This window comes from Mytilus galloprovincialis, chromosome 12 (assembly GCF_965363235.1).
Source record: "Mytilus galloprovincialis chromosome 12, xbMytGall1.hap1.1, whole genome shotgun sequence".
In the NCBI taxonomy this organism is placed as follows: Eukaryota; Metazoa; Mollusca; class Bivalvia; order Mytilida; family Mytilidae; genus Mytilus; species Mytilus galloprovincialis.
Window position 1 is genome coordinate 39,461,472 of NC_134849.1, and position 72,089 is coordinate 39,533,560.

Sequence of the window (72,089 nt, forward strand, 5' to 3'; positions counted from 1 at the left end):
AGTGGTACAATTTTTAGCCGTAAAAGGAGTTCCTATGGGAAATTGCATTGTCAATATTTACAGAAATGCAACCTATAAGTTTGTTTAAAGGTTCGATGAGTTTACACGGATCACATAGTGATTTCCTCGCGTGGGTCGGATAACCGTAGACAGACATATATATTTGTTGGCCTTATATTTGATACGACTTACGATGAGCATGATGAGACAACTATCCATACAGGTTCAAATAACATAGCAATTATAGGCAACCATGCAGCCTTCAAATATGAAGAAAACTGTCCGGACATGAAACGTACCCTCCCCTCCCTTAAAAATGAGGGATATTTTGCTGCTTTAAAATAAGGGTAAAAAGATGTAGCCTTTTTAAGTTATAAAGGGTTGGGAGGGGGTCATTACCATAAGAACAACTTTTCTAAAAGATGATTCCTAATATATTCATTGTATTTTCAATGAATAATAAATATTGAAGTGTATCTCAGGCATCTAAGAACAGACTATTGAATTGAATCGGTACATCTATACATTTTTGTTCAAGGTCGATCAACATCAATTGTTTTACCTTTCTAATCGACGTCCTACTTTTAGCTTCTCGAATTGACGTTAGGTTTATGGCCATATGCAAAGATCCAAACTCCGAGATATTTGATCTGACATGCTGCATTATATCGAAATGTCCAAAACAAATGTACAACACTGCAAATTGGGACCAAAATTATGTATACTTGTATACCAACTGAATTTTTGATTGTCTGAGAGAGATATAAAGACAGTTCTAGGTCAATATTTTCACAACAAATAAAAATTTGTTGAAAAATATCTAACGAAGTCGAAATTAGAAGAAAATCAATTCGGAAAGTCCATAACTTTACCTCTTTATTTTGTCCATCGTTGAAGACTGATTTTTGCCCTCTATATGTCCTATATGTCGTTTCGTTTTCTTTGTCATTGGGTCCTCATTGACGTATACTCGCATGTAATTTATCAATGTGAATATGAATGAAATTCGTCAACGTAGAACGACTTTACCCCCTCCCCCTATTGACGTATACTCGCATGTAATTTATCAATGTGATTATGCATGAAATTCGTCAAGGTAGAACGACCTTACCCCCTCCCCGTATCGACGTATACTCGCATGTAATTTATCAATGTGAATATGAATGAAGTTCGTCACATAGAAAGACCTTACCCCTCCCTGTATTGTCGTATACTCGCATGTAATTTATCAATGTGAATATGAATGAAATTCGTCAACGTAGAACGACCTTACCCCCTCTCCGTCCTTTTCTAGATAAAAATAAGGATGGGGTTAGGGTGTACCTTTCTATTTCTTGATTCTACTGTGATAGTCGAGTTTGTCATATCTTTACACCGTCATTGCTCGAATTTCAAAATTCTGTGATTATACATGTATATGTATATATTTGTTTTGTAATATGGCATTATGGTATTTGCGGAATTGCCACGTAAATGCCATGCGTAAATTGGGATATACCATTTTCATGGCTGTAATGTAGGTCATTTAGACACACGTAAGTGTAAATAAACTGTGTGTCATGTTTCTGTATAATAAAGTATTATAAAATTGAGCTGTTTTCATTAAGAAACACCAAACATACTTTTATCATACAACCCAAAATATAAACAACCCTAAAATACAATGTTATATGGAATCGTTCAACAGACATTTACCATACGACTCAAAATGTAGACATCCCCTAATTACAATGTAATTGTTACAGAGAATCGTCCATAGCAGGTGAAAGACATAGAATTCACGAATACACGGTGATTTTGTCAGTTGGTATGACTGACATTAGATGAAATAAAAATAGATATGTCAACTGATAAAATATTCAATAGTTTTTTGTTGGTTGAAATGTCCTGAAATGTGATGGGATTATGCAGCACATGTATCCCTTCACCAGTTCACTGGCTCCAGTTTTAAATATAGACAAGAGTAGAGACTAAATGTGTACAAACCTGACATCTAACTATGTTGTAGAAAATGTGATTATCAATTCATTAAACATATGTACACAGAGAACAATATATTTCACAATACATATGCACTAATCCAAATTTACATCCATTCGTATGGTCTCAATAGAAGAATTTCCCGCGGAAACGTCATGTGATATAAACATGGAATTGTGCACACCGATGCAGGTGAAATACTTAGATTACAATTGTGGACACACCAAAAAGACCAGATATAAGACCCTCATGAGCTCGGCGTAAAGTAAAAATCAATTATTAAATAAATTTGCTTGATTAACTTTGAAGTTAAGACTAATAAAAATTTGCGTCTATCGAGTGAACCCCCTAATAAAATAATACTGTGTTCTTGACGACTTCCCAGCGGGATGATCGATAGAAATGATATATTTTTTATTAAGTATAGTAACAAATAAACTTATGATAGTTCTGCTTCTATTGGTACCAATTTTGATTAACATCTTACATGAAATAGTCCCTAATTATGTTTTATCATGAAAAAAACCCGTTAATGTTCATGATATATATATATATATATATATATATATATATATATATATATATATATATATATATATATATATATATATCAACAAGAAATTGTAGGTGACAAATCCTTCTGACCATTAAATTTTACTGGCTTGACGGTTTTTGAAGTAACATTCCTAAATGTTCTATCTTCCGAAATATACATGTTTGTACTTCCAATAACTTCAATTTCATTGACCATTTGAAATCAATTTCATACTTAATAAAGGATATTAACTGATAAAGTTACAATGAAGCGTCACTGTTGTATTTATATAGTTAATGTTTTTATTTCATTTTTATACTCTTGATAAATTTGACAAACGCACATGTATGGTCGAGATAGTACTAGACCGTACGAGTATACTCATACGGTACGATCATACGTTCGAGTATAATTATACGGTCCAAATACTTGTATTTTCCGAACAGATATACATGTAGCATTGTTAAAATAAAATATGTTATACTTGTACTCTTCATGGGTATTACACAATACAGAACCGCATTTGCGTATAATTTAATTCATCTTTCATTCTGAAACAAATAAATTTTCCTTTTTGAAAACAAAACAAACATGCAAATCAATGAGTGATGAAAATTTGATGAGCACCTCAGAATGGGTGGAATGTTTTATAATTATTTTGATTTCAAACAATTATAGCATTATGGTTCAAAGTCTATTTTTGACTTTGCTGTTGAGTCTAACAGACACTGTATGGAAAACTTTTTTAAATGTTTTATAGTTATTTGCAAAGGAAATTATTAACGTCAAATATATAGGCTCCAACTAATGTCAGTGTCTCCAGCATATACATAAATAGAACGCTATGTTGGAGTTTCTTGTGGATGTAAAAACGTTTACTAAAGAATAAAAAGAGAACCATAGCTAGATAACATTTCAAAAATGTGGTCTGTTTGATTGATAGAAAATCACAATACAAGGATCAAATTTAGGGGGATCAAAATCAGATACTATAATCTTTTCCTTTATTAAAAATTTAATTCAAACTGATGAGAAATTACGGAAGCGTATTAGGTACGTAGTAGAAATAAAATTAGCAGTGAACTTTTTTTTCAAAGTCGAAATTTTGACATTTCAAATCTGTAAATTTCGACTTTAACTCGATAAGTATTCAAATCTGTAAATTTCGACTTTAACTCGATAAGTATTCAAATCTAGAAATCTCGAAATTTTTACTTTAACTTGAAACTTTGACATTCTTAAATCTTGAAATTTATTCAAACTCAAAATTTCTGTCAACATGCATGTTCTTTCCGAATGAAACTTTTCAATATAAAATGCTTATCCTTATCATATTTTTAGAACCAAACGAATTTCTGAAAATAAATTGCCAAAATGTGTGCATCCTCGGATGCTTTTATAATATGCGCCCATGTCTTCTCCTCCGAAATTTGTAATAGCTGTGTTTGAATACTAACATCAAAGTTTAGACAGTGAGAAAACGACGAAATTTTCAGTTTTAAAAGTTGAAATTTTTCATAGTTTTAAAAAAGTCGATATGTTGAGTTTAATGCCTAGTTCACACGTACATATGATTCAAATAGAATGCCAATCGAATTCACTAATCGTGTTAACACACTCTTCCTTTTTAATTCCAATTGATTGTCTAATTCGCATTAACCAATCCGTTTTTGTTAATACGAATTAAAAGTTGACGACGTTCGAACAGTAAAGCGAATTTGACGCGTATGGCAATTCTAACTGGAATTTACGTTTGGACGTAAAACGTTTCGAATGAGAATTAAACTAGTTCGAATTAGTTAATGCGGATCAAATTCGAATTACGTGTGAACGCATCATAAGAATAGTCAAAATTTTAAATTTAAGAAAAGTCCAAATTTTTTAGTTTAAGTTGAGTTTGAGTAAAGTCGAAATTTTGAGTTTAAGAAAAAACGAAATTTTGAGATTTGAGAAGGTCAAAATTTGGAGATAAAGTCGAAATTTTAAGATTTGGAATATCAAAATTTCGACTTTGAAATATATTTCACTACCAATTTTATGTTTACTATGTCCCTAATACGCTTTCGTAAGACATACTTTGAAAGAACAAAAGTTCATACTTTTTATTAGATCCATACTAATGGGAGTAAAAAAACAGCTAATTGATCTTTTGATAATAAAAAGAAAATGCTTCAGTTGGACTTTAACGGTGCTTTTTTGTGGACTTTATCGGAACTTGTTATTGTGGACTTTAACGGCGTTTTCTTGTGGACTTTAGCGGAAATTTGGTAAACTTAAACGGCGTTGTGGACTTTAGCGGACAATTGTTGTGGACTTTAACGGTGTTGTGGACTTAAACGGTGGCACAGTTGTCAAACAACTTGCACCTGATTTTACTATGTGATTGTCCTAAGACCTACTGAACGACGCACACATGACAATGACAATTAGAAGATTATCATGGTCGTCGTCTGTGATTTTACTATGTAATTGTCCTAAGACATACTGAACGACGCACACATGACAATGACAATTAGAAGATTATCATGGTCGTCGTCTGTGACAATGAAACTATAAAAGGTTGAAGGAATCATGATATCGTTTGTAATAACATTAACGGTACCTATTTTCCTGCACCAGATGCGCATTTCGACAATACATGTATCTTCAGTTATGCTCGTGTAACCTTCTTTGTGCTTTTTGGTTTAGGGATGGAAGTAGGGGTATAGTTTGTTTTTTCGGCGACATGATATTTGATTTATTTTCATTTATTTAGCATAAACAGTGAATATGATAGAGCATATTCAACCAAAACTAAAGTTATGATATAAAATCAAGTGTATATTGATGTTTTATTTTCATTCAAAGATATGTACAACAATCAACCCATCTTTAATGTGTCATGTCAGAGTAAGGATGCTAATTGCTTGGATAGTGATATCCTCGGGATGAAACATTACACTAAAAGTGGTATCGACCCATTTGGTTGACCTATAATGGTTTACTTTTACAAATTGTGACTTGGATCGAGAGTTATCTCATTGACACTCATACCACATCTTCTTATACCTATTAAACAATAAAAAAAAGTGAACCCCTTTCCTAATTTTTGACGAAATGCTTTAACTTTATTCAGTTAAAGAGTCTGCTTATCAACACTTTTTAAAATAATATTATGCATTGCATTGATATAAGGGATTTGATGCTAGTTACATACCGGTGATAAAGCAAACACGTGAAAGAAAAAATACACTTTATTTGTATTTTTTAAAGTTGTTTTTCACAGACATATCCTATTGGATAGTCACATGGAAGATCATTCCATCCATAAGTCTTCTGTTCACAAATCTTCTTGCAATAGTTAACGCAGTTTTCTGCCCTTCTGCCATTTGGCTCGGGAGACTGCCAGTAACTAGTGGATAATCCAGTATTATCGGACGTCCATCTCCAGTGTCCTCCCGTCTGGATATCATTCAGGCCTATCCATACTCCAGCTAGAGTATAGAAAAAAAACAAATATAGATAAGTAAACAGAAGATTTAATTTATTTTAAAAAATATGTGTCTTTGTTTATTCTTCATTGGTTAGAGGTAAAGGGGAAGAGTTGAGATCTCCAAAAACATGTTTCATCCCATTTCCATTCTCTATTGTATTGTGGCCTTACTTATAAACCGTAACATTCTAAAATAGATATCATCAATGAGACATAAACCAAAAAAACAGAAAACAAAACAAAAGATGCCGAGACTCGTCAATACTGGTACAATGGAGAAGTATTGTTAAATCAGTATGATAAAATTTAGGTTCAATATCTTGAAAAAAATATTACGAAAGATTATCAGATCAGTATTGAAACGCTAGTAATCAGAGAAATAAAAAAAAATGGTAAATAACTGAAAGTGAAGTTGGTAAACAATCTTTAACGAAAACTAAACATTTTTTCATAAAGAAAAAACTTCAGTCCATATATTCTAAGGTAATAACATTGAACTAAAACATATAGTGACATTTGTACTACGTGTATGTTAACGATAGAACATACCTTTCAATTTAGAAATTAACCATGAGTTCTCTGCTCCACTGTCAACCTTCGCCAAGTAACCACCTTTTTGTTGGCAGTTAATCTACAACAAAACAATAACTATAACATGATTTCGCTATATTGGAAAGTTTAATAATCCAATCATAGACATTGTTCTCTGGAAGGGTTTTCCTATCATGCAGGTACACGTTGACATGGTCGAGATGTAACGAGAAAAAAATTTACACAAACTAACGTGAAACCCGAGGGAAAGACCAGTGGTAATTTGATCCACATTTTATTTATCTTGTGTCTCAAAGTCAGAGTTAAGTTGTTTATCTAGTTCCCGTTTGTTTGTTTGTTTGTTTGGTTTTTTTTTTTTTTTTTATTTTTTTTTTTTTTTGGGGGGGGGGAGGGTATTTGAAGAATGTTCAACGAATCCTATATATATATTTATTTTTAATATATACATATATTATATACAACTCGTCTAAACATCAACCCAACAATGTTAGATCTGTAAATTTGCTTTCGCAAATTTTTTGTTCTTCCCTCGCCGGGATTTGACACCATGCTACTGAGATATCGTGACATCAAATCGCCTGCACTGTAGCCGTCCCACTAGACCACACGACCAACTGGGCCTCATAAAATGAAGCTTTCGGTGGTCGGGTGTTAGCTTTCAACGTCAGTTTTTATCTACCGTCGTACATCAGTACATGATATATAAGGCATGGAGATGTTACTTTTACAGGTCAGCTAAATTATCTAATATAGTAAAGGATCCAATAAATTAATGCAAGATACAATCAAACAAAATAACTATATTTATGTATTATATATATATGTATATATATATATATTTATATATATATTGTCGTTGAACATTCTTATATATATATATATATATATATATATATATATATATATATATATATATATATATATATATAGATATTATTATATATAGATAATAAGGTCGGAATAATAATCTAAAATCGTTTGTCCATTATTAATATATGCAAACATATGTTGCATAACTCAGTAGGATGGTCTCTAGGGCTCAATACATTTAATTATGAAAACGACAAATTTTACGAGGTAATAAATACCAAAAGTGATACATTCAATTTAAATTACCTTTGCAATATTCCATGTCACTTTTCTATACACGAACCAATAACAGTGACCCGAAAAAGTAACCCAGTCGTCGGGACATGAAAAACTCTCTGAAAAAAACCAAAATATTAGACATTGAAGATTGATGTGATTGAAATGTATTTATATAATAGTTCTTGAAAAACTGGTCATTATCGTGATATATGGACTGCCCACAGGACAGTGGTTTTGACTAAGATAGTGATAATGACTGAGCCGAAGGCGAGGTCATTATCGCTGTCGCAGTCAATACTACTGTCCTACGGGAAGTTCATGTATCACGATAATGACCAGTTTTTCAGGAACTACTATGTTTATTTCATTGAGAAACCATGTTTTTGAAAATTCTCATAAATTCAAAATGCATACAGCGAACTCGAGTAGTTGTACGATTTCTATGGCAAAAGGGTGAAGACCAGTCGAAGTAATACTGCCATTCATTTTAGTACAATTTTTCAGTATATAAATACTTAATCAAGTTATCATTAATTTTATAATTAACGAAAACATATAATAAACAATTCAACAACTCAAATATAATATTAAAAAACAGGAACATGTTTTATAAAAGGTACATCTCTTTAAACAGAGAAACCACGCCCTACCGGTCATTAACAGAGAAATTACGCCCCAACGGTCATTATCAGACGAAAACCACGCCCCAACGGTCATTATCAGACGGAAACCACGCCCCACCGGTCATTATCATGTAAAAGTTCGTTAACGACCGGTTTTCTGGTCCGTTTTTTTTCCGTTAATGTCCGATGGAATTTATTACTGAAGAATAATGAATGTCATGTGACCCCTTTTAATCCAATAAGAGAATCTTATTCTCAACCGATATGAAATAATATATTTTTCCGGTGGTATTTTTTTTTTTGTTAATTAGGTAATAGATTTGAGGTTATTGTTGATTCATTATTACTCGTTGGATACCAATTTCGTGAGTTTCGTGTGCACACAGGAACCACAAATTTAAATGATACACGAATAACAAACTCCCGAAAGTAGTAACTGAGAAGTTAGCCAAAGCAAAGAAATTAAATGTTCACGAAAGTGGAAGTTTAACTATATCCATGAAAATTAATAACCACAAAATAAATGAATCAGCCGTAAATTAAAAGGTTGGCTTCATATCTGTTTGTGTTATTGGCTGATGAGTTTTTAGCAGATCTGTCTTGGTGTGATTTTCTGTATGAAAGTGTCTGTTTTAAAATATAGAAAACAATGTACAAAGTTTGAATTCCCTAGCCAATAAATCGGTGAGACTGGATATATTTGTTCTAACCTTACATGCATCTGCAATAATCTTTTTAAAATTATATATATGTTTCATTTGATTCCATATTTCCTACAATTATGCATTCGTAATTGACAATTATACCTACTTTTCTTCAACTTATTTATTTCCAACTGCATACCCATCATTTTATTCTGATTTCCTTTTAATAATGAGATCATTGCAGTTTGTTTAGCTTGAATACTTCTGCACTCTCTCTTTTGAGCACCAACATTTCATACTAAACTGGTTATTTGTGCCTTTTGTTTCTTACAGCAGTCTTCCAAACTTTTGACTTTCGTTTTAATATCTTCACCCTTTTCTAGCTTTCCTTCGACTTTGTTTATTGCTAAATGATTATGATTACTAAAATTCATGACTTCGTTCAACCTGTTTTCTATACTGACAAGATGTTTTATCATCGTCCATAAACAAGGACTTTCGGTGGATGTGTCTGATGATTCTCCAGAACAGTTTTTCTCCGTGGCTAATAATGAAGTAACAGACCAAACCAAAATAATGTAGACGCAACTAAGCATTTTGTCACGTAAGCAGGCGAATGTGCAAAATCCGATTATGCTCCACAAGTTTCCGAGAATAAAAAGTCAAAGAAGCGATACTAGAAACCAACATAAAAACGTATTACATGCTTACGTGACAATTGTTGAAATGTGGTATTATATTTCATTTATTTACTAATAATTGAATATAATGTTTAACTGACTGTTGAATTGATAAACGTAATGAAATTTTACCCTCCATTAAATGTTTTATGCGTGCTTTTATTTTTTTTATTTTTTTTTGTATTTCGATTTTTTTTTTACATAAGTCTTTTAATTGATTTGTTATTTATCTAGATTAAACCAGTCATTTTGTACCCTAACAATTTCGTATCCAAAATTATCAATTCGTACTATGAATTTGCCATTTCGTACCATTAAAATTATCTATTTTGTACCATACAAAACACTATCCTACCACATGGAAAAAGATTTAGTACCTCGTACCATATGGAAAATATACTTTTCTTGTATGGGCTTTGTTGAAAACCTTATGTTGACAAAGTTTCTGTGTCATTTTGGTCTCTTTACATTATTTGTCTCATTTGCAATCATACCACATCTTCTTTTTTATATTTACTGTTCCGTACCAACATTTTTTCAACATCACCAAACGGTCGTTTATTGTACCAGACATCCACTTGAAAGAGTAAGTATTACATACAGTGCAACAAATGTGTATCAAAAAAGTACGTGATTGGAGTGTGATTAAATATATAAATGTGTTTTATCTTATAAAAAATATTTCTAAATGGATGATTAATATCTTGCGTAAAAACATTAAAATAAATATGTAAAAAGGCCAAAACATTTGATTAGTCTGTGCTTAACTGTTTTATGGTTTGTGTCCAAATGATATCTTGAAAGGCTAATGATTTTTTTTTTGCAATAGTGAAGCGCAATGCCAAAAAAAATAGCCTTTCAAGACGTTATAGTTATTTCGTCTAGGGTTTGCCTGACTGAAAAACAAATTTGACATTTTTCTGCTATGTTGTCAACTATAAAATATGAAAATTTCTGTCTGACATTGTGTCAATCATATACAGAGTTTGGGATACACAGTCACTGTTATATTTTATATGAATTTAGTTTATGTAATAATATAAAATAATACTAAAATTAGCTAGCTATGATTTTATATTTTTATCTGCATGAACAGTATTATTTTGTTTGCTTATGTCATGTATGTGCTTTTAATATCCTGCTGTAATGTATGTATGTTTGTCTAATATGTGTGTTTTGTTTACATATTATTTGCTTGTTTGTAATTAATTATTTTAAAAGTTTAAAAGCTCACTAGAGCTTGTGTTACTTTGTTTACTATGTATCGACAATAAATAAAACTTTGATTTGATTTGATTTGATTTGAAAAGTCAAAAATAGATATTCAAAGTAAATAAGTAATAATCAACTGTTTTTGGGATGTAGTGAATAACCGGGTTCACTTGACCTTGATCTCATTTTCACAGCTGGTTGAATTGGAAGATCAAGAAATTTTATTAAAAGTGGAGGTTGCACTGACTGCAAAACTGAGACCTACTTCGGTCTTGATCCAATAGTTTATTTAATAATCAACCTCATTTTTGCCACACAAGAAGTCCTGAATCCTCCCTCTCCCTTTATCAACATCTGAACAATAGCTTAGTTAGTTCACCTAGTAAGTTTCTATTAGACTTGTAAACCCTTAAAAACTATCAATTTCTGCTAAGATTTGCAATATGTCCATTCTATCTTACCATGCTTACGGACCACGCTAAAGTGGATATTCTTTTTTTGAAATGCCTTACGGTTTTAAACACCCAACTGCTCGTTAGAAAAGTGAAATGAAATTATCGCATTAACTAAATAAGCTGAAGCAATCATTATCCAGTTAAATAAAAACATATCCCTAAATGCATGAAGCCAGACACTTTTTCGTCACATTTTCAAAGTGGAAAGGCAGATCATTAAGCATGTGATTGTAATTCTATAGAAATTAAAATATTTAGTCATTAGATCATTTGATAGTGTAAAAGATATAGGTATTTGTAGCTGTAATAAAGTCAGAACTGACACGAATGCAATACAAAGTAGTGATACATGTACATATAGCACGAAAAACGAATATCCATAGGTCAATTTATGATGTTCACTGACCAAATGTAACATCTTTGTATTTGGTGAAAAAATCAGTTCCAATTTTTGGCCTTTTCGGCGATAACTTCAAATTTCAAATTCCTAAATTGACTAAAGATTGGTATTATATATCATTACACATTAGGAGATGCAATATAACTGCTTTCATTCATAAAACCGTCATATTGATCATGTTGATTTAAACATGTATAATGTATAAGAACATATTAATAATTAAATGCTTTTTGTATAGTCATATTTTTAGGGCAAATCTGTTGGTATTATTTCGAAATGTTGAAGTCAGGCATTTGTGCCAGTTATTATAACTTCCTTTTATGCAACTAAAATTTGCTTTCTTATTTTTAATGAAGGTACATATACTTAGATAAGTAGGAGAAGATAATCAACAGAACATAAGTCAAAATAGGCAAAGCTTTCTAGACTGTATAGACAAGTAGTGGATTTGAAAATTGCTGTATTGATTCAGGTGTCCATAAAATAAGGAGCAGCAGCCAATGTACCATTGTGTGATGAGAGCAGGCATGGGGAGAATTACATTGCAATGTAATGAATTATATTACAATTAAATTGATAAACCCATGCATTAAACAGGTCGAGAACTCTATATTTTCTGACGTCAGAATATATTTGCATAGTAATTTCCAAAACACAAGGCCAATTTGGCCTTGAAAAAACTGACCAATCGACTCAATGAACTACAATGCATTGTGGGCTACTACGAGTAAACTACTACTTAAAAACACGTGGAATTAGTGGGAAAACAGTCAATTAATATATTGTCTGGGACTCTCATTACCAAAGTTTTTATTCTGCAAATATATTTAATGTAAAATGTATAACGTAATCTTCAATTTGTATGCTCAGATTAAAACAAATATTGTTTATTGGCTTCACGATTGACTTTCTGTTTCGCCTTGCAAAAGTAGTTGAACCGGTTTTGTGCATTGTTATGAATTGAACCTGCATTAATTTCACGACATGACACAGTGAAATATCCAATGAAGTGACCACTGTCCAGTAAGAAAATCATTTGAGCTCTTTTAAACATGTATAATGTCATTGCAAAATTATTTCTGCCTAGAAAAACACGAAACTTTCATTGAAACACTTCTTTCTGTACTGAATGTGTATTTTTTTTATCAGGACCTGAACTAATAGTAAGAACATCATAATATTCAGTATTCTAAAATGAAGTGTTATGAAAGCGGCAGGGGCGGGTCAAGCCATTTTAAAAGGGGGGTCATAACCCTGGACAAAAGGGAAGGGGGTTCCAACTACATGTCCCCATCCAAATGCACTGATCGTCCAAAAAAAGGGAGTCCATCCCCGGAACCCCCGCCCCCTGGATCCGCCACTGAGCGGGTACGGTATATAGCTCAGTACATTTTTTATAGTTTCATCCATCGATAATATCCGTTTGTTGCTAATTTTATCACAAAATATACTTCAGAGGTTTTTTTATCGTTCGGCTGCTGTCCTGTTGACATATGTAAAATATCTCTAATATTAAAGTCTCTGGATCATAGTGGGTGCCATATTACCTATTTTGTTTTCTTTCTAAAACGTGCTTTGTATATAGAAATAAGAAGATGAGGTATGAGTGCCAAATGAGACATCTTTCCAACAGAGACATAATTTAGTAAAGTAAGTAGTCATAGGTCCAATGCTGAAAAGTGAGCTATTAATGACCCAAAAATTACTTGTGTAAAACAATCCCAAAAAAAAAAAAAAAAAAAAAGGCCCAATTAAATATATAAAAGGACAAGAAATCTATCCGATCAAAAAAAAATATATTGTATAGGAGCCTGTATTTCAGTGGTTGTCGTTTGTTTATGTGTAACATATTTGTTTTTCGTTCATTTTTTTATATAATTAAGGCCGTTAGTTTTCTCGTTTGAATTGTTTTACATTGTCATATCGGAGACTTTTATAGCTGACTATGCGGTATGAGCTTTGCTCATTGTTGAAGGCCGTATGGTCATCTATAAATGTTAATTTCTGTGTCATTTTGGTCTCTTGTGGACAGCTGTCTCATTGGCAATCATACCACATCTTCTTTTATATTATAGATCCAACGCTGCAATTTTCACCAAAAAAAATCAAATTTTCCACCTTGTCGCACATACATATGAATAAAATCATTACAGCTTCTTTCCTAATGCATATGGAGCAAAACTTTGGTTAGCTTGCTTGATTTGTTTGTATATTGTACAAAATATAAAATATACAAGTTAAACTATGCCTATATATATATATATATTGTTTAAAGATGTCAATCTTATTTTCAAACTTGTATAAACAACTATACAAACAAAGCAAGCAAGCCAACCAAAGTTTTACTTTGCAGGTTTAAGAAATCAGCTGTAATGATTTTATTCAGTTTGGCAAATGTCCGAGCCCGTTAAAAAAAGAACAAACTGAAACTACAGTTGCTGACTTCACTACCTTAAAAAAAGGAACAGTTTAGAAGTCCCATATACTGAAATGTGACCAACAAAAATATTTATAGATTTTGTTAACACTGCCATGTATGTAAATATTTATTCACCTTTTTTACGAACACAAAATTCAAGGATCCCACATTTGCCTTTAATTATCTATACGAACATTGCTGTACTCTTGAATATCAGCACCGGCTGCATTTTATCGACGGCTTACTTTACACCAGTAAGTTTGTCTCATGGGTAGTTGTGTTTTTTCGCTGTTGTTTCGTTGCTTCTGGTGGACAAATACATGAAATCTCTGTGCCATCATCAAACATGTTTATGGCTATATATCGGGTAATTTAAACCCCTTTTTCTTCCCATAGAAACAACTCATCGTTAATCTGAGCATGGAAGTAATACTTTATATCACGAACTATAAATGAGGATACACAAAATGAAAAACTAAGCGAAATTGTGAATCCCGCTTTGCACGAAAAAATGTGTTGTATTTCATTTAATAACACGTGTTCTTGGTTGATTGTAAACACGTAGTATTCCATCATGCATTGTGACTCATTTAGTGGATTGGTCAAAAACCTAGGTAAAAATAAATTGCGTCACATGTAAATATACAATTACATGTGCGAGAACATAAGTATGCTAATTTATGCATTTCCATATAAGGTAGTGGTCCCGACCTGTTAAATTACAATTAAATGTATTCATCAAAGTAATGCATTACATTACAATTAATTTTGCAAAGTAATGCATTGAATTACACATTACATTTGTAAATATATTTTATCAAGTGAAAAGAACAATCAAATTTTTTAAAACAATATGAGGTCACAGAAGATTCTTGCATATACAATAAATGCTAGATGTATTGAATTTTCTTCTACGTATTCACGTAAAAAGTTTATTCAATATGTGATACAAATATTACATTTTGTTTTAAATGTCATATTAAAGGGTTTCAAAGAATTTAAGCTTCATGCGAATTCTACATGTCAAGGTAAACATCTCTACGTCTAATAGAATTTATAGAGATGAAGCTTAACACTTATTTTAATTTAATATTTATTTTACTTTTAAAAACATGATAAATGTATTTTTGGTTTTTTAAATTTCAATCGAAATTTTTACTGAGAATTTTTTTTCTTTATTATATATTAAAATTAGAGTTTAATGACTTAAAGTGTCAAAATGGTGATAGGATTCATTGTAAAACAACCACACTGATTAGTTTTTTTTTATGACAATGTTCAATTATCTGTTATCTAATAATAACAAAGTATTCTTTATGTTTTGGAAAAAAATCAAATACAGTAAATCGAAAAATGTGATAGTGAAAATTGTCTTCATGCTCAACTCCAAAACATATAAATGAAATAAAAAAATAAATAAAACATACATGTACAAGACTAAACAGAGACTCTTGATTTCGGTTAAAATCCCGCAGTTGAAATATGTTTTGTGAGATCTCAACCGTTCCATATACCTCCTGCCAATGTAGAATAAACAAATACACAATAAAACTCAGTTTAAAAGAAGTCCAACTCTGATTTCAGGATAGGTACCAAAAGGTAAAGTGACAATGATACTTGATAATTAACTAGCAGTTACTGACATGCCAAATCCAGACCTCGATTAAACTGATCTTCCTCATCTTAAAAATTGTAATAGAACTTTAAGTACAGAATATTTTTTTATCAGCATGACAAGATCTCCAATTTGAAAACAATGTGGGGAAATCATGCAACAACTCAAGATAGTTAATATTGCTTTAAATGCATGTTTTACTTTATTTTTTAGTCCCCTATCGATGAACTTTACGTGTGCACTACGTCCATCTGTCTATCTGCAAATCAGTTTTCCACACTTTTTTCTTCGTTCTTGAAGATATTGATTTTGTATTAGGTAAATAGTTTCAACGTGACAAGAAATAGATAAAGTTCGAATTTTGTTCCGGTCTAATGATTCAGTCTAGAGTTATAGTCCAGTATCTTATGTTAGAATTCTACGGTACACCCTATTTCAGTACAAAGGGAGATAATTCTTCTTTTTTTTAAGATTTCTAAACAAAATTTCATTTTTTTTTTATCTTTTCTTTGGTAGATTGTCTGAATAATTTTGTGGCAGGTGAGTTTGTTATTCTTCATAGTCTAACTTTCTGAATGCTATATATATGATTTTTTTAAATAAAGTGAAACCTGCATGTTAATCATATAGTAAACTAATTTCATCAAGGTATATATTTCATTACATTACATTACATTGTGTAGATAAAAATTGTTGATTCCAGTGATCAAGTGGCAAATCTATATTAGTTAGTGACAAATGAAAGAAAAAATATTTGGATCTTTTAATTATATTCATTATAATTTGTAAATAGGCATACGTTGTGACCTATAATTGTTAATTTCGTTGTCATTTTGCTCTCATTGGCACATCCTCTTTTTTTATATATTTAATTGTGTTTCAACCTAACTAGTTTTATAGAACTATTAATCATATCTAATGTTAAAGGGTTTTTCACACTTTTTTGTCATGCTTGAAGATATTGTTTTGATAATTTGTATATCATTTCATCATGACAAGTTACAGATCAAGTTCGAAGTTTTGTTTTGGTCTGATAATTTTGTGGAGAGCTAGGGACCTTGGACTTGGAAAATTCACTGATATAACTTGGGATGATTTAGAATAATGCTTGTGGAGGAAAATCATGTAATAAGTAGTGTTCAATGGTAATTTCATGGTAACACAAATACTGTCAGTGTCTATTTTATCTGTTTTAGGGTCAACTTTGTTTTAATGTACGTTTCATTAAGTTGTGTTTTGATACCTGATGTTATCGGAACAATACTTCCTCTTAGTGTCATATTTACAGATTGGTGATGCAAAACATGAAATGTACAAAAAGGGCCAAAAGGCCTTATCAAAACTCAAAAAATATTTTCAGATGACAAACCAAAAATTAAAACTCCTTGTATTTTACCATACAGTCAAATATGTCTTAATCTATGGCAGTGAAATATGGGATGACATAAACTATGGGGTCACTATTTCATACACTTTGCGAAGAACTGCCAGTAGAGATGGCTAAATAGAGATGGCTAAATTGAGCTTTAGTAAATTTATACTTGAATTAAGTTAAAGAGCAACAAATCCGGCAGTTATGGATGAACTGGGCAGATATCCACATTTTGTTAAAGTTTTATTGAATATGTTTTTAATAAATAAATATTATATACAAAAAAGTAGATGTGGTATGATCGCCAATGAGACAACTGTCCACAGCAGACCAAAATGACACAGACATTAACAAATATAGGTCAGTGGACGTCCTTCAACAATGAGCAAAGCCCATACCGCATAGTCAAAAAAAGGCCCTGATATGACAATGTAAAACAATTCAAACGAGAAAACTAACGGCCTTATTTATATTAAAAAAAATAAACGAAAAACAAATATGTAACACATAAACAAACGACAACCACTGAATAACAGGCTCCTGACTTGGGACAGGCACATACATAAATAATGTGGCGGGGTTAAACATGTTAGCGGGATCTCAACCCTCCCCTAACCTCGGACAGTGGTATAACAGTACAACATAAGAACGAACTATAAAAATCAGTTGAAAAAGGCTTAACTCCTCAGATGGACAAAATTACAAGTGGACTATATGTTTTAAAAAATCTGATGAATTATTATTAAAAAAAGCCTTCATCCGCTCAAAATCGCGACACGATGGACAGAAAAATGCTGGTTTACAAGTATTCAAACTTTTTTTAAATACTATGGCATCAATGAAAATCAAGCACTTAATTTAAAAACAAAGTTAAAAAGAAAACTATTGATGCAAACCAATACAATCAACATTTCCTCTTTGAATAGATGTTCAAAAGTACTATTAAGGTAAGCACATTTACAAGATGTGTAGCATGTCTTTGATTAACTTTCTATTTTCCACATTTCATTGACAATTTCATAATTTTCTTGTCTGTTTTTGTTGTCTTAGTAATTGTTCTATTTTCAAAATGTGCCATCGATCTGCATTTCTTTCTCTATAGCTTCTAAAGCTGACAGGCATTGTACAGTTACATTTAATGCTCCTATTTTCTCCTTTTCATTTTTAGCATCAAATACTGAAAATATAAAGTAGGATATCTAATTCATTGTTGTTGACTGATGTTGTACAATGTATCTATACAAAAAGTATTACCAAAAATATGTGTTTCCATGACAATTTGTGTAAAGTTAACAACTGACATTAACACTTCTTATTATTATAATACAAAAATAATGAGAATGGAAATGGGGACCGTGTCAACCGTGTAATTAACCTAACCAAAGAGCAGAAAACAGCCGAAGGCTCCAAAGGGTCTTCAACACACACCCTAAGGTACGCTTCAGCTTACCACTAATCCAAAATTTGCACTTGTTCAGTGAAAATGAACATAATATTTTCTAATTCAAACTAACTCCAAAACATATAAATGAACTCAAATTAAGAACTAATCCAAGACTAACAAACAAAGTGTTGATTCACTATCTTAGATTTTTTTATGTGAGTGACAAAACTACCGTGAAAATAAGGTGAAAGTAAGATAAACCTGACATACAGTCATGAAAACCAGACAACCATTATAAGCACCAAATATAGTTACACTGTGGTGAATAATAACAGAGAAACAGACCTTATAACGAACCAAATGTTGACCACTGCACCATCAAAATGACACCAAGGTTAGAATGAACACTGTCAGACAGATATGGTATTCTGTGCAGTCATTTTTTATACCCAATAAAGTTGCCCATATGCTTATAGTATATGAGAAAGGGATCTGTTCATTAAAACATAATTGTATCTTGCAAACCGTAGGCAAGACGATTTAATATCCCTTATTCATATTATTGGGTGGGTTTTTTTGGAGGAGATGGTTTCTCACTACAGCCAGTGTTCCTACTTGGAATAGCATTGTGTATCCCATGTTTTTAGTTAATCACTATATATCAAGCAAATATTCTTTTTCTTTTTCTTTTGTGACTTCACGACGAGATTCAATATGGCTTAACACAATAGGCGAATAATGTACGGTAAACAATTTATTTTTGGACAACAAGTGTGACCTGAACCTGAGTAGCAATTCTGAACGTTTTGAAAAATATGTAGCTCTATGGTCCGCAAATAGTAAAATAATAACATAAAGACCTACGAGATACAATTCCGCAGTTATCAAATGTTGTACTTAAAAGTCTCATTCTATGAAATGCTTATTCTAAATTCGTTCATCTCAAACACATGTCATGTTCTTAAAATATGCCATAATCAGCCATTATTTTCCTAATGACAAATTAACTGTACTAACACTTTGTCATTTTTCAAATTTCTGAGTATATAACTAGACAGAGTTTCTGTTGCTGGAATACCAAGATCTATGTCAATTTTCATTGATCAGTTTTATCAGGAAAATAAACTGTACTTACTTGGAATATCATGGTCTATGACATCATTATGGTTAATAAGTATATCTCGGACACTGACAAATGCAATACCAATATCTTCACATTCTCCATCGTCATCTTCTTCTGAGGGCTCACTTACAACTGTAAAACGAATCCTAAAAAAATACTTTATCTATTATCTGGGTGCTAACTAACTACTTTGAATCGAATCCTGAAAAATTATACTTTATCTATTATCTGGGGGGCTCACTAACAACTGTGAAACGAATCCTAAAAAAAATATTTTATCTATTATCTGGGGGGCTCACTTACAACTGTGAAACGAATCCTAAGAAAATACTTTATCTATTATCTGAGGGCTCACTAACAACTGTGAAACGAATCCAAAAAAATACTTTATCTATTATCTGGAGGCTCATTAACAACTGTGAAACGAATCCTGAAAAAATGTACTTTATCTATTATCTGGGGCTCACTAGCAACTGTAAACGAATCCTGAAAAAAATATACTTTATCTATTATCTGGGGGCTCACTAACAACTGTAAACGAATCCTGACAAAAATATACTTAACTATTATCTAGGGGCTCACCAGCAATCATGAAACGAATCCTGAAAAAAATGTACTTTATCTATTATCTGGGGGCTCACTAACAACTGTGAAACGAATCCTGAAGAAAATGTACTTTATCTATTATCTAGGGGCTCACTAGCAACTGTGAAACGAATCCTGAAAAAAAATATACTTAATCTATTATCTGTGGGCTCACTAGCAACTGAAAACGAATCCTGAAAAGACATATACTTTATCTATTATCTAGGGGCTCACCAGCAACTGTAAAACGAATCCTGACAAAACTATACTTTATCTATTATCTGAGGGGCTCACTTACAACTGTGAAACGAGTCCTGAAAAAAATATTCTTTATCAATTATCTGGGGGATCACTAGCAACTGTGAAACGAGTCCTGAAAAAAATAGACTTCATCTATTATCTGGGGGCTCACTAGCAACTGTGATGGGAATCCTGAAAAAGTATGCTTTATCTATTATCTGGGGGCTCTCTAGCAACTGTGAAACGAATCCTGAAAACAATAAACTTTATCTATTATCTGAGGGGCTCACTTACAACTGTAAAACGAATCCTGAAAAAAAATATACTTTATCTATTATCTGGGATCTCATTAACAATTGTGAAACAAATCCTGAATAAATATACTTTATCTATTATCTGGGCGCTCACTTTCATCTGTGAAACGAATCCTGAAATAAATATACTTTATCTATTATCTGGAGGCTCATTAAACAATTGTGAAATAAATCCTGTAAAAAAAATACTGTATTTATTATCTGGAGCTCACTAACAACTGTGAAACGAATCCTGAAAAAAAATATCCTTTATCAGTTATTTGGGGGGCTCACTAACAAAAGTGAAACGAATCTTGAAAAATATACTTTATCTATAATAAATGGGACTCATTAAAACTTAGTAACATAGCCTGAAGATATACAACCAATGTTACGATCTGGATCAACATTAACAATAGCTCTAGAATGGTAAAAGCGACGCCACTAAAATTCGAACTTGATCTGTGGTTTGTGTTAATAAGCACTGTGTACAAGTTTTATAACATTTGGTTAAGACAAACTAAGAATAAAGGAACTGAAAATTCTGCAATTTTCTATTTATAAAGGGGCACAACTTAAGAACAGTGAAAGTGACACCACTAAAATTCAATCTTGATCTGTGTTCAGAAGTCATAAGCATTGTGTACAAGTTTTATAATCTTTCTTTGAGGAAAACTAAAGTTAAAGAACAGTAACGTAAAATTAAACAACTTTTCAATTTGTTAAGAAACATTACTCTAGAACGGTAAACGTGACGCAACCAAAATTCAACCTTGATCTTTGTTTTGTGGTAGTAAGCATTAGTTATAAGTTTCATAATATTTAGTTGAGGTAAACTTAAGTAGGTGAACAAACACCAATTTTTAGACGTTCATACGGACGGACGGACGTACATATATACATATATATAAACAGACAGACAGACAGACAGACAAGGGTAAAACTTAATGCTCCCTTAGCTACGGTGGTGGCATAAACAAAAATGTTCCTCGTATATGAATAAATGAAACTGAATTTTTCAACTATTAAGATCAGACAGCAATATAGTTTTACTAAATAGTAAAGATAACTCCGTACTTCTGGGGTTATATTGAGAGAGAGACGAAGCAAACAGATATCATTTTGACTTACTGATAACAATATATGAAAAATAGTTGGCACACAGATATGCTCATATGTACCACAGATATCTTTCATGTGTATCGGCATTTAATTTAATTTATCAAGTATATATATCGGGTACAAACCTGCCACCATTCGGATCATCAGGTGACAACATTCCAGCCAGGTATTGTCTCTTAGGATAATTCGTAGCCATGTCGACATGGAAGGCTACAAAACAAAAACATTTATTAATATCTAGGTCATCAGATAGCAACATACTAGTTAGTTGTCAACCTCATTGTCTTGAAGACAAGCTATTCCATGGTAATATAATTCTCCAACACACCCTTATAATTTATCATAAAATGCAATAGATTTCACAAATTCATCAATAGATGGAGAGTTTCTTTCACTATACACGCATAATGTTATGTAAAACTTTCAATAAAACTAACAACAACAAAAGTCAGACATACATTATAAATAAAACGATTCATATTTGACCAATCTATATGACCAGTCAATCTATTGTTTGTTTTAATAGAAAATAAAAAATAAGAAAAGCAAATTAAAGTTTATTGACTCCTCTACAAATAAACTTAGTTTGCAAAACAATATGTTTTGTTCAGGAGGAACACATGTGATCAGCTGTGATTGTGGAAACATGTTGGACAACTTTTTACTTAACTCATTCGCAGAAGAAATGAAATGAATTTATTCTTACTTTTGCTGTAGTTAAAATTGATAGGTTGTTCTGCCTTTGGTTTAGGTAGAGAAAACGGAGTTTCTAGTTCATGTAGCTCGATTCCTAGGAAGTTGTACGAGACAAACAGTTGGCATATACTGTCTTTATCTAGTACTGCTGCACCTGTAGATAGCACTAAGTGGGTTATGGTCACTGTTACTATATTACTCTGAAATAAGTATATTGAATTAAGGATGTTCACCTGATTGGTGAAGAAAAACATGTAAGGATTCTGCGGAACCCAGTGTCTCGCCTAATATATGAAGCTAATAAATGTTTTAAAAACCGTTAACTGCAGATTGTATGCAATGTTAACAGGAAGTAAACTACGTACATAATTTTAAAAGTAACATACGGAAAAACAGGAAATATTTTTTTACAAAATTTCTTTCTATATACTGGCTTTTGATCATAAACAAGCTTCTGCACAAGTTTGGTAGAAATACAGGATAGTTTAAGAAAGTAATTTAAATTTTAAAAACTTTAACCACAGAATAATTGTTATGTTAACTTGCAGGGAAGAAAAGTTCATTTATAAGTGAAGTACGAAAAAGGATTTTTTTACAAAATTTACTTTTCAATACCATCTTCCGATCATAAACAAGCTTTTGTCCTACTTAAGAGTTAATGTACTGTTAACTGGCAGAAAAAACAAAGTCAATTTATAAGTAAAGTACGGATAAACAAGAAATAATTTTTTACACAATCTCCTTCTAGATACTATATTTTCATCATAAACAAGCTTCTGTCCAAGTTTGGTAGAAATCAAGGATAGATTAAGAAAGTTATTTCAAAAAAAAAAATGGCGGAGACCTGATATGGGTAACGCGACTTCTTACAGCAAAACATTTAACAAAAAGAATGGTATTGTCAATCAATTTATAAAAGAAGTTTATCGTGGTTGCATACGAATTCTAAACAGAATAGTTAACCGACTAAAGCTGGTTTCATTACTTCGATCCGATAACTAAACAACGGTCACCAAAACAATGCAACGGCCCATACTTCTTTAAAAACTCATCTAGAAATTGATTTAATTCGATTCGAATGTTTGAAACATCCTCCGTATAGCCCCGACTTAGCGCCGATGGATTTTGCGGAATTCCCGCGTATTAAATATTTTCTCCGTGGACAAAGGTTAGACGATTTACCTGAACTCAGACAGGAAGTAACAAACATAATCTTCAAAATGAAAACAAAACAGTTTGAGAAAATATTTGATGACTGGTAAAAAAGATGTATAAAATTCTTTGAAAAAGGAAGACTACGTTGCGAAAAGTTAAAATGTTGACGTCGTCAAACGTCGGATCGTAAGAAAAAATTGTTTGATGTTCCGGTTTAGTAGATATCGATAAAAATATGATTATTTAAGCAGGTAATGAACTAAAATGTGTGTACAATTAATCAGTAAATCATGAAGTTAGTTATATACTTGTTTTATTTATTGCTGACGGGTAATAAAATATTTTATCGAGATTGTCCTAAAAGTTTACGGACAACCCGTGTACACATACATATAAACATATACATGTAGAGCCAAAAAAAAAATTCAGTCTTAATTCAAATAATTATAATATAATGTAAATTTAATGAAATAGTGCTGCCTCTATTCTATATGTATGTCTAATCATTTTTTATAGCTAAAGGTGTGACTATCACTGTATCAAAGTGCACATTTTGATTTTTACAAGCTTCGGTAATGCGTACACAAAAAGTAAGCATTTTTATGGTTATTTCCAAGCCTTATTTGAATGTTATAGAATTATTGGTACAGTAGTAATTCCTAGGTTGTTGTTTTTTTTTCTTTTTTCCTGTCATCAAAAGAAAGACATTGGTTTCAGACTAAAAATGGAAACATATTTTGACACTTAAAAATGTTTCCTTTATACATGTTCGTTAAAAAAGAAGGAAACAAACTACGTATACTACAATAACACAATAAATTACCAACGAATTGAACAAATCAACGCAAAAAAATCAATTCAGCAACTAAAGTAACATACACTTGCATATAAATGAACACAATGTACATAAATTTATATACACAAACAAATCTAAATTGAAATCAACGTTCACACCTTTGGTTGCGTTGGATAAAATCCGCAATTTTTATTCGTGTGCATGTAATACAGATTTCGTTGTATAGAGGTTTAAATACAGCACAAACAACATTTCTCAATAGACCAAAAAATAGAAAATGTATATTTTAACAAAACGCATTTGACTAGCTAAACAATACGAACAACTGATGTTCTTACACCCTGTTGACTGCCATGGACGATTGCCAAATTAATTGATCACAAGATATAACAAAATGGATTTTAATATTTATTTTATTCCAAAGATAAAACAAGAAACTTGCGACAAGATGGTATTCCACAAACATAAGGTGCAAAACTTTGAACACAATATCCGGATTTCGACAATAAGGGTTTATTTGGTGACATTACGGATTGAAACAGTATTTGGAAGGCTATATTTACTTCAATTTATGATAATTCTTGACTTTTAAGAGTCCAAATAGGTTGAACACATTATATAGACAGGAGGGAAACTACAATACAAGCCCAAACGAATAAATTGAAAAAGTCTAAATTGAAAACAACGTTCAAACCTATGATTGCTTTGGATAAAAATCGCAATTTTCATTCTTGTGCATGCAATACAAATTTCGTTGTACAGGGGTCTAAATACAGCACAAACAGCATTTTCCAAAAGACTCAAAAAAAGTGAAAAAGTATATTTTAACAAAACGCATTTGACTAACAGGACAAAAAACTGATGTTCTTAAACCCTGCTGACTGCCATGAACGATTGCCAAATAATTTGATCACAAGATCATTACAAAATAGGTCTTTTTAATAATGTTATACCAAAGAGAAAAGAAGAAATTTGCGGCAAGATGGTATACCACAAACATGAGGTACAATACGTTGAACAAAATATCCGGATTTCGACAATTAATGTCTCCTCAATGATGCTAGGGATCGAAACAGTATATGGAAGGCCATATCATTTATCTAAATTTAAGGATAGACTATTGAATTTTAAAGAGTCGAAATAGGATGAACGGATTATATAAACCGGAAGAAAAATATAAAACAAGCCCTAACAAAAAAATGTAAACAATTCAAAATTGAAAACAACGTTCAAACCTATGATTGCGCTGGATTAAAACCGCATTTTTATACATGTATATGTTATACAAATTTCGTTAAAGAGTGGTTTAAATAATATTTTCCAAAGGACCAAAAAAGTGAAATTTTTTTAAAGTATATTTTAACCAAATGCATTGACTAACAGGACGAACAACTGATAAAAGCAATGTAACAGTCATATACTACTGTTGCCTTTATTAAGCATTAAAAACCTCAAGGAAAAAAATGACGATAACTATTCTCTCAAAAGTAAGTAGTCATTTATATTTCAGCGTGTGATAAAATAACCACACAAATAATTATATACATGCAAGTTGTCTAAAAAAAACTAATTCAATTTTTTTTTTTATTCAAATAACTATTCATTGATCCATTAATATTTGATTAATCAATTTAGAAGTAATATAACGGAGATTTTCTGCTTGTTATTTTTTGTTTGTATAAGTTAAAGTTAAGTAGACAGTTTGAGGTTTGTATTAATCGCTCATTTACAGTAATATTAACAAAAGCTCACTCAAAAAGCACATAGAAGCACAATTCAACACATATATACTTACATTTACTCTCTTTGCTGTACTAGTATTCTAAAATGTATAGAAGAAAGAAAAAATACATCAGAAATTGTAGATATGTACAAATATGCATGCATAGCATGATATATATTTTACTGGTGACAAAAAGTAGATATGGGAAGCCAAGTCAGTAAACTTATTACAGTATTTGACGGCATACTTGAATGTTTTGTACAAGTTATTACCAATGTTATTTCAACTGATCGGGTGTAGCTTACGTTTCAATTTGCATAAAGACAGTCTATTTGAAGATGTGTGTGATAAGGATGATTGCCGTTATGATTATAACTGATTGCTAATCACCTATCAGTGTCATCAAAGGAATTTACAAAAGAATGACTGGACACTTCATTGATGAATTTATTCTAAAACACCTATCTATAGATGGACTGGTTTATTATGAGCGAGTCGGTTAAACTCCGCCCAGTCAAGTGAAATAAATTGAGTAATAGCAACAACGGAATTCCTTGCGAAAATGCCACTGGTCTCGTGAACTAGTGCGTGTTTCGGGGATCACAGTGAATCCTAAATGACGAATTCGTCTTTTTATTTTTATCTTCTGACCTGATCCAGTTTATAATTTTGACATGTTCATTTCGGGCTTCCTTCATACACGTAGGCAGATCATCAACAATGCAGATATTCTTTCTGGCTAAATTTGACCCATGTGATAAGAATAACTCTTTATCAGCATAACGAATGAATCATATTAATATAGGCTTTGGTCGTTTTCTCTCTCCTGCATTCTTACTAGCTGCATTTGCAAATGGGAAACTATCTACTTTAGCATGTTAAGGGGTTTTTTTTCTCGGTATATATGATATTCAATGATATAAGAAATGTATATTACACAAACTAACTGAACTAGTTTTAAAGTAAGAAGATGTAAAATTATACTGAATTTACATATAAAAAATTACGGATTTGCCATAACATTTTTAACCATGAAATAAAAACAAGTTTACCAACCATGATTTATACTGTTTCGGGTGTTCATTCATAAAAAGAATTCATTACTTGAATAGTTTGTTTCGCTATTGAAAGACAAAAGTCACAGTTAAATAATTTGCTATTGTTTGAACAGGAAAGGGAAAATACCTTAATGTTATCTTTTTATGCAAAAAAGAAATTGAAGATAATTGTTCATTTGATATATTGATATATTGCAGTATGTAATAAATAAATATCAAATTTTAATCGTACATTTTGACAGTCTGTTTTCTCAATAATAATATAAAAATAATAAAATGAAATGTTCATGGTACTATCTACAAAGCATCGAGGATGAGATGTCAATTCTTTTAGATTTTTATAATGGGACTTTATAGAAACCATGTTTCATCTACTTTACACAATAAGTTACATGACTCTCAATAATTGTAATTGTACATTACCTTTCCGATATCTTGAATGGAAAGAATCTTATGTTTATCTGCTGACTTAAGTTTTTTGTGAATTTTCTCTTTACATGAACTACATAGTAAGATATCGCAGTCCACGCATTTCCATTTTATATTCTGTTGATCGCAAAACTGACACATCAAAGCTGTTTGTGCTGCATCCTCATTAGTATTGGATTTTTCCGCCATCACGACACCGTCTAAAATATTACAATACATGACAAATGTATGAGTTGTTATGATATACTGTTTGCTTACAGGTCAGCATTGAAATTAATAGTGAATCATTAGGAAAAGGATTGTATTTTGTTTAAAGGGATAAGCTGTTGAATTGCAAAAAAAATGTTAGTTCTCATATCTTTTATCAACGTACTCGAATTTCATGAAATATGGGCTCTCTATCGAAATTAAGCTTTAAAAAATTGAAAGTGTGCTTAATAAGTGGCTGTCAATCTTTCTGCTAAAAGATTTAAGTTAGCATGTAAGATTTTATTATAAACACGAGCGAATATTCAATAATGCTGACATCTTCACATATATGCACTTGTTTGTTGTTGACCTTTGATTTTGATTTGATTGCACTGTACATTTTTTTCAATCTGGCAAAATCGAAAGTAAATACGCTGAACTTTCGAATAATATATATTCAGCTGAGTGTAAGGTAGTGCAATACACGTTTAATTTCAGCTTTGATAAGTGTTTTATATGAATAATATATATTCAGCTGAGTGTAAGGTAGTGCAATACACATTTAATTTCAGCTTTGATAAGTGTTTTATATGAATAATATATATTCAGCTGAGTGTAAGGTAGTGCAATACACATTTAATTTCAGCTTTGATAAGTGTTTTATATGATTATATATTTTCACTGCTAATCTCGTACTAAGAACAACAATATTGTTTATTTTGTAAAAAATAATTGCGTTCTCCATTTATGCTGTATACTTTACAACACAATTATTTTCATTTACCGGCGTACATTCTTCTATTTGCTGTATTTGTTCAAGGTTATGGTTGTTTTTTTTCTAAAATTGTTTAACATCTATCACTTTATATTATTAATTTTATATTTACCTTGTGTTCAGTGTATGTTTACTTGACTATGTTAGTATATCTTTTTTTAATTTTTCAGCTACTGTTACATGTATATGCTCATACCTAAGACATGGAATCATAACAATATACTGATGTGAAAGATGATATCATTTTTGGCGGGTAAATCAAACATTTCCAATGGTCATAGAGACGAATATTTAAAATTTCTAAACGTAACTGCTGAGAACGAACATATACATTGTAGTTATTACCGTAGTCTGATACCAAATCCCGTTAACTTTTTCGGAAAATTTGAAGAGGATAAATACCAAACAAATTTCCAGGAAATGCTGCCGCCAAACATCTACCGAGAATAAAAATTGGAAAATGAGTAAAAAGATAACTAATTCAAGCTGCAGATTAATTCATCAAGTTAGGTATGACGTCCATTACCACTGAACTAGTATATATATTTGTTTAATAGGGGTCAGCTGAAAATTTTAAAATATGTAAAAATTAAATCACTGTATTTTTTGTTAACCACTTAGTGTGAAAGTACTTTTATTCGTGGGGTACCAATTTTCGTGGTTTTCGTGGATAACTTTATCCACGAATTTAAGTGTCCACCGGAATAAAACAATCATTGTCCAAATCAAGAGATGGAACGATCCCCATCGGTAGGTTTGACTACTGATATGATCTAGAGGATATATTGAATAACGCAAATCTGAGAATACTTTTATAGCAATTACAGAACTACAAGCGCATGCAGGATTATACCAATTTAATCTTTAATAACCTAAACTGTACAACTTTTGCTCTTTTAACTCTCATAAAAATATTTTTGATCGACGAAATTCAGATTTCCGGTATTGGTATGCTAATATGAAAAGTGTACATATGGGAAATAATAATTTCATGCTGGGCTTGATTGTGTTAAGAATTATTTGACAATTCATGATACGTTTATAGCATTTGTTTATGTTACTGTTTTCTTTAGGAGACATGTGTATGGCTTAATTAACACCTTTGATGGTCTTTAATATATTGATCACTTTACCATGGGTTAATTAGTGTTATCACTACGATTTACAAGGGTCAATGTTTACTTTGCAATTTCCTTCAATCCAGACTAATTGTAACCTTCGTTTCTAAAGGCTTTAATTTTCCATTTGTTTTTTTAGAAAACTAAAGTCCACAATTTTAAAAACCCATGAACATGTAAATATTGCTCAAATCACGAAAATTGATACCCACGAATTAAAGTACCTTCACAATATATAACATTTCATAACAATGACTCATCAACATAAATACATATGCCGTAATGCCAAATATCTATTTATAATTATGTCAATATCCATGATAATTGATATCAACTCAGACGTGTTGACAACTGAGGCAGTGATATCCTCGGAGAAGAAACTTCTACCAGATTTGGTACTGACCCATTGGTTGTAAAAAATTCATTCTAGACACCGAGCTTAAAGTGCTGCACACTACACGCGTGTATTGTCTCAATATATGTTTATTTTTCTGCTGTACGCCAAAAATTCTATGCAAACGATGATGTATTGCTACGTTTTTTTAGTCATGGTCACTTTTTTATTTGTTTTGCTTTTTTCCCCTTACCTAATAAAGTAATAAAGTATAAATACACAGAATTATTTCTTATACTTACTTGTATCAGAATATTTATACACATCTAAGTACAACTGAGTTAAGACAGGTAACCATTTTAATATGGTCACACAACAGTAAATCATTGATTTTTCTACACATAAAGATATGAATAAACAAATAAGACAGGTAACCATTTTAATATGGTCACACAACAGTAAATCATTGATTTTTCTACACATAAAGATATGAATAAACAAATAAGACAGGTAACCATTTTAATATGGTCACACAACAGTAAATCATTGATTTTTCTACACATAAAGATATGAATAAACAAATAAGACAAATGTCAATACCCTTATCAAAGTGTACAAATCATTGTGAAATTTTTAATCGAAGTTATTTTAAATAGAATATAGACAGGTAACTATACTTTGTGAAAAAGATCGTCATACTGCAAACGTTTGGTTATTTAATAGTATTGTGTACTATTTTTAGTTTTAATGTACTATTCTATTATCTTTATTTATAAGCAGACATAATTCTATATTCAATGTATTAGATATAAATATAAGTACTATAGGTACAATAAACCGCTATTGCCAATCATACCACATCTCATTTTTTTGTATAAACTCACAGCTTGATTTTAGACATACGTGATTTGACGTTCTGTTAATTGATACATGTAGATGCGTTAATGACAAAATATGTCACATATTGTTGTGCTCACCAAACTAATGGAGTTTGTTTTATAAGCTGAATTTTGGCATTTCTGTTCATTTTTGGGAGGAAAAAGAGAGAGAGAGAGAAAGAGAGAGAGAGAGAGGGAGGGATGGGTTTTTTTTCACAAAAAAAAACGAAAAACTCGAAAACATGAGTTACTTACTTATAACTGAAAGATGAAACGTTTTTCTTACCGTTGTTATATGTTAAAAACTGAAGGCACAAATGTAGAGGAGTGAAAGCGTTTCTTGAATCAAACTTCTGTATCTCTTTATACTTTTTGCAGGAAACGAGAGTTTTTAAGCATATTCAGATGTTTCATCTGCTAATTCTTTACTACCGCTTCCCAGCCTTAATCACAGGCTTCCATTCCCTAGTCAAAATCCTTCTACTCCAAACATAATTGACATTTTGAAATGATTTCGATTATAATCAACTATGTCGATTCTACTCGATAATGCCCTTTTAGGTCAAGTATGTTAATTCGAGTCAAATATGTAAATTCTAGTCGAAAAGACCAGTTCTCGTCAAGTATGTCAACTCTAGTCGAATATGTCAATTCTAGTTCATTATTTCAATTCTAGTTGAATATGTCAGTTCTAGTCAATTATATCTATCGAAGTCGTGAATGTCAAATCTAGTCGAATATGTAAATTCTAATCAAGTATGCCATTTCTTGATTGAGTTTTAAATATCTCTTATGGCATAATGGTTGAAAAATGACAATTTACCTAAAGTTGTAGTTGAATATGTCTGTTTTAGTCAAGTATTTCAATTCTAGTCAAGTGTGTCAACTCTTGTGAATATGTCAGTTCTGTGCGATTACGTCAAATCTAGTTGAATATGTCGGTTCTAGTCAATTATTTAAATTATAGACGAATGTGTCAGTTATAGGCGAATATGTCAATTATAGGCGAATATGTCAATTATAGGCAAATATGCCAATTATAGGCGAATATGTCAATTCTAGTTGGAAATGTCAATTCTAGTCGAATATGTCAACTCTAGTCGAATATGTCAATTTTAGTCGAATATGTCAATACTAGTCAAGTATATCAACTTTTTTCGAATATGTCAGTTCTAAGCGATTATGTAAATTCTAGTTGAATATGTCGTTTCTAGTCAAGTATGTCAATTCTAGTCGAATGAGTTTTAGTCTTATTTGTCAATTATAGTTGTATGTTCAGTCTAGTCGATTGCGCCAATTCTAGTCAATTTTGTCAATTCCAATCAAAATGATAATCAAAATGATTCTTCGGATTTGTACGTTTTGATCATTCGGATGAAAACACATTGGACAGTATGTACCTTATTCCAATGGAAGCCTACGAGAGACAAAAAGGCAAAATGTTTACAAATGATATAAAAAGGGTGGAGGAGATTTCAGTTGATTTACGTACCTGATTAAGTTTACATATCTCTTATAGCATTATGGTTGAAAAATGACAATATACTTTTAATGAAATAAATAATATCAAATTCTATGTCGGTGCCAAAGTGCTTGAAATTATTGATGAAAAGAGTCATTGAAGGTTTTTATTCAACAGTTCATATAAGTTGATGCAACATATATTTTCGTTTTGTCTAAAAGATTCGATTGTGTAATTACATGTTAATAGAAATTTCTTTTAAACGTCATTTTTGTTTATAGTAATAAAAAAATAATGAATGCTACCTGTAATTGATATGTCCCTAAAACAATAATTTTATTCCCTTATATATAGCCTGACATTAGTTTTTTTCTTTTGAAGACAGATGTTTAATTCTCATGAAAGATTTTGTCTACAAACTTTACTTGCAGTTGTTAATTATTTGTTTTAAGTCTGCGATAGATAGTGTTTCAATGCTGATCTGATGAAACTTAAATAATTTTTATTCATAATTTTGAATCTACATTGTATTATACTGATTTAACAATACTTTTTCATTGTACCAGTATTGACATCATTGACGAGTCACGTGATTTGTATTGTTTTCCGTCGCTGGGTTTATGTCTCATCGATATCGATGATTTTTATTTCTAAATATTACAGAACATCTATAATACTAAAATAACTGGGTCAAATTTGTCAGCCGTCATCGAGTAAAAACGACAAATCAAAGAATTCAACTTTATATATAGCTAATATAGGACAATGGTGTTGATTAAAAATTACACCACTTTAGACCCGTTTGTTTTCCACATAATTAATATTGCCAACAAGTAACCAGTTCCGGGTCGAATCCGATACCGATACCAATAGTATATTCACCTGTTACCTCAAACTTCCCGGCAGTTCTTGTATTTAATTAAAGACACAGGCGAACAAATGAGGCGAATTAAAACATGTTTTGTGAAATCTCGACTCTCCCACTATATCTCTATCCAGTGCAGAATACACAAAGACGCCTATTTTTTTAATATAAATTAAATGTGCTTTCTATTTATCTATATATATTTTTTCTTTCTCTTTAGCTGAAGTATGGATAGGCCTTAAAGATATCCAGATAGAAGGACAATAAATGTGAGTGTCGGATAATACTGGGATATCCACCAGTTACTCGCAGGGAAAAGAACCAAATAGCGGAAGGGAAAAAATTGCGTTAACTATTGCTAGAATATATGTGGACAGAAGGCTTATGGATGGAATGATCTTCCATGTGACTATCCAATAGGATATGTCTGTGAACAACAATTTTAAATCTTCAGAACTACCGGGGAGTTTGAGGTAACAGGTAAATATACTATTGGTATCGGTATCGGATTCGACCCGGCGCTGGTTAATTATTGGCAATATTTAATTATGTGGAAAACAAAAGGGTCTGGAGTGGTGTAATTTTTAATCAACACCATTGTCCTATATTAGCTATATATAAAGTTGAATTTTTTTATTTGTCGATTTTACTAGATGTCGGCTGACAAATTTGACCCCGTTATTTTAGTATTATAGAAGTACTGTAATATTGAGAAAAAGATCATCGATATCGATGAGACATCAACCCAGCGACGGAAAACAATACAAATGACGTGACTCGTCAATCATGTCAATACTGGTAATATGAAAAAGTATTTTTAAATCAGTATAATACAATTTAGATTCAAAATTATGAATAAAACTAAATTAAGTTTCATCAGAACAGCATTGAAACACTATTCAGCGGAGACTTAAAACAAATAATTAACAACTGCAAGTAAAGTTAGTAGACAAAATTTTTCACGAGAATTAAACATCTCTTCAAAAGAAAAAAAACTAATGTCAGGCTCTAATAAGGGAATAAAATTATACAATTAACACATAGTTGAGATTGTTATCCCGAGAAAACATTGTCAACCGCGGCGAAGCCAAGGTTGACAATGCTTTTTCGAGGGGTATACGTACCAATCTGCTTAATAATAACACTTGGTTGTAGTTTTTTTCTTTTCCATATGCATTTGCGTCAATGTTTCCATATAAATTTCCAAAGACATACTAGTATTTAGTGGTTTAACCTTCTGTTATGTGTGGGTTTTTTTTTCTCTACTTATAAATACTTCTTAGAAACTCAGTCAACCATGTTCGTCAAAGTTTCATATACTTACTCGCCAAAACGTAATAGTAAAAAAAATATATGAATTTAAGGCGCAATTACTACATAAGTAAGCCGCCTACTAAAATCAATAACAAAAACAACGTTATACTAAACGAAAGAGTGCCATTGGTACTTTGTTCACAATAGAAGATACCTTTCAATTTAGAAATTAACCATGAGTTCTCTGATCCACTTCCAACCTTCGCCAAGTAACCACCTTTTTGCTGGCAGTTATTCTACAAGAGAACAATAAATAACAAACGATTAAACTATATTCGAGAGTCCAAAGATTCAATCAAGATATTGTTCTTTGTAAGAGTTTTCCTGTCATGGAGGTATAAGTGAACATGATCGAGATGTAACGGGTGGACATTTTACACAAACTACCGTGAAACCCGAGTGAAAGACCAGTGGTAATTTTTATCAACAATTTATTTTTCTTGTGTCTCAAGTCAGAGTTTAGTTGGTCATCTAGTTCCCGTTTGTTTGATTGGTTGTGTTTTTTATCTATTTTTTTTTTTCAGGGGGATGGGGTATTTGAAGAATGTTCAACGATATAAATATAGATATTTAAGTCGGAATAATAATCTACAATCTAATAATATATCCGAGCATATGTTGCATAACTCAGTAGAAATGGTTTCTAGGGCTCAATACACTCAATTATAAAAACGACAATTTTAACGAGGTAATACATACCGAAAGAGATATTTTCAATTTAAATTACTTTTGCCTGTTGGTGACCCTCTGCTGTTGTTTTTTATTTGGTCGGGTTGTTGTCTCTTTGACACATTCCCCATTTCAAGTCTCAATTTTATTTGCAATATTACATGTCACTTTTCCGAGGATACAAATTTCAGTAAACGATACCAAAATCAACATAAAAACGTGTTATATGCTTACGTGACAGTTGTTGAAATTTGATATAGTATTTCATGTATTCACTATTGATGTAAGATATGAAAAAAATAATCTGTCACCGATTGCTATATTAATAAACGTAAAAAAATTTCCTCTTCATTTAATGTTTTATGCATGCTAATATTATTTATTTTGTACTTTGATTTCTTTAAGATATTTTTTTTATTGATTTAATTTATCTAGAAGAAATCCAGTCATTGTGTTAAATAACCAATTTGTACCATTGCCATTTTGCACTCAAAATAACCAATTCGTACCATGAATTTTTAATTACTTACCATGAACATAAACCATTTCGTACCTCATGTAAATAACCTTTAACATCTCATACAATATGTAAAAAAAATGCTTTACCATTTCGCACTATATGAAAAAGATGATTTACGATTCGTACCAACTTTATTTTTCTCAAAAACGATCAAAAGGTCTTTTATTGTACCAGAAAACCTCTTGGATGAGCCAGGGATCTCCATGGAAGAAATTGAACGATGGAGGAACTTTTACCATCACAAAAAATGTTTACGCCGTACAGTGTAACGCGATCGAAAGTATTTCATCCCTCCATATAAGGAATGGTGAACATGCTTATTTATTGCTTATTTAAATTATATTTATTTGAATTAACATTATAATAGAAGTATAAATATTTTCAATAATTGCCCCCTCCCCTTAGTATAGAATGACCAAAAGCAGTAATAAAGGTCCCCATGTATAGTTTTCTTGCTAATTTTTTTGGTAATTGCTAAGTGGGTTTAAAACCATGTGAAGCTTTTTTTTTACGACTGTCAAATTCAGACATGCAACATGCATCTTTCAAGTCTGAATAGACGCGGATGTATCAATATGATGGTAAACTACGAATTAAATTCTGAATTACTATACGATATTTCTTTACAGGAAATATTAAGTTTTAGTACGGTGACAAGTAAGGTAAATTTAAAAATTTAATTGACCGAAATACCTCACGGCTAATTTTGGTCTTAATTTGAAGATAAATATAATACCATTCGATTTAGGCATGTCGTAGAATGCCAAAGTGGTGCAGATCTGTGATAAATGCGATCAAAGGTAAAAAGGGGGGATTTTAAAAAATCGAATTTTTGGAACATTTTGGACAATTTCTTGGTAGTTCCTCGTGATAACTGAGAAACAATTTCAATGGAAGCAAGCTCTTGGGATGCTGCACAACTTCAGCTTTTTATATTTATGCCAGATTGACATAAATTAGTGCTGCTGACCCCAGCAACCAATATGAAAGAAAATGATAAAGACTATCTTTATTTACAAAAATTATCGATAGAAAATATTCATATTTTATATTCAGCTTTGCAATAATATATTACAATATATAAAGATATTTTGGGTGAAATTTTGTTAAGATAACATAAGATGAAGGAGAAGTTAGTACTGTCAAGTTTACACCCGGTCCATGATTCAATGGAAAAATGATGAAATTCATTATTACTTCTTTAAATCAAAAATATTAATGTTGAAACTATTAAAATAGTCTTGATGAATAGATGTCAGCATGAACACGATAGTATATGAAGTTTTATTTATGACAATAGGTCAACCAGTGCAGGAATAATAGCATTTGAAATTAAACTGCATGACGATGTGCGTCCCCCTTTTCATAAAACAACACAAACAACAAAAAAGTAGTAGACTTTTGACTTTAACTGTTTTAAAGCACTATATATATCTATAATCACGATTCACAGAAATTTTGATAAAAATGAAGATATTTGTGTATTATATATCAGTAACATTTGATATTATTATTCACGTCCGATGATTTAAAGGGTTACGAAAAACTAACATGTATACCTTCAGAGAGATCTACTACGTTTGTATTAAGGTCACGGAATGCATCATGACAAGAAAGCATTGTTTGCGAGAACTTTTTGTCTATGTTAGCAATTTTTCGTTGGCTTGAACACCATTCACAAAATATCTTGAACCATATTGCCATCACTGTTTTATACGCTAATGTATAAGCTCTAACTCCGCGATTAAACTGCTTGCCTTGGAGAATCTGATCTACAGTACATCCTAACACATAAAATCTGTATACTCAGTCAAAAACTAGACACCGACATTGATATAATTATGTCTGATTAAATTTGAAAATAAAGAAAATACACAGTTTTATTTTCTGTAAAAACACAGCAAATCACAAGTCAGGGGAAAATAGGAAAAGGGAAAGCAACAAGACTTATTTAGGTAAAGATCGAATAGTATAACTGCTACATGATGAGTATTATAAAACGGAGCGAAAACTTAATTTGCATGCTTTTTCGAAATTTTAAGTATTAGAACTTCTTGCATATTGATAATTATACTATATTTTGTGAAAATGTACCACTGATGATATATATAAGAAATGTTATATACTTTTGTCAGACGGTAACATTGTAAAAATGACATAAACATTTGAAAATCGTCCAATTCACTTAATTTATATGTTCATATGATAAGAACGTTTGATATCAAAATAAAACTGATACATTACTCTTTCATGTGATAACAACTTTTGTGATGATATCTTCATTCGGGAATTAGATATAAACGTTCCCGTTTTTGAATATGAAAAAAGAAAAAAATCCAAAAGTCACACTTTATCGCAATTTTAGAAAAAAAACTGCACCGTTGGAAAACTGTACGACAGGGCTAAAATGAAAGTATATTGTTAACTTTATCTTCATGTGCATTTTCAGCCGTGAGGTATTTCGGTCCATTAAACTCTTTAACTAATTGACTTTTCCTGATTTGTCACTCCATTTGCGGAAACAAGGTTGAATAATTCGCCAAATGAATCGTTTATCTTAGATAGTATTCTCTTGCCTGATTTGTTGATCTACCTGTACAAGGTCAGGTACAAGTGATTAGCGATCTTAATCCGGATATCCCTCAGGTGTCAAAACTGTACTTAGGAGATAACTGTATTGTATTTTAAGCTCCGACGGCGTCAATTGGGGATTTGATGGTCGCAAAGTTTACTGGCGACCCGTTAGCAAACGTTGTTGCATTAGAATGGATTATAATATAAAAAAGCCTAGGGTTATGCAATTACATGCATTTGATTATACTTGCTAAAAAAATGGCGTTGAGCTATAAAAACGATAACAGTTTTGTACGATGGCGGAAGACAATTTAACGATGTCGCGGGTCATTTGACGATGGCGCATGACATTTGAACGAAGGCGGGGCGCCATCGTTAAACAGGCCATAGAGATCCCTAATGAGTAAATATGTACGAGAATGTGGTGTAATTCAAATGAAACAGCTCTATAATTTTTAATATGCACATTATATAATTTCTTACAATGTAATGCACAAATTATATAACTTTTTATGATTTAGCAAGCCACATCGTACAAATCTCATCATTTATATTTTTGTTCTTAATTTCTATTATTTATTCTCTACTATGTAGTGTGCATTTTGACAGGAAATTATCGTGATTCAATTTTTTTTTTTCTTGTACCATTTTTTCTTACTTATTTTATTCCTCCAGTGGCAATGTGGGGACTGACTGCCAAAGCGGGGCCGGCTTTAGTTATTCGCAATATAATCAACCAATGAGCCCGCACCCTATGTTGTAACAATCATCCGATCAACCAAGTATTTCGAAACATATTAAGAATTCAAGAAACAGACAAGTCCATGAAAATGAGGTTAAGTTCAGATAAACCCTGCAAGACAGACATATTTGTTTTTCATTCATTATTTTGTATATAAATCACCCATTATTTTTCTCATTTGAAATGTTTCAAATTGTTCATTTGTCATTTTTGCCTTTAAAACCAACTATGCAGAATGGGATTTATTCATTGTTGAAGTACATATGGTGACCTACATCTATAGTTATTTCCGTGTTATTTGGTCCCTTGTGTTTCATTTACAATCATATCACATCCTCTTATTTGATATTTTAATTTGTTATAATACTTTGAAAAATCATTTCATACACCAAGTATACATGAAGATGACCTATTGATTACACAATATAACATATTAAAAGAGGACTTAGTGTTAACCAATGAACTATACACATGATTATGTGGTCAATGACAATTGCCAGACAGAATTGTAAATTATTGCACGCAAATAGTTTATCTACTACATGTACCTTTTAGTATTTATTATTTTTGAGTATGTCAGTCAATGGTATACCATAATATGTTCTGAAAACGGGCGTAAAAACAAAGGCTCAACTAAATCAAATTTTTGAAACGTGATTGATTTTATTCCTCTAATATCTATGAGATCAAATTTATAAAACATTTATTAATATAATTAATTTCAATGTACTAGTATACAAGTAAGAATTGTTGCCATTTATACATCATGAACATGCACAATCATTAGCTGATCAGCTCTATATTTTCATTATTTTTTTTTCTCCTTTACTGTGTATTTTATAAGACTCATATATATGATCTGTATTCATCATTAAGACAGGTAGCTATATATAAAGGTGAAGTAGGTCCTTTTGATTGGATTTTATTTAAGGATTTTTACAGCACTAAATCATATACATGTACTTCTAATTCATAGTTGATCTTAGCTCCTTAAGTGGATTGTGGCAACACATATTGCATATACATGTAGAATGTTATTTTTAAGTTTCAGCACTTTACGCATAGTTTCCGGTTGCAAGACTAGAATATGATATTGGCTTCTCATGAAATTCTGTCAGTACTTTGCCAATAGTTTCCAAGTAAAATTGAACATTCCAAGATCACTCCTTCCATTTGCAATGTACATGTTCAAATGTACTTACAGCCTGAAATTAAATATCAGAGTAATTCTGTCAGAAAAATCAACAGTTATTGACAATCAAAAGCATATAGATGCAGAATAGTTCATATTGGTAATGTGTCCATGGGACACAGATTAGCAGCCGCTTGCATATAAAGAATGAAAAGAGTGACACCACCCGAATTTGTACTTGATCTGAGTGTTGTTGTAGTAAGCATTGCATATAAGTTTCAGAACATTTAAATGAAGCAACCTTGTGTTAAAGAAAGGAACAAAAATTCAGCATTTATTTTAATTTGTAAAGGGGCATAACTCTAGAAAAATAAAAGCGACCCCACCAAAAATTCAAACTTCATGTGTGTTTGTTGGTAGTAAACATATATATGCATTAATTGTGTATTAGTTTCATAACATTGGTAGAGGCAAACTGAAGTTGGAGAACAGAAACAAAATTTGGGAGGTACATGCAAGTTTGATAAGATTGACAATGCAAGAATAACCTTAAAAGAAATAGAATGGTTTGAATTAATATGTGCTTATTTGATAATAGGTTCGTTTTCATGTGTTTTTGTTTTCCCTTGAGAACACATAAAATATTGTTTTATAATTTATATTGAATTTCTGAACAGAAAATAATGAAAATGAGACACAAAACAAAATATAACCAAAACATAAACCTGTGATAATACTGCTTCTATTGGTACCAGGATGCTTAAAATCAATCCAAAATAAAAAAAAAATTTGAAAAATATAGTTTTATATACAATATACATGAACAGCTAAAAATCTCAAGTGACAAATACTTATGGCCACACTCTGTACATGTTTAACCCTAATACTTCTATTACTAGACCTTAAGACTTTTTTGCAAACCTAACAGAATTAGGGGGTTAATGGTAAACAAATTGTGATTGATCACGACGAATCCTTTAATAAGATTATTGCCTTCTACTGTAGGGTTTATCATTTACAAATTAGGCCAATAATATAATTTTCTCAAGAAAATAAACAAGTCAATCAAACCCCTTGAGGACCTTAATTGAGGGGTGGACAGGTGTAAGGAGACAGGGTAATGAAGGATCAGAGAAAAATGAGATTTTGGAAATATATTTTGTCATTTTTATTTTGTCTTGGAGCAAGGAGATGGAAGTATTAAAGTAAAGGGGTAGGGTAAAAAGGGAAGGGAAATATAGTTGGGGCTATCCTTTTTTCTTTACACTAACACATGCTATATCTGAAATTTACAAACGTGTATAAATAAACTCATCATAGATACCAGGACTAAATTTAGTATATACGCCAGACGCGCGTTTCGTCCACAAAAGACTCATCACTGACGCTCGAATTCAAAAAAGTTGAAAAGGCCAAATAAAGTACGAAGTTGAAGAGCATTGAGAATTAAAGTGCTTTGTTATTGTACAAAATCTAATTAGATTCAATGAGAGCTACTTCTTCAGGAAGTAGGTCATGTATAAAATTCAACCTCTTGCTATCAACACATAGAACGTCATACACATTGACAAGAATATACGAAGCTGAGGTATGTTATTAGTAAATTAAGCTATCAGATTTGTGTAATTGTCCGTGTTTACATTGTGTAACAATTGATGAAACTTAATTATCCTTTTGATAGCATGTTGGTGTTATTTCATGTTAAAACACTAAATGGTATATAAAAACCGCATCAAAGTGTACATGAAGTCATTCCAATAACTAATGTCTATGTTGATGATTTGGCTTTTTCATGACTTAAAGATAAACAAAAAATCACACTTTTATCTGCGAGAAACTGTAAGCCTTATTGTAAAAGGGGGGAAAGGGGTAAATAATTTCAACTTCTATACCCCTGTACTTTTCGACCGAAAACAATCAAAGAGAGTTTTCAAGCATATATCAATGTTTTATCGAGTGACACAGGCTCGTTATATTCTCTAGTTTACTGTGTTTAGAAATATTTCGTTCATTTCTCAAAATCAATGGTCTTTCAATTGATAAACTGTGTTCAGCGCATGTTTATCCGATGTTCATTAATATGTCGTAAATTTTCGATGATATTCATTTAAATCTGATGCACATTATAATGTGTTTAAGGAGGTACTTAGGTGAGGTTTTGGAAAATGTGTCAAATGTTCGAATTCATTGGTGTTTTTCCATACAATACATGGTAAAATATTTTGCCCCATAACACCCAATTATTTTTTCATATAAGACTTAATAGCTCATGAAAGGTCATTTACCAAAAATTTAGAAGATTCTTGATTTTCTTTCTTTTGTTTTGAGACCCAAATAATACCAATGCAAACATAAGGTAAAAGTCCGAGTCAGCCTTTTCCCGCCATTTTTTAAAATTTCAAATATCTCGAAAAGGAGGTCCAATACCTATCAATTTTATCCTTAACGATTGCTCTACCAACTTATAATATCAATTTTAAATTGTTGTATATCAATTCTCATTTGCCTAACTTCACCTAAGTACATCCGTAACATATTCTTTCCATAAATAAACAGCTCTCCTTTATTCATACAATATTATATAATATAATTGACAATTATACCACTTGAGCGAATTTTAAATTAGATAGTGTTAGAGCGTCTGCGAGAGAAAATAGGTCAAGGTTTTTAATATTTTAATCAACAAACAAAACTTAACACAAATCGAATAGAACATAAGAAGCCTGAGATTGTTTATGAATTGTTTTAGCTGTTGATTTAATCGTGTTGAAGATATGTTTTTACAATAAAATGAAAGTAACAGAAATTCTTTATTATCATATTTGATGCTTAAACGCTGAATATAAATAACGCAACAAAGTATTATTCAAAAACATAATCATAGGCAAATCGCGTATTTACCACATGAAAGTGCAAGGTTTACTCTTTTATATTGATATAGAAATAGTTATGAATAAATTAGACAAATGCACACGCAACTGAAATATACATTATAAATAAGTTAACGTATAATAAACCAGGTTTTGCATCTTTTATGTCCCCAATTGAAAAATAAAAATAATGAAATAATATGTTACTGGTATAAAATAAAGTGTTATTAATAATGGTATAATTTATTCTTTCAGTGGCCACCATGCTACCATTTATTTCTTCAGATATCCACATTAATAATAAAAACAGTCATGTTTTGTATATTTTTATATTTTTTGAAAATATAAATAAATAGAATCAGAAACATCTTCCAACTGAGCTTAAGCTGACCTGGCCCCAAAGGCCCAGGTGAGTTTTTGTCATCTCTTGGTATCCGTCGACCGTCGTCCATTGTCGCCAATCGTAGCTTAGCCAAAGGAGTAGGGGCTTTAATGGCCTAAAATGGCCCCAGATTTACAAGATAATGAAAATTCTAACAGAGCAGATTTTTCTCCATAAATTATTAGAATATGAGTAAATGATTTAAAAAAAATGTTTTTATTTAACTAAAAAAGGTTCAATGACGTCACAATGGTAGGTGCAAATGACGTCATAATTGGGAAAATAAGCAAAAATACCGAAAATTTGATGGTTTTTCTAAATTTTGACCACCGCACCATGCTTGCACCAATTAGAAATTTTAACATTTTGACAAGTTCATACATATCAAACTTCGGATAAAAAATCTTTTTGGTGCAAGGTTGGTGCGATAGTTTATTTTATATTTTTCATAGCCAAGCGGAGCAATAAAAAGCTGAAATTTGCCGTCCAAATTGGACCTTTTCATCTGACAAAGTTTAGTTTATACATTCTTATACCTATAGAAACTTATTTTTTTTGTTTATGAATGTAAAGTGTATTCCTAATTATATTTCCGTAAGTTTATCTAGTTAAATTTCTTTAAAAAATCAGACAGCAATAGACTTCATGTGTAAGGGAGTCAATAACAATTTTGAGGACAATTGTTTTAATTATGAAATTTTAGATAGACCATCAATATAACAAAATCTGTACATTTCTGATGTTTTTGCTAATTATAAATTCAAAATTTGTTGTTTGAATAGGGCAATCTTCCCTCTCTGATATTAGGGTCAGATCCATGATTTATGTAACGAAAAGGGGGGGGGGGGTGTATTTTACTTAAATGTCAATAATTGGCGAGAAACACGAGATTTATTTTGAAATGAAACTACCTATGTTCCAATTGAATGTGTCTTTGTGGGTAATGTGCATAGAGAACAAGTTCTATAAAATTTTATGGTAAAAAAACGGAATCAGCATAAGGTAGACTATCCATATATCCGTATAAACATGTAATCATATATTATTATATAAGTACATCTGAGCCTGTGACAACTCTACAACTGATTTATTCATTGGATCACCAGCAGTGATGGTTATACATGGCTATGCACATTATGTATATACAACTCGTCTAAACATCAACCCAACAATGTAAGATCTGTAAATTTGCAAATGTATATATATATATATATATATATATATATATATATATATATGGATAATTGACCTTTCCATGCATAGAAAATAGAGCCTGAAGTCTGTAAGCATACTACATGTCTGTTACCTTTTTAAAGGTTAGGTTTTGAATAGTTTTATAATCATGCGTAAAAATGAAGTGTAAATTTTAAAATGTGACCCGGCTTTGTTGTTAAGTCCTATTTGTGGGCATTATGTTTTCTGGTCTATGCTTCTGTTCGTCCGTGCGTTTGTCAGTCTGTTCGTCTGATTGTCCTTGTGTCTCGCTTCAGGTTTAAGTGTTCGGTCAAGGTAGTTGAATCTGACATTAGACTCAGACTTTTTTTTAAGTAAATTTTACTGTGTGTATTGAGTGTTTAATTTTTTTCTACTTTGCCTAGAGGTAAAGGGAGATGGGGTTTAGGGAGATGGGGTTTGACTTCGCAAAAAAAACATGTTTAAATCTGCCGATTTTTTGGGCCTGTCCTAACCTAGGATTTCCTGGCCATTGTTAGTCTTGCGATTTGGGCATCCATGTAATAAAGACACATTCTTGTTTTCAATAATTTTGACGAATATATAATGAATATTGTCATGATGATCAAAGACCAAGTCATACGACGCTAAGATTAGTGAAGGCGAAACTGAGTAAACTAATCACATTGACAAAAACTACAATAAAACAAATAATATATATATATATATATATATGTAATGAATATAGAAAAAAATCTAAGAAAACAGATTTATTTGATATAGTAGCATGTTCCATTTTTTTTTGGTTTTTTTTGGGTTTTTTTTTAATAATTAATCAGTTTATTGCACTATTCGTTGTTAACAAATACCCTAAAAGGTACAACTATCCCAGATAGGTATATCCCTGTGTGTGAATTATCATGTGAACCAGGGGATTCACAAGATAAACTTATTATAGGTTTCAAAATGGTTAATACAATTTTTTTGTTTTGTAATTCTATAGAATGTAACGGTAATAAGTCTGGACGACTGAAATAGATAATAAAAATAAGATGAATTTGGAAAAGTCAACCCTAACGATCCTTTACATAAGTCTAGAGGGGGTGGGGTTGGAAGGGGGGGGGGGGTACTTCAATACTTAATTGATAGGGGTGCCGCTGTTTTGTCACCTTACCCAGTTTAACATTTTAAAAATATATACCTTTTCATAAATTGCGTAGGAAAAAAAGTTATATCATATATATCTGATAGTTTTCTCAACTTTTCACTTATTCAAGCTTAAAAAGGTGTAAATAGAAGTGCCCCCCTTCAACCCCAACCCCCTTCTGGAAACATAACTACTGTCATGGAAATACACTGACTTTTGAAAACACCCTCTAAGGCATGTGTCTGTATCTATTTTTTGAAGATAATCAATATTAAGATTTCTAAGCGCTAAATGTGTCTTGTCTTTATATTATTCTTCTTGTCGCTGATAAGTGAGACCCAACCAATCATCAGATGTACAATCTGTATATATCAGCAATACCCGGTATTTTGTTTTGTTTGTTGGTGTTTCAATATTGCTTTCCCCCTTAGTATTTACCTTGGAGTTTGTTTCTTTTTACAATTTACACCTTAAATTGCCTTTCTGTTTCAATATATTTAAAATTAAATCTTGTAAATAGAAAACAAATCGCGGTTGCCATGGGCACAGATATGTTGCTAGGGAGAAACAACAGTGAATTGGCAAAAATGTGCAATTAATTATGTAGTATTTAAATAGTGTACAAGTGTAAAGTTCACTGCATGCTAAACAGGTTCAATTTCAAATATAGATATTTTTAAGCTGTATAATAATCATATTTGATGAGTTTAACTCCGCCATTTTAGTGGTTGCTAGGCAACAGAATAAACCAGCTAGACCCAAAATTCGATTATTTTCAGAAGGTCTATGGTATAGACTTACAACATGACAAATTAAATGGAATTTGGGGGTGGGGCCAAAAATGGCCCTTATAGCCCCTAGTCCTTTCACAAAACTTGGCCACAATCATCAAAACGGTATGTAGTTTCAAAAATGTGTCCGATGAAACCACCGAACAACCAACGTGGCCAACATATAGGGGTAAAATGCAGTTTTTGGCTTATATTTCTGAAACTCAAGCATGTCGAGCAAATCTAACAGGGATAAAAATGCTTATTAGGATAATTTCTGTCTGCCCTGAGATTTTTAGACGAATCAGACAATCCCTTGTTGGGTTGCTGCTCATTATCAGTTTAATAAAATTTTTCAGTTTTTGGTTATTATCTTGAATATTGTTAAAGATAGAGGTAAACTTAAAAAGCAGTAATGTTCAGCAAAGTAAGATCTACTAATACTTCTGCATGACGTTAAAAATTGGACGAAAGATATCAGAGGAACAGCAAAAATGTTAAGCAAAGAATGATCTACATATAAGTCGATATGAACAAAATTTACAATTAACCCCTTTAGGAGTTATTGCCCTTAAAAGTATTTTTTTTTTTCGTTAATTTTAAGCTTTTACAAAATGCCAACCTTAAGCCGGGAATATCTAATACTACTTTCTCCTTAAAAGGTAACTTGTCGAAATCTTATATTCTCCAGATTTGAAGTCGGTAATATGGACATAGTTCATTGACGCATCGTATGAATTCTGACAGATGCTCTGAACATCATGCATGTTCATTACTATTCGGTATCAACACTATTCAATATATATTTGGGGATTTCAGATACTACAAAAACCGGCAATTCAAAATACAATCATATTCCTCTTATATTTTACATTTTCATAACTGTATGGATTACAAAACTCAATAATATAGTTCGACAATGATCTGAATAAAATAGAACAATTATATGATTCATTATTATATTATCAAATTTTATATTTATTCGTCTAATTAGGGATTTTGCAGTATCATGGCGAAAAATACCAGAGAAACAGTCAAACTCATAGATCGAAAATAAAACTGACAACGCCATGAAAAAGACAAACAGACAAATAATAGTACACATGACACAACACATAAAACTAAAAACTAAGCAACACGAACCCCACCAAACACTAGGAATGACATCAGGTGCTCCGGAAAGGTAATCAGATCCTGCTCCATGTGTGGCACACAGACACAGAAATGATTGGTTCCAGAAAGCACACAGTTATAATAACTCTGACCATTGAATTTTGTATAATTGCTACATTTCACACATGCTTTATTGAATCAGTATAGATCAGTTACATGATGTTTGTGTTGTCCTGGTGAGCTGTTGTAAAGTCATGGGAGTTGTTTGTTGTTATTCTGCGGTGGAATTTCGGATCCTCAATGCTCTTTATTTTTGTACTTGTTTGGCTTTATAAATATTTTGATATGAGCGTCACTGATGAGTCTTATGTAGACGAAATGCGCGTCTGGCGTACTTAATTATAATTCTGGTACCTTTGATAACTAATTATGTTGTATTGTACTAATATATAATTTATGTAAGTATTTCTCTTTACTGAGTATTCTTGTGTGCGATTTTTTATATTTCGACATTGAGCTGCATTTTTAAAATTGCCATATAAGGGGGAGGTTTAGCTAGCCAAAAAAACATTTCCAAACTATCATTTGTTTCCTTTATATGACAAGTTTATTTCTATGTATGTTTGAGTTAAATTTTGCTGTAGTTCAGTGTCTGTTGTTAGTATAAAAAAAGGATGTGTATGATTGCCAACGAGACAACTGTCCACAAGAGACCAAATGACACAGACATTAACAACTATAGGTCACCGTACGGCCTTCAACAATGAACAAAGCCCATACCGCATAGTCAGCTATAAAAGTCCCCGATATAACAATGTAAAACAATTCAAACGAGAAAATTAACGGACTTATTTATAAAAAAAAAAAGGAAAGAAAAACAAATATGTAACATATAAACAAACGACAACCACTGAATTACAGGCTCCTGACTTGGGACAGGCACTTACATAAATAATATGGCGGGGTTAATATGTTAGCGGGATCCCAACCCTCCCCCTAACCTATGACAGTGGTATAACAGTATGTTGTTTTGCTCTTGTCGTTGATGTGTTTCGTTTCCATAGGTTTTGGTTTGTTACCCATATTATTTTGTACTTAATCGAATTATGACTATTGAGTAGAAGTATACTACTGGTCAAATAATAATGAAAAATATATATTACTAAATGACACAAAAGAAAAAAAAGAAAGAGAATAAGAAGTAAGAGTCAAAATAGAATGATTAAAAGACATTTTATACATAAAAGAACAGTACAGCAGTTCAAATTCGTTTATCAGATTACGAACGGTGACACATTACTCTTTTCCACTAACACATCAATAGAAAAACAAAAAAGGCAACTGTAGTATATAGCTTTTGAAACGACACGAATTGACTGAGAGAAAACAAATCAGGGTTACAAACTAAAACCTAGAGAAAGACATCAAGTATAAGAGGAAAACAAACGGAACAATAGTCCGGCCGATCGGTGAAAAAATTGCTCAAATAATGAGGAAAGCACAAATTTTTGCATGATGGTACATTTTTCTGTACTGAGCAATATTAGCTATGGACCCATCCTCAAAATTCAATATGGCGGCCTATTTCAAGATGGCTGCCGTACGTTCTAAAATATTTTCCAGTATTGCACAAACCACAGTGGATTTGGTGCTGGGTGCACAAAAATCAACATATTTGAATGACTTGGTGTACTTAGCAAGATTTTGTTTTGTTCTATTTTTGAAATACAAAATGGCGGCTATTTTCAAAATGGCCGCCTTGAAAAATAAGCAAATATTCATTATTGAGAATTGACCTGAATATAAGCATTTTATTGATGTATAGTGTCATTTGGTATCTTTCCCAGTTCTGTCCTTTCTGATTTTGCCTTGCTTGTCATTTCATACACAAAGTAATAGCTTTCATAAAAAGCTGCAGTAGTAGCTTTCATTAAAAGCTGCACTATTTGTTGTCTTGGGTCACACATAAAAGCTGTAATTTGGGATTTATCTGCCTTAAGATATTATTCAGTGCCTATCTTATCTCTTGGTCGCAATATTTTGCAATTTGAGACATTAAACTGAATTGAGAATCAGTTAAACACATATCAGTGAAATGGCAGGAATTGAGGACAACAAGGACAAGAACATTGAAATGGCAGAAACTAAATCACTTGGTGATATTGAGAAACCCACAGCTGAAGACGCTTTAACAGAGGACAGCTCAGAAATGACTATTAAATAATTGTACCAAGAATATTTAACAGATAGAAAATCAAATGCTAAAAGAACATTTAATATTTACCGCAATATAAAACAGAGCGAAGCGGGAATATATAAAATGTGTGTTGGTCTCATTACGTTTCAAGCTGAACAGAAAGAGGCAATGACTATCAATAGCAAACAGGTAAAAGCAATATATCAGCAACTTCAGCAGTCTGAAGACAGGATATACAACAAGGCTAGTAATAATTGCTTGGCGGAATTGATGGTCAGACCAATAAGATATTCAATGTTGTGGTGAGACGAATGGACAAGCTGACAACAACTGAGGAAGGAGACACAGTTCTATTTCAAAGTGCATTTGAGCAGCAGGGTACCTTCCAACAACTGGCATCTGTTGTGAATGAATCAGTGGACAATCGAAATAAAGAAGTTAATATTTACTGCAATGGACACATCATCTAAGCCAAAATTTGACCTTAGCCAGTACAACGCAAGTTTACCAAAAGTACACATCAAAATCCATGCCGTGGGTCTTTCCACAATTGTAGTTCGCATGAACCATAAACCGTGCCGACTCTGTTGAAGGTGTCTTCGCCTTAAGTCAAAAGTCCTATGTCAGGGCCCTTGGCCCTGCATGAGACAGTTCAAATTATTCAACAACAATCTCCATTTAAGAACATACTATAAACCTCTAGTACTAATCAAGGATACCAGCAAAAGGCTTATGTGTCTTCTTACGCACACTAACCATCTACTATGAGTCAATAATATTTGGTTTAGATCAGCACACCATTACAGAAACAATTAGCTGCAAATGAATTCTATCAAGTTTCTCCAATGTTGAATGCAGTGCCTACTTACGGTATCATCCCCGTCGAGTCAATGGCAAATCCCACATTTATCACTCCAGTTATGACAACCTCGTCCGCTTCTGGAGCTCTAATATGCTTCCCATAACATCAAGTTGGCTCTATTGACCGATCCAGGAAAGGGCAGAGGAAAGAAAAAGAGTGTGACAACACCTCTTCTTCAGACTCTTCACTGGAGAGAGAATATACCATGTGGCAAGAAAATCTTTGAGCAAGGGACCGGAACCGAAGCCCACAGCTGCCACAAATTTAAAAACTCAATTGAAGAGGGTCCATCTCTTGGGAGGCGCTCATTTACCAATTTGAACGAACTGCCGGTAGATGACAATGGGAAATCAGGAAAAATGTGTGTAGGCCCCAGATTGCCAGGCCGATGTTGGCTTTGAGTACGCTCGCATGGTAAACACAGATGATGATTCCAAGGCCTTAAAAAGCATTCATTTGGAGCAGCGCTTCAGCAAGGAAGACGATCAAACCAGATTGCAACCAAAACATTCCGTCGAGGATGTAAAGACAAAGAATCTTCAAGGCATGTAATAGAGAGGAACCTAGAAACATTCAACAAGGCGTTAAAACACGTGAAAACCTCAAAAGCAAACCAGATGGCGATATCTGGATAAAAAAGTGCCAATTATGACCATCGACCACCGTTAAAGAAAATATGAGCAGTCCTTTGGATTATGAGTTGCATAACCTCACACTGGATTGGCCGATCAATATAATCTCGGTTCTTCTGATAAAAAAATCATGGAAGATCACCAGTTCAATTGAAGATCACCAGTTCAATGGAAGATCACCAGTTCAATGGAAGATCACCTGATTAATATAAACGTGGAAGATCTATTGAGCAATACAATCGCGGTAAATCGGCAGATAGAAGTACATCCAAGCTTAATGCCTATCGATCAGTAACACCCCACTAAGCTAGAGATCATATAGTCCCTAAAGACAACGGTTAGCATCTCCACGGACAAACTCCAGAAATCCCGAATATTTCAGACAACGGTCACCTTCACCAGGATACGGAGCAAATCAAAGTGTAACCTCAACAATGGAGCAAAGGGTCGGGCCAGTAGGACAACTCAGATTCCAAAGTCTATTGGCAATGAAACATCATCTTATCACACAATCGAACAGAGGCCCACTGCCTCGTCCAATATTGTCATCAGACGAACCATTTGAAAGAGCATAGTAGTACGAGGTACTACACATGACCAGAATGTGAGCATGATTGTGGACACTGCTGCAATGATAACATTAGTAAATGAGAAATTAATTCCGGTAGAAAATTGAGATTTGGAGAACGTAACGCTATGTGGTGAGGTTAACAGCTTGTTATTGAGAAGATTATAAGGAACGACTCTCGACATTAATAGAGTAAACATACAATGGGATGTGTGCAAAGAGCCATTAACAGACGATGTTATACTTAGGCTAGTTATTTTGGACACACTGATCGCAGTGATAAACCTGAGTAGTCCCACAATTACCATTAACAATAAAGAGATAAATGCGTCATTTGTTAATAGTGGAAACGAGATTTTAACTCAGCTAGTTTGCATAAAACGAACCATCACAGTTCCACCAAATTCAAACATGACTGTTACCATTAAGACTAATAAAAGTGCTGACCAGGAGTGCATTTTAGGACCATGCTCGCTGAAATGTTGCAATATGGTTACGTACGTAGTTGGAAAAGGAAATAGTTGCTCCTTAACCATTTTAAATGATGGCAATCGTCTAATCCGCCTGAAGAAAGGTACACCTATTGATTACATAGAATAATTTGACGATGTAGTGGGTACGGCAGATGCAAACGCGATAAGTGACGTAAGACGTGGCATTGAAGAGACACGAGACAAGGTGCCCTCGGCACTGCCTCAAAGTTCAGATGAGTTACCTACTATTCCTTCACATTTATCCGACCTATATTAACGTCAATCGACTCGTTTCAACCTATTTCATTCCAACCATTAAAACTGAAAGCGTTTAAAGAACAATTACAATAACATGCAACATTATGATACTGATTAACATTTTGAATTTCACTATTTGTTTTTGTATATGCAGCTATATTTGCAACTTATGGGTTATAGAAATACCCAAATTATTTGTTTTATACTTTTGAATTAATTGATAACAAATTCAAGAACATGAAGTCCATTTTTAAAGAATCATTACTTTAATTTCCGAAATTATATAGAATACTTTTAGGACAATCTTGAATTTTATACCGTTTTTCCGCCATCTTGAAAATGGCAGCCATATTGGATTTTTCAGAGTGGGTCCATAGCTGAAATCAAAGGATATATAACCAAGAACTACTATGCAAAGTTTCATGCTTTCCTCATCAAGTGAGCAATTCTGCTCTATATCTGCACCAATCGGCCGGACTAAACGGAAACACTGAAGGTATCATTAAACAATTTTATACTATACAATACTTGTATTTGTCATTAAACATGTTACTTTTTTTACACTTATCTTTTGTTCTATTTAAAGCATCAGTTCCTACAAATTAAAAGAAACAAGTTGTGCTTCGTAATCAGGTGTTACGAATTGCTTGATTGGGAAAATGTGTAACTCCCTCTATCTTTTATTGGTTTTGTGTGTTACCTCCTCATTAGCCATGGAGAAAATAATTTCTGAAGATTCATCCGATACATCGTGCAATAGCCCTTTTGTATGGATGATGGTAAAACATCTAGACCGTACTGACACGAAACTTAACAAAGTACAAAGCCTCAGCCATCAGAATCATATAGCAATAAACAATATGAAAGGAAAGATTGTGAACGATGAAGTCACTGAAATCAAATCTTTGTTAAATGGCATTCAGAAGAAAATGCGGAATATGCAGTTTGAAATAGATAACTTGAAGAGAAGTAAGTATCATTGTCATAAACGATTGTGTTATATAACAAAATGAGAATTCTAGTATGAGGTTCTTCTTTAGCTTTGGGTACAAAGCCTTGTTCTAATTCGAAAAGAACATGGGCTGCACGTGATTGACGTCACAATTGAAATGGCAACGTCAGATGAATTTTGAACAACGCCAGAGATCAAAATGGACATTTATGTTGGTGTTGCTCGCTAGGAAATAAAATAAAAACATTCTAACAGTAAGTTTTTCTGTTCTTTTTAATTGATAAACTTGATTTTTTCTATAGGGTTTTTGTTCATCAAATCAAAATGGCGACATTTCGAGCGTCTTCTATATGTCTGCTTCGAAGGACAAAAGTTAAAAATATATTAGAATCGAAATAATTCTATCATGCCATGCTCTATGATCATTTTAACATGGGTAGGCATTATATTTGTAAACATTGAATACTTCACTGACGCTCGGTATTAAGATATTAACAAAAATAATGCCTACCCATGTTAAAATGAGCATAGAGCATGGCATGAAAGAATAATTTCTTAAATTATATGAAAACGAATACGACAATGTTAAGAATCTATCAAACGTTTGGGGTTTTTTCAAATGCATAAAGATAGTTTTATCTTAATTACATATTCTCCTTTGCTGGGAACTCTTCCTATTCTCGGAGAAAAAAGTGCAACGTTAAATGCAAAAAGTTTATGAATGAAAAATCTAAACTCATGAGTGTACTTTGAAAGGAACGTGATTTAACCTCACAGACCCTCTTTTTGGTGACAACTACAATATTCTAAACATTGGGTTTTTTTTTTTGTATCTAGTAAAAATCGTCGAAAAAGAGGAACATATTTTGATTTTACAAGCTTAAATTATGCAATTATGTTCATTGAAACCTGATACATCCTCATTTAACACATTTACTAAAACATTGCATTCATTTCTGAATAAACAGTAAAACAGTAAAACTATATAGTTAGCATATTAATTTTAGCAAAAACAAAAACAAATAGTCCCCTACCGGTAATAAGAAAATGATATTTCAATCACCCGTATGCAATGCTTTCTGTTTGTTTTACAGGATGTTCAACAAATCCTGGTGACTAGGTGCTTTTCTCCGGTCACAACTATATGTTCGTGTATAAAAAGGTGACATGGAATATTGCTAAGGTAATTTTTTAATGTCGTTTTTGGTAAACGTCTTGATGACACATCTGTCTGGCTAGCGAATCTAAAAGAGCAATTTATGTGACTTTTAGAAAATTAAATCGTACCATGATAATGTCTGATAATAGACATTTTACTAGTAGTTTTGTACATTGGTAATCATTATGTAAACTTGTAAGACATTTAGCGTCAGCAACCAGTTATAAGTTCAAAGTAATTATTTCAACTCATTCGTACTCTTTTTGCAATGCTAGCAGTATGTGTCTTCAAACTCAGACATTTCAACACTTCTCGTCATCTGAAGTTTTCAATTTCGTTATAAGTCTTCAAAGTTGTCTTATTTTGGATAATTAATGGTCATTGCGATTTCTGAAAGACCCCAAGGGATATTGGAAAGACAACGAAAGAATTATACGCTCATAGAGAAAATGTATTGAAAGAGAGAGAGTGGCACTTTCCCTAGATAAATCAAAAATACAAATAAAAAGCTTTGGTGTATACCAAAATAACAAAATAATAATAATAATATGTTAAATGAAACCCTGTTTAAATCTCATATTTAGATTTGTAAAAAACTGAGTATAGACTTATTATTATCTTATATTAATTTTCTTTTAGATTGACTGTCAACAAAAAGGAGGTTACTTGGCAAAGGTTGAAAGCGGAGCTGAGAACTCATGGCTGATTTCCGTAATGAAAGGTATTTGTTATTCTAATCCTAGTACAATTGATGACATATTTGTGTATCAGGTGAATATTGTAAGCTTTAAGATGTTCTGGTAATTTGTTGGGTTTTTTTTATTATTAGCAGGCAGATTATATCAATTAAATTGAATTTGGAAATGGGAAATGTGTCAAAGAGACAACAACCCGACCAGAGAGCAGACAACAGCCGAAGGTCACCAATGGGTCTTTAATGGATAACATGTATATCAAGCATTGATATAATAGTAATGATTTTATAGAATTTTCCTATCATGCAATATATAAATGGTATAATTGAGTAAAAATTTCATGATACGAATACTTGTTTTGAGAAACACGTGTCACGATGTGTTATGTGTGGGGTTTTTTTTCTATTAGTGGGTTGTGACGACGTTATAAGAATATCCAAATGCATCGCATGTTAAGTTGAATTTAGACGGTAAAAGTACTTATATTAGTTTTTTCTCTCTCAGATGAAGTATGGATTGGTCTAAATGATATTCAATCGGAAGGACAGTGGAAATGGATTTCAGATAATACTGGAATTTCCTTCAGTTACTGGCCTTCTAATCAACCAAGTAGTAAAAGGAGAGAAAACTGCGTACAATATTGCAAGGAGAGATGTGGCATGAAGTCGTATGGCTGGAATGATGAATCATGTGGCTCACGAATGGGATACGTTTGTGAAAAACAACTTGAACATAGTTAATTAATCATATGTCCGTACTTGGGTTGTCATCAGAATTACGTATAACGTACATGTTTGTATGTTTATACAAAGCATATAATATATATATAAAAAAAAACAATTTGAAGGCAAATATTGCTTTACAAATCAACCGACATAGTCGAAAACCTTATCATGTCCAATATTTCTTTTTTAAATGCACTTCATTATTCAGTAGTTTTTTTTTTAAATTTGTTGACTTGAGCACCACCGATAAGACATGAACGAAACGAGCTTCTGTAAAACTAAAATTTAAAATATTTCAACCTAAGTTTTTAAAACATTTTTTTACAAATAGCTTTTGGTGAATTTAGCGTCTTGATTAGGATTCAATACACATATTTTGTATTTTACTGATTTGGAAATTCTTTTTTGGCTGTTCTATTTCTACTCTATAAACGTAACATTAATATTGGTTCCTCCCTATTAGGAAAAAAAAATCATATCTGAAATACATGTATATCATTAAAAGCGTCATGGAAAAGTAAAACAATTTAGTTTCCATTATTCAATATTTAAAAAAATATATATAGTTCACTCATCTCCTCCACAATAATGTTTTCTTTTCCTTCATCATTGAATCGTGGAATGAGACTTATCACTGGATTTTTACATGAAATGGGAAACTTTTTAATCGTGTGGTTTTTATTTTGAACAGCACCGAGTCGACACTACTGCTTGTAGAAGTTCAGTACCCGAGGGTATTATCAGCTCGGTAGTTAGTATGTTCAGAAAGGTTTAGTAATGTATTATCAAAGTTGTTTATTTCTTCATGTATATACACTAATGTCAGCTATGTACAAATAGATTTATCAAGTTATTTTGTTTGTTTTGTTATGTTTATGTTATATTTGGGGGGTTTTTTTATTGCTTTTTCTAATAACATTTGTACACTGCATTCATTTTTCAGTTCGAGGACAATTGATTGGAAGCTACCTGTATAAATTTTTTTTTCTAGTGGTTATGGTAGACTTTTTCAAACGATCTTCTAGATCACCAGTTTGCTTTATATTTTGTTTTATTACATCTCCGAATGTGTTTGCCTTTGATGATGCATCCCGAGGTGAATGTGAATTGAAAATGTCAGTATATATGCCTGAAGATTCTAGTATACGCGCAACTGTGCATGATTTGACCAGTTTGTGACGTTTAATGGAACTAATGAGCAATAAATTACAATCAGTAGAGCGAAAAGTCACGGTTTCGTCAATGTAATCTAAAATACACTGTATGATATTATGATTGTCATTCTCTGTGAAGGAGCTAAATGCTATTGAAAGTATGGTTGTGAACTAGTCTTCGTTGTCTTTGTAAGTTTTACGAATGTGAAAATAAGTTTATTTGTACGAACATTCATATAATTCATGTCTAGTTTATGAATGTCCGACGACCTCCTCGCTAAAGTAAGAGCTGATACATGGTAAATTTTAATATCTGTTCTTACAAACTCAAATTTATATTCGACTCCATTGAAAATAAACTCACCATAGATACCAGGACTAAATTTTATATATACACCATACGCGCGTTTCGTCTACAAAAGACTCATCAGTGACGCTCGAATTCAAAAAAGTTGAAAAAAGCCAAATAAAGTACGAAGTTGAAAAGCATTGAGATCAAAAATTCCTAAAAGTGTTGCCAAATACAGCTAATGTAATTTATGCCTGAGGAAGAAAAGCCTTAGTATTTCAAAAAATTCAAAATTTTGTAAACAGTTAATTTATAAATATAACAATATCAATGATAATTCATGTCAGCACAAAAAGTGCTGACTACTGGGCTTGTGATACCCTCGGGGAAATTAATCTCCACCAGCAGTGGCATCGATTTACATTTTAAGATCTTCTGGAAGACATATTATTGTGAAATGCCGAGATAGCTGACCTGTAAAGATTTAACATGCTATATTCGTAGCCAGATTGAACAAATATGCAATACAGTTTGCCATATATTCAATAGGGGCCTGTAAGGGATCCAGGTCTTGTTCACAGCACCAAGTTTGGAAGCGTCTCCTAAAATGCCCATTACTTCTCACTCAGTCCTGAAACTGTCCACGCAACTTTTTAAAGTTTTTTTTTCTATTAGTGGGTGGTTCCTGCCTTGTGGATTCATCTATAAATCCCTCGGTGGAGGGAGCAATATTGGTGCTGATATAGACATTTCTTATAGCATTGGGTAAACCGCTTGCGACTGCCAAGCTGGAGTTATGATAACTAGATTCAAGCTTTCTTTGTTCACTTTCGGTAAGCATCGAGCAATCAAGAAGAATGGGGGGGATCATAAAGATTATTGTTCGACCAGTTCACTTGAAACGCACATGTTTGGATTGTAAATGGATCTGGTCGCCAGCTGACATTATCGTCTAATTGTGCGTTCAGGCGAACTGCGAAACCGAACTTATTTGAACGGACACATCGATCATTGTGTTTATCTGTTGAAATATTGCTCTTATTAAAGTCCATTTGTTATAACTTTCTGTGTAACGGCTTTCCCATTCCGTTAAGAACCCCAAGAATGTATTCGGATGTTCGATTTATTCCCCTTTGAATGCAATATTCCCATATCTCGCGACTTCTTTTACTAGGATTGGGGATCGTGTCCCTTCCATACTGTTTATATGCACTACAGCGGACACATTGTCAATTTTTCAATGAACATGAATGTCGCTTTTGTCTTTTGTTACCTTAGCTGTATTTTGAGTGTATTGTTGGGACTGTACACTGAATTGTGCGGCCTTTAATTCTAGAGTATTATATGCAAAGGCCAAGGACTTCCAATTCTGATGTTTTGAGCCACATCTACTGCTCCCCAACCTTGTTTGGATAAAGCATCGCTTTCTATAACTATCTATGGATTTAAGGATATTATGCATTTCCCGTTTCTAAGTATAAGGCCCACTATTTCATCTTGTTCTTGCATTCGGGCCAAAGTGTTATGAGCGCATGATATTGTGTCGTTTTTGATAAACTCTTTGTGATGAACATTTTTAGTTCCCTAACATAAAGACCGGCAAACATGTATATGCTTCCTTCAAGTCCAGCTTGACAATGAAGAACCCCTTTTTAGTAGATATTTTACTTTTTGGAACCTTTTTTTTTAAATGTTGATGTTTGACTTTTTTGTTTAATTCCTTAAGCTTCAAGTTGAGAATTGGCCGGACAATCCCGTCTTTCTTCGCCCTGATGAAAATATGGTTGAGAAATTGACCGGGATCTGAATTTCTCATTTCTCAACATTTCTATTATTATTTCGAGCTTTATGAATGTGTGTTTTGTTTTCGAAAGAAATGGGGTACTGTGTATTCATAAATTTTCTTTGGATACCAAATTTCATGGGTTTCGGTAGGTACAGTTGAATCACGAACTAACATGTTCAACGAATTACAATTTTTTCTATAGGCTCTGTGTTCAGAAATTGGCAAAACCACGAAATCAAATATCCACGAAACTGCAAGTTTTCCTCAATCCGTGAAAATAAATAAATTCACAGTATTTAACGTGTCTTGTACGGTCATTTCTAGAATTTATATTGTGTGTTTTTTATGCTCTCTAGAATTTTCTGATCGGAAATAAGGTCCCTTTAATTCTCCTCGAAAAATTGAAGTCAACCCCTGATTAATATCTGATTGTTTTATTAGTACAAAATTCAGATCTTTTATTTTTTTGCTTTCATTCATTTCTATGTTTTGCACTTTTGACAACTGATCGTCTGCCAATGAAAAAGTTTGACAATTGTTTAAAAGATACGTACTTTCTTTTTTTGAGACCAGCTGGTGCTTTTTTCTCTGGTTTAAATCAAGACTTTGGGAACTATTTTGACTGTTCATTTGATGAGTTGAAAATACGACCCCTTTCAGATCCACCCGTCTTACTATGTTGGTAACCGGCAGGATCGGCCTGAAAAGGCGTCTTGTCTACTCGCCTACCGTTCGTCTGAAGACCATTTTTTCCCCATTTCTCTATTATAAAAGTTCTATTTGGACTCAGTTAACATGCTTTGATTATGCGACAATTTAAGTTTATAGCTGGTTTCATGTCTTCTTGAAATTTAGCCATGAAATTTATTCTTCTATCGTTATGACATAGCATATTAACTTGCACCAACAGGATCGCTGCTCGTTCATATAGTTTTAATTATTCTGTAATTGACATCTAGGATGTTTCTTTCTCGTGTTTTGCTGCATCGATTTCTTGCCACATTTTATAAAAAAGATAACCCATTAGAAGAGCTTCATTCTGTTGAAAGAATGTCTAACTCTCACTAGTATAATTGCCGTTTCATAAATTGCTAGGCCTTGCAATTTCATATCAAGTCTTCAATGAACTCGTCAATGAATGGAGGGGAGCGTATGGCGTTTGAAGGGAGGGGTTAATCATCAAGAAAATTTTCCTTCAAGCAACTTTCAATCACGAATGTATTAAAATACTTCTGCATATACCTCGCCATACGGCCAGTTATAACTAATTCGGACTTCTTATCCAAATGATCGAATCTCTCACAGTTCGATTCGTCATCAGATACTCCTGATTTGGCATAATCGCTTGTTACTTTTAGGTTTCAAAATGTCCCCGTCTTCAGCTACCGAGCCCGAAATGCTTCCTAACGGGAAGGATTGTGCCTGATATTCATATGATGAAATAATAATATTTCAATCAGTTTAATTGAAGTCTGGAGCTGGCATGTCAGTTAACTGCTAGTAGTCTGTTGTTATTTATGTATTATTGTCATTTTGTTTATTTTCTTTGGTTACATCTTCTGACATCAGACTCGGACTTCTCTTGTACTGAATTTTAAATGTGCGTATTGTTATGCGTTTCCTTTTCTACTTTGGCTAGAGGTATAGGGGGAGGGTTGAGATCTCATAAACATGTTTAACCCCGCCACATTTTTGCGCCTGTCCCATTTCAGGAGCCTCTGGTCTTTGTTAGTCTTGTAATATTTCAATTTTAGTTTCTTGTGTACAATTTGGAAATGAAATTAGTATGGCGTTCATTATCACTGAACTAGTATATATTTGTTTAGGGGCCAGCTGAAGGACGCCTCCGGGTGCGGGAATTTCTCTCTACATTGAAGACCTGTTGGTGACCTTCTGTTGTTGTTTTTTCTATGGTCGTGTTTTTGTCTCTTTGACACATTCCCCATTTCCATTCTTAATTTTATTCTTTGGCGATATGCTCCTCATATGGGTGTGCTCTCTGAATCGTCATCTGAGGATTCTCTATAATAGTATTATCTTATACGAGTTTTTAATTTAATATTCTCTTAGACATTGTTTGCCATTTTGGCCTGTAACATAGTCTGCCATAGTAAACGATGCATCTTTGCAGAATTTTGTCCCTTAATCATGTAAATCATCAATAGATGATATTCTCTTGTTACTTTGTGCCAAATAGAAGAAAACATTTACGTTAAAAAATGTTTGAACCCGTTTTTGATCTACTTACATTTTGAGTTTAAAAAAATCGTCATTAAAGAAAGCTGAGAGGAAGAAAGTTGCATCATGAAAAATCATTTTCCATCAGGCTTAGCGTTGAAAGGCTCTAAATAGGGATTTCAAGAAAAATATATACATTTTTAATTCTTACTTAAGTTTGAGAAATAAGCATTGATAAGATGTTGAAAAATAATTTGATAAAGATATGATTTTTCTGATAAGAAATACACTTCAAGTAAGTAGGAAATATATGTTTGTGTCATATATCAAATAAAAGAATATAGATTCGACAGCAAGTTATATTAGCGATATACAAAATAATTTTAACGTTAATACAACATGTAAGTCCTTGGCAATTGAACCATATTCAAGATCATGCAGGATCAACTAGTAGACAATCTTATCATCATCACGTCTTAGCTTTAGGTCTACTATGAACATTTGTTACACAAAATGAAAGTAAAATATTGTTTTATCTCGGCTTTGCGACAGCGTTTAAAAAAATTCAAAAACTATTATTCGAAAAATTAATTGTAACAAAGCAAACAAAGAGTAAAGCATGCAGTAAATACAAAAGGGCTTTGATATATCTTTTAACGCGGGTGACGATTAAAAACTTTCTAATATGTGCACTACTATTTTTAACTAACTTTTCAAACAGAAAGTTAATTCATGATTGAATCAAATGATCCTTTGAAAACTATAGTTGCTGCATGTAACACAACATAAATGTATTGACTTGTTGTACTTATTCATATTGGGCAGCGATTATGTCCCTTTGATATGAGATCTATTTCTGTTATGTTATTAAAATAATTGTATGGCCCGAATTAGGAACATTCTGCCTCGAGTCCACTTGATAGAAGAATTTTGATAATAAATGCCATCATTTTCATATTAGTGCTTTAAAAACTTACGAATTTTCTCATTGTATTCCGGCAATTTACCACCAGAAAACTGATCAATAAATCTTATATGAACAGTAACAATTGTATGTTTTCTAATTAAGGATCCGTTTAATTCTACACTTATAATAGCGACAAAAGAGACAATTTTTCGTTTTCTTTCCTTACACTTCCTTTTTTAACGTTAATAGTCCTATAACGCTTCATCTGTTCGCTATGTACATGCCTGTAGTGATTTCATGTTTCAGTAAATGGCATCTATGTATAACTGGTTGAATATTGTGTCAGGGGATTTGCTGCCATACCTTACTTAAAAGTTAACTGAGTTCCTGCATTGTTTCACCAATCTAGTTTAAAAGATTGACTGAATCAAGATACTCGTATTAGTCATTGTATAAATGTATTCATTAAGGTTTATTTGACATAGTAGAAAAACTCATCAACGATACCAAGCTTATGATTTGATGTATAAGACGCGTGTTTCCAAGCCAATTGAAAGATCTGTGGATAGTAGTATGTTATATTGCTTGTTAAACTGAATAACTTTTGAATAGTTTAACACATAACTTAATCATTGTTAATAATTTGGCTATTTATCTTTAGGTATTTTTGACATATAGGTCTTCAACGGTTTCGGTACTTATACATCTTCGGATTTCACATGTTTAGCTTTAAGCGTTCCTGATGAAGATAAATCCAGAAAAGCGCTTCGGACGCAAGATATTATTAAACGTGTTGTTTTCAATTTTTTAAACATGGACAACATCCGTTCACACTAATGGTTTATATCTTGTCAATGCTTATATTTTGTACTGCATAAATAATTGTTTCCCTTGTGTATGATGACACGTAAACATAAGAAGGTGTACTGACTGACATTTTGGTCTTGCAAAAAAGTGTTTATATTTAATAGGACTTTAACTAACCAGCAGCCATTGCTCAAAGATCGGTTCTTTGTTGTGTTTTTTATTTTGTCATTTGATAGCTGTTTGATATAACGATTAATACATACCGATCTTATGAGTCAAGTTCTTTCCTATTAATGTGAAGGTTTTTTTTACACATCTATCTCAGTTTAAGAAGAGTAGAGTCCTCATATACATCTGAACGGATATGTATTTTTGACTTCAAGAGCTTATAATCGAATTGTCGTTTATTGCTGTCTGCCATAATTGTTGTTTGTTTATTGTGTTAGATCAAAACAGGCCGTTGGTTTCCTCTTTTAACTGATTCTCATTTTCTCATGTTTTATAGCTTACTGTACGGTGTGTGATATTTTTCCAGGTCAAAGACGTGCGTGGCTCGTATTTCTAAAGATCAATTTGTCTTATCTTTGGATAGTTGTCTCATTGGCAATCATACAACAACTACTTCATTTGTGATGATAGTTTTGATGATGGCATTTTTTTAGTGAATACTTGGTTACTTATTTCGAAAACATAATTACAAATTTTGTTTTTGTAAATGGATTTAAATATTTAACAAGGCGTGCAATACCTTAAAACATTATATGGAAGTACACCACTAATTCATGGCCTCGTTGCTTTTTATGTTAAATTCCTCAATTTCAGGCAGACACAGGTCTTTTATTTTAGGTTCAAAATAAAGTGACAATCATTGCATGTTAAAGCACCACTTTATGGTGTCTTGTACTGACAAAATCAACATACCTTTAATGGCATACAAGAAAGAACTGGTTCCTGGAACTTTGGATGTACCAAAAAAAGGTACTTCAGATCTGACAAACAGGCAGAATGTACCCTCTTCATAAAATTTGATGCAATTTTTTTAATATTCAAAATTATAAGTCAAAACGTGTTCTATAATGATTATCAGTCATTCAGCTTTCATTTGATACCAACAATATCTAAATACTCTACATATATGGAAATAAACACTCATGCGTAGGAACTATTTTGTGCTAAATATACTCTCTGGTATGTGCTTTCTGGCCGGGCCGAATTAGTGGTGTTACACCATGTGGGTGAAAACTTTTTATGCTCGAACCAAATATAAGACTGAAACGGGTTATTTCACATATGATGCATGTAATGTATGCAATGAATCATTACTTTGTAAAAAGATATGAAACCATATATATATGTATATATTTTAATGCTGTAATAAAAATCGCATTCCTGAAAGAAAGTAGATTTTTTTTTTCATTTTATTCTTATAATGATTTATGAACAAATTTTACAATTTGTGTAGGTTTTACCACTTTGGAAAGTAAGGTCAATTATTTCAATATTGTTTCAACTTTGTCAGTGTGTATAAATTGAGAATCCAGATAAATTGACGAGTATAACATTACTATAATTGTACATTTTAAAAACTGACAATGATTATTTAAAAACTTTCATATGGATGGTATTTACAATTTATAGTCCAAGCTTACCGTACATGTACATGCTACTTGACAAAACAAAGGTATAAAAACGCCGTACAGTTGATCCCGATCAGTGAGATCTTCTACGATAAAAAAAAAACAAAAAACAACAATCCTAGAAAAGCTAATACTTGATCTTTTTTTTTTTAATTTAAAAATGAATAGTACACGTTGTATTCATATTTCATCATTTATATAAATTTTAAGATCCAATTCTAACTCGAACTGTATGGAATGAATGATAGACGCATGTATGTTTACAAACCTAAATCACCAAAAAATCCTTAAAAAAACTTTAAAAAAATATATAACTATTTTATGCAGAAAGTGAGCATATTTTTTTTCCATAGTATATCACGTATACTTAATTTATTGTCATTATTATGATTTTCTAAAATGGTCATCAGTTTATGAGTTGTTATTTATAGTAATGTAACTGTGTTGGTAGAAACTTGGTTTGAAATACTCTTTCGAATGGTTAAACTGAAACATTCACATATATCCGGACGAGTAAATAGAAACATAGAGTTATAGTTGTTAACAATAAATGATTTTTACATACAAAGTACATGAAGTAAACAATATAAACTTCTGACATTATGTAGTGTGTGAGCGAGACAGCTAAATTAATTTAAAATGATGAAAATGAGTAAGATTGCTACTTTGAAAAAGCATCACATATATAAATTAAATAAAAGAAATGAAACCCCCTACGGTGATAATGACATAATTGTATAATTATTCGCCAGTAAACACGAATCACTTAACGACATCATCATTTAACTCAATATAAACAAACTGAATCACAAAACCTGTTTTAAGTTATACAACATAAATGATAGTGTTTAAAGGTATATTGTTCTTTCTTTAAAAAAAAAAAACAACTTTATAGCTGCTTTTAAATCTCCTGCACGTTCTGTTCGTGATATTTTCTTAGTATTTACCTATTTGTGTATTAATTTATTTAGCACCTATATGGTTATAAGCGCCATATAAACACGTCTGCATCTCTGACTTGTCGTGCTTGTGTCATGAATTTATTTTCAAAAACAATACATTTGATGTATCATTTCTTATGATGTATGTTTATTTATCATCCTACCTCAGAAATATATGACATATACAGTATAAATATTATTTCAGAAATAGCATTTTATATTACGGATTACAAATGTGTCGAGGTTTTTGATTGGATAACAACACAGAGATGGCATTATATATTCAGGAAACTGCCGGGGTATATACGACATTTTTATCCCCAATTGGAACCTCAAAAAGTCATCATAACACCGGATACTATTTGACGTAGTCAAAAGCTATACAGAACACTAAGGAATGTCAGAGGCTCACAGAGGGAAAATAATGACCTGCCAATAATACATGTTTAATACAAAATCACACAATTTACACTTTTAATACATACATTGAATGTTAAAAGTGTTATTATAAATTATTACGTAACACGATAAAATTATATTCACAGCAAATTAGAAAATCCTTCACGTATGCCGAACATATCAGGTTGGGTTTTTCAATATATGTGTTGTACAAAACACAGCCACACACACATACAAACACAAAATATGATATCTAAAAACTTTATTGAAACTCTTTTTAATGGAAAAAAATTGCCAAGATAAAAAAGGTGCATTTAAATGGATTACTCAAAGTATTAAAGAAACAATGAACATGTAATGAATATAAATGCCGCATTGTGAATGTTCAACAAAGACCTGCACTGAAAAATAACATTAAGTCAGGGGTAATCCGTAATATATGTGTAATTCAGGTCTCAGACAGGGTATATACTGTGACATTCCCGGCTTAGGGGATATAAACTGTAAGCCGGGAATGTCACAGTATATACCCTGTCTGAGACCTGAATAACATATAATATACACTGTATATACATTATTGTTTTGATTGGAGTTCTGAGTCACAATACAAAAAATATTTTGTTTTTGTTGCTTTCTACTTTCAGAAAGTAGCAGCAGACATTTGTTTCGTTGAAAAACCAGCTGGTGAAGGTTTATCATTTGAATTATTTTACTGATTTGGAAGGTAATATTAGCAATTTTAATTTTTGAAAGATGTACTAAAACTATTTTTCAACAATCGTTTCTTTGTAAGAAAATCTATTGATATATAAAATGTTGTCACCTAGACAAAAACAACTGATGAGCCTGTGCTATAAATTTAAATTCAAAGACACACATAAGGTAAATAAATGATTTGTTATGGAACCTACGTGTACTTTGTATTCCTTTGAAACACACATTGTTAAATTACTCTATCTATGTTTCTTTCGGAATAGGATCAGTAATTTTAACTACACTACCATCGTCTAGCGTTGTTGGCATTGGGTCATTTTTAAGACCTTCGATAAAGTCAGTAAGACTATCATACATGTACTGCCATTCATCTTCTTCATTGGTGTAATACTTCAATTGTCCTGACTTGTCGCTTGTGAGTATCCTCATATGTATTGCTTCATCATTTTTCCTAAAAGGTATATCATGCATATGCATATGAACAAAACAAAAGAATTTATATTTACTACAATCAAAATTATGATAGCAAATTGGTATGGGTGTTAGCAGCACTTCTTTACGTAATATTTGTTTGTGGCACTTACAGTGTTAAGAAACAACTACTGTTTTACTATAGTCGCCGTCACGTAAAATTGGCACCATGTTTTTAGTAAAAAAAAGTTTAAATATCGACCGCGTTTACTAAAGATCATGTTTTTCAATTAGCGGAATAAAAATCCTGTCCAAATATCCACTACTGTCCTACCTTTTATTGTGTTTGCACTGTATAATCCTGACCTTCACATTTTTCAACATTATTTACAGTGTAAAACCGCCATCTTGGTTTCTATGAGGATCCCTTATTCCATAACATTCGTTACTCTCCGGTAATATCATTCTCTTTGATGATACAATTTCCCGCGCTTTTTTACTTAAAGATGACGAAAAGCTCCGAGAGACACAAGAAAATGGAGAGCACGTGGAACTCCACGGCAACACTTCCGGTAATAACAATGTCGGATTCCACCATACAAAATAATCTTGAATTATGTGAAGGTCAGGATTATACAGTGCAAACACAATAAAAGGTAGGACAGTAGTAGATATTTGGACCGGATTTTTATTCCACTAATTGAAAAACATGATCTTTAGTAAACGCGGTCGATATTTAAGAAAATTTTGACAAAAAACATGGTGCCAATTTTATGTGACGGCGACTATACATTATACCGATTTGCTGTGTATCCCGTTAATTTAATGGTGTTAATCTGATTTTATGTCTATTTTGATAGCATCAACTTTACGAATAAATGTTTTTATCCTACAATTGGCTGTCCTACTATACAAATACAGCCCTACAGGGAAAACGGTAGTATTAAATTTTCCCAGCATTAGGTTGGCCTTTTGTGTACCCAAGGCAGGTGAAGGAAGTCAAATTATGAGCGCTGTGATTGGATGTAAGGTTACAATATATTTTTATCCATGAATAACTCCAGTGTGTATATTTACAATATAAATTTTGAAACCTATTGAAATATTTTCTAGAGAATTATTCGAAAAGACTTGCAAAATTTCATACATTTGGTGCAAAATAACGGTGGGCATGGATAACATAAACAAGCTCCGTTGGAAGTTGGTCATGATACTATTTGGCTTTAATTTTTAAAACAGAATAATAAAGTACTAACACAACATATAACTGTTTTATCCAGGTTTTCATCTTAAAAAGTGGTAAATTTAGAAAATGTTAATATTGTCGCCTATGGTAGAATAAATAGTACCGTTTTCCCTACAGATATCGCTATGCTGTATCTGTATACTAAACAGATATCTCTTTAAAGCTCCGCCCACTGCCGGACTGAGTATTGTATGAACCTGCGTGACCTCAGAATGTGTATTGCAGTCGCATTCTAACGACGTATTGTTTGACCTTATGCGAATTAACGATTACTTTTATACGTTCTGTTTGTTTTCAAACATTTCTTTGGAGCAATATGAATCACACCAATTTTCTGATACAGCAGTCTTTTCTACGATGACAAACATCGATTTCAAAACTTGAATGTGTATGATTGTGTGACAAACCAACCATGTTTATTTCAGCATGCATGTTTAGTGAATGTCGAGTCTGAAGCGTAGGACAACTCGTACACGTCTCTTTCAAATTGGACAATGTTTTGATTTTTGTTTTTACTGTTGAAATTAGTTCTTATGTTAAAAAAGATAATTATTCACCTTGAGCGATGTATTATTGTTGACCATTCGAGATTCTTTTTTTGCGAACCCGTCTTCAGCTGAATGTGTGATTATAATATTACTACGCGGGCCTCAAGCGATTTCAAATAGAAAATAAATGCAAAACATGTGAGTTTTTGTGTCTTTCAAAACACAAGCAATATACAAAATTAATTGCAGGATAAAGACAATAACTGTTTAGTGTCTTTAGATATCAGCTGTATTTGTACCCGGCTCGAAACAAAAGTAATAGCTCGCTAAAGCTCGCATTGCACCTGTTTCTAAGCCTCGTACAAATACATCTGATATTTAAAGTCACTAGATAGTTTTTGTATATTAATTGGGAACTTTCCAAAATGAGGTCTACAAACGTCTTACGCGTGCTTGAATTTATGTTAGCCAATATTTTATACTTTATGACAATCTTTCATTTACAACAAATCCTCAAACATATCCACATATCTAATCAATAATGACGAATAAATGATGTGTAGATTGATTGATTGTTTGATGCAACTTTCACCATCATTGTACTATTTCGTTGGCATTTTTTTTTTATTGCTGAAGGAACATGGAATGCCCGGAAAAATGACAATCCTAGTCATTTAAAACTAGATTCGCGTGTCAAGTGCGAGATTCGAACCTAAAACTTCAGTGTTGACTGGCTAGTTATACAGTCTTTTGACTAGTTAGACATTTTGACCACCGAGCCGCCAATTATGTGTAGATTCTGTCTTTAGTGCAACAGTACGCTGTAAAACGATGTTCAAATTTCATTAACTTTTTTTTTAAAACAAGGACACAAACTAAGCATGCTAATAGAATCACATGATATCCAAACGTAACGAAACCGTTATCTACTCATTCCTTGTATAACTACTACGCCATGCGAATCCAATTGTTTAAATCAGAAATAGGACACGATCAGTTTGATTATTGTTTAGACGACTGTTCTGAAATCGAATATTCTTAAACTGCAAACACAAGTCGCTAGGGATTTGAAATACAGGCACATTGTAAAGGTCAACCGATTCGTGATGGTGACCGTGAAATTAATTTAGGCAAAATACTGTTGGCATCAGTTTCTCGATTTCTATATAATAAATCGAACTATCATAATGGTGATAGGTTCCTTTCTATTAAGCAATAGTCCAGTCAACTACTTATAATGTATGCATCCCCGAGCTGAAATAATACTCGAGAAATACGTTTTATTCATGATTTGCCAGATAAAAGATTGCTGGATACAAGAAAGCTATTGAATAATTGATTCGTAATAGTTAACGTAAAGTCATTCATTTGCTTATTATGTGTGCTTTGTTTATATGCCTTTTTGTTTTTCGTTGTTGACATTTTTGTTTATTTTATAGTGATTACAATTATTATGCTTTGTTGACTGTTGTACACCTATTTTTTAACATTTTACTTGTATGTTTTGTTCATAAATGTTGTCAATGTAATAGAGATTTATGTGACTGTGCAAATTAGAGGTTAAGGTAGCTACAAGACCATATTCAGTCACCATTTTCTACATCAGAAAATAGGTTCATATACCAAGCCAGGAATATGACAGTCGCAATCAATTCGTTTGATGTGTTTGAGCTTTTGATTTTGTCATTTGATTAGAATCTAGCCGTCTTGAATATTCCTTGCAGTTCGGGTTTTTTTTTATTTAACGTTTTTAGAGGTTTTACGGATGCCATCAGGTTTTTTCTTACCAAAAAGATATTCTGATAACCACATACATATTTATTTAATTCTAAACTGTGACAACTGAATACTACTAGTATTAATAATTTCCTGTTTGTTACAATATTCCAGTGCTTTCAGTTTCTATAATGATTTCCCTGTTAGAGGACTACAGCTTACAAGGCAGCTATTTAAGTCTCAATAAAGAACAGAACAAGTAATTCATCTGGGTTATAAAAAATATATAAGAAAGTAAAACATTTAACTAGGTTTGTTGTTACATGATCAACACGACAAGTGTCACACGGAAGGAGGATCTAATCGAGAGAAACTGGCAATACCATGACAGATAATGAAAATTCAAACAAGTTCGCCAAACACTAAATAGATAAAACAAAATATCACAGGTGCCCTAAATGACTTGTCGTGCAAATAGATTGTGATACTTACTACAAGGTTTGGGTTTTGCTCATAGTTTGCCCTATATTTGCCTAAATGGGAATCATACCACATATCTTATTTTTACTGTACAGTAAAACACTTCACTCTAATTTAACGGTATAATTATCATAAGCACAAAAAAAGAATAACAAGTTAGGCTGCATTATATTATAGTTGGCATTTACTTAAATTACGCTCAAAGTAAATTAATAGCTGATACGAAATGATACACTTCATGAAAGAATTTTATACAGCAATGTCATAAATAGTACAGGAATACAACAGCCTGATCTTGTACAATTCAATTACAAACTTTACAAACACATATTACAACAATAGATTATTTGTATACTTTAAAGTATACTATATAGTAGTAACTATATGTTAAGAAATGGATGATTATTCCCAAATATACCAGACGCAGACGCAAATGCACAACAACAATACAAATTAATCTTTATGGATATATATATATTCAAAAATATAGCTATACAGGTAAAAAAAAATCGTTCTTACCTTTTATACAATATGAACTTTCCGGCTAGATGAACATATTACTTGAGATTTTAAAAGTGATGCAGAATGAGTTAAGATAAAAATTAAAAGGTGGGAAATAGATTTGAAAATGATCATTGGCAGTCGATTAACCATAAATCCTTTTATTTATTGATAAATAAATTTGTTGTATTTACTGTCTTCTGATTGGTTAAAAGTATTACTTTTATTTTCAATG

The 72,089-nt window shown here is 32.1% G+C and overlaps 3 protein-coding genes across 7 annotated transcripts; 1 reads left to right on the forward strand and 2 right to left on the reverse strand.

The window, feature by feature from the left end:
- Window positions 1-5,650: 5,650 nt before the first annotated feature.
- LOC143055073 (perlucin-like protein) lies at window positions 5,651-9,536 on the reverse strand. Its single transcript, XM_076228216.1, has 4 exons — window positions 9,062-9,536; window positions 7,656-7,744; window positions 6,537-6,618; window positions 5,651-5,988 (listed from the first exon to the last, which is right to left on the reverse strand). Exons 1-4 carry the CDS (start codon window positions 9,132-9,134, stop codon window positions 5,762-5,764), a joined length of 471 nt encoding a protein of 156 aa, XP_076084331.1. The 5' UTR covers window positions 9,135-9,536; the 3' UTR covers window positions 5,651-5,761.
- A 5,875-nt stretch (window positions 9,537-15,411) lies between these two features.
- On the reverse strand, window positions 15,412-30,503 carry LOC143053529 (protein fantom-like). Of its 5 annotated transcripts, XM_076226322.1 has the most exons (8): window positions 30,371-30,487; window positions 28,962-29,053; window positions 27,647-27,852; window positions 26,238-26,264; window positions 22,502-22,691; window positions 21,921-22,005; window positions 19,568-19,701; window positions 15,412-18,225 (listed from the first exon to the last, which is right to left on the reverse strand). In XM_076226322.1, exons 3-8 carry the CDS (start codon window positions 27,839-27,841, stop codon window positions 18,113-18,115), a joined length of 744 nt encoding a protein of 247 aa, XP_076082437.1. In that variant the 5' UTR covers window positions 27,842-27,852; window positions 28,962-29,053; window positions 30,371-30,487; the 3' UTR covers window positions 15,412-18,112. The 5 variants fall into 5 exon arrangements, with proteins under 5 accessions (XP_076082437.1, XP_076082436.1, XP_076082438.1 ...); XM_076226321.1 differs by lacking the exon at window positions 28,962-29,053 and having other exon boundaries at window positions 30,371-30,503; XM_076226323.1 differs by lacking the exons at window positions 28,962-29,053; window positions 30,371-30,487 and adding an exon at window positions 28,729-28,873.
- An 11,204-nt stretch (window positions 30,504-41,707) lies between these two features.
- On the forward strand, window positions 41,708-57,054 carry LOC143053530 (perlucin-like protein). Its single transcript, XM_076226326.1, has 5 exons — window positions 41,708-41,812; window positions 53,256-53,638; window positions 54,716-54,804; window positions 55,420-55,501; window positions 55,980-57,054. Exons 3-5 carry the CDS (start codon window positions 54,766-54,768, stop codon window positions 56,213-56,215), a joined length of 357 nt encoding a protein of 118 aa, XP_076082441.1. The 5' UTR covers window positions 41,708-41,812; window positions 53,256-53,638; window positions 54,716-54,765; the 3' UTR covers window positions 56,216-57,054.
- Window positions 57,055-72,089: the final 15,035 nt, after the last annotated feature.

Coding starts and splice junctions, on each gene's coding strand:
- LOC143055073 (XM_076228216.1), bottom strand. CDS start 9,134: ATGATCTCATTATTAAAAGGAAATCAGAATAAAATGATGGGTATGCAG. Junction 7,745..9,061: donor AATAAATAAGTTGAAGAAAA/GTAGGTATAATT, acceptor GGTTTTTTTCAG/AGAGTTTTTCATGTCCCGAC. Junction 5,989..6,536: donor GTTAATTTCTAAATTGAAAG/GTATGTTCTATC, acceptor TCTATACTCTAG/CTGGAGTATGGATAGGCCTG.
- LOC143053529 (XM_076226321.1), bottom strand. CDS start 30,455: ATGATTTACTGTTGTGTGACCATATTAAAATGGTTACCTGTCTTAACT. Junction 26,265..27,646: donor CCATTCAAGATATCGGAAAG/GTAATGTACAAT, acceptor TATACATTTTAG/AATACTAGTACAGCAAAGAG. Junction 19,702..21,920: donor GATGATCCGAATGGTGGCAG/GTTTGTACCCGA, acceptor GTATTTTTTTAG/GATTCGTTTTACAGTTGTAA.
- LOC143053530 (XM_076226326.1), top strand. CDS start 54,766: ATGTTCGTGTATAAAAAGGTGACATGGAATATTGCTAAG. Junction 54,805..55,419: donor TGACATGGAATATTGCTAAG/GTAATTTTTTAA, acceptor ATTTTCTTTTAG/ATTGACTGTCAACAAAAAGG. Junction 55,502..55,979: donor GCTGATTTCCGTAATGAAAG/GTATTTGTTATT, acceptor TTTCTCTCTCAG/ATGAAGTATGGATTGGTCTA.